This window comes from Esox lucius, chromosome 3 (assembly GCF_011004845.1).
Source record: "Esox lucius isolate fEsoLuc1 chromosome 3, fEsoLuc1.pri, whole genome shotgun sequence".
Classification (NCBI taxonomy): Eukaryota; Metazoa; Chordata; class Actinopteri; order Esociformes; family Esocidae; genus Esox; species Esox lucius.
The window spans coordinates 29,070,838-29,142,926 of NC_047571.1; the positions used below are offsets into that span (position 1 = coordinate 29,070,838).

Sequence of the window (72,089 nt, forward strand, 5' to 3'; positions counted from 1 at the left end):
CTGTGTGCCGGACAGATGCATAGTTACACATAGTTTTAGTAGTAGACCCCATTCGTGTTACGACAGCGCTCGATTCACCCCCACGCTCGGTCGGTGAGCTTCGAGACATGCCCAGCTTAACGCCGCTGCTTGCACGTTAACAGCGCCTCCTTCTGGCTCTACACCTTTGAATGAGTGGACAGGATGTCCGGGAGGCCTCCTCAGGTCAATCTCCCAGACCATCATGTCCACCAACCTGGCTGTTGGCCCTAGAGCTGCCGTCCATGTTGACTCGGCGACATTATGGGGTATAATTATATATATATTATATAACAAAACACAACGAGCAACTAAGGCAGGGGTCCACTGGAACGAACCAGCACAGTCAATGACTGGTCATAGCGCCGTGGCAGTGGGTCCTGACGTAATGTGGTTAATCTCTCCTGGACCAGTTCTGGATCGGTCCGCTCCACTCACCAGAACCCCCCCCTCCCCCCTCGGTATGTCACAAATCCCTCATATAACACTGTGGATAGTATCCCATGAGTCACATTTGTAATTTGTTTATTCGGATCCCAATTAGCTCCAGCAGTAAGCAACGGTTACATTTTCATGGCATCAATCAGGCTGACATTTCCTATCTTAATTGCAGTAGTTAGTTTTTATTTTTCACGTACGCCACTCAGTGGCAGACTTAATGTTGTCAGTGAGGCCTTGGATTTCCTCAAAGAGCATGCCCCTGTTGGCCTGGCCGTCCCCACCCCCTCGAATGCAGCGTCCTCGGTTCAAGCATTAGAGCAGTTAATATACATATCAGTTTGAGGATTAAAAACCCCTCTCTGCCATGTCAGGCTCCCGACCAAGCCTTGAATTCATTTGAATCAGTGTGGATCTGAGTTATGGGCTCGGGCCTAGTGTGATCGTGTGATCAAGCCTCAGTGCTGCTTTCCATAAAGTGCAGAGAGCAACAAAATCGGAGGATTTTACCTTAGATCTGGTATGTTTTCTGGGGCCAATTAAGCTTTAGGGGTTCGTTTGAAGCTCTGCATTAAAGGGCAAGAGGCTGGCATCTAGCCGCTACCCAACTCAAGGAGGAAGAGAGAGAGGGAAGACCCATGGGGTTCCCCTTCCCAGAGCTGGGGTGTGTAATCCAGTCTAACACGCATGCAAATCTTTTTCTTTTTTTTCGGCCTTCACACAATGGCCTGTCTGTGTCGGAGGCCCGGGAGGAGAGCGGGGTGAACCTGGTGGACGTCTTCGGTGACGTAGAGTAGCCACGGCATATGTACACAAACGCAGCGGACCGGGATTCAAATTTGGGATTTGGTTTGACGGTGCCAGATGGATGGGATTCGCGCTTGCGCTTTTGGGGTACTTTTCAAGCGTTTCCATTGTCCCAGGGCACAATGTGAGCTCAGTCAAGTGAATCTCAAGAATTTCAAGGGGTTATAATAATATTTGGCATGCCTAATAAAAAACGATGCGAACACAGTTGTGATGGCTGAAGTAAAAAAAAACTTACCGGGTGAGTGTAAGTAACAAAAAGCTCTCTCAGGCGTTGTTCCTTAAAACATCTCACTAATTAGCCAGGCATTGTTACTGCTAATACTGTCTGAAGAAAGATGATACAGCATTGCCGGTAGAGGAACAATATGTGGATAGATATTTGGTACTTCCTGTGATACGAGTCCCTGCAGGCAAACAACAGTCTCTAGGGAAATTAAACGTCTTCGTCTTCTCTTTTTCGGCGAATTAAGTGAAATCCTCTTTTAAAAAAAGGAATATTTCTTCTTTCAAAAAAAGTTTTTATTTCATTTGTGACAGCCATGTCTACTTCTTGTATTTACAAAGCACAGTTAAATATATTTAAATACAAGTAATGCGCTATGCAAATAAAGTTTGATTTGATAATATGTTTGAGTTTGAAGTCAAATTCACTAAGCCTCATTGCGTTTCCCCACAATGAGTAGTGTGGGAGTGTAGAACCGAACTGGATGGGAGTGTGTCTGGAATGGAACGTCTTTCCCAGGGTTCCAGATCAGGGGCGTCAAGACACAGGGAACCCGGTTTACATCTGTCGCCATGGTGCAGAGCTACAGGATTAGGGCATGTGCTCTTCAACACACACTGAGGCTCCCCTCTTTCATCTTAAACATGGGATCAGATGGTTCTGTGAGCCTTTGTGCATATACTTGTGTGTGTATACTGTGTGTGTGTGTGTGTCCCTTCATATGGATCCTTTTTACTCTGGCATCCCCACATTCTATTGTGCACAAAGACTGTCAGTGTGCATCAGTTGGTTTGTATCCGACCATAACCCTCCCTTGCTTTTGATAACAATGTGGTGTGTGTGTTCTCCCCTGGTACCTTTTCCACTGCGAGGGCAGTTCACAGACTACAGCCTGGTAGTAGGAGGCCTTCAGTCCAATTTGCCACCAAAATGTGGGCCTTCAGTCATTACCGTTGTGGACCTTACTGCATTCCTGCTCTCGTAACGTCCATACTCAGCAGTCCTGAACTTTATAAAATAGTTTAGGCCTGCACCGGCTTGCCACATCTGCCCTTTGTAAGTACGTCGTCTGACATTGAGGTGCACTTCGCTAATTCTCTTTGCATTATTAATGCAGGTTTATCATAATGCCGTGGAAAATTGCTGTGACAGTTCTATTCATTGTCCCTATCGACTGCAGCGGCTTTATCGCCAGAGCTCTCCTTCTCTCCTCGTGCCATTGTGTCCTCTTTAGTTTGACGTTTTCCGCCAACCGACCGACGGGTCCATCGTCTGCTGCACAATAGGCTTCTCACTACTTCTGACCGCAGCCGATCGAAATGAGCATGCGGACAATGTATCAGGTAGGACACATCTCTATTAAGAGGCCCTCGTATTCCTGACAAGGCATGTTCTGACAACCACCGAGTCAAACAGTATGGCAAAGTGACTTCGCTAATACTTGTGAAAGCGTTTAGCGCATAACCTCCGTTTCAGGATGAAGCCTACATGTCTTGGTTGGGTTTGGGTTAACAGGTAGGTATCATGTCTTCAGAACTGTAGGTTTTGGTTAAGGGTTAATATCACAGCGTTCGGCTGCCGTGGTGAAGCCACAGTACATAAATGCCCGCTGAACGTCCCGCGGTTGAAGATCCGTCCTGGTTGGTGTGCGAAGCCATGTTTATAGCGACGGTAAACTGCCAGGTCATTAACTTTATGTGACTGGGAGCCTAATGGTCAGGAAAGAGTTCTGTCAGTGGAGGGATCCAGTTTCAGCACTCACTCTCCACCATGGTAGTTCAACACTCAGTCCCAACCGCTTCGACCTGCTGTTCTGTATCATTATGTTTTAGAGGTGTCGGTTGAGAAGAAAGCCAAGGTCTTCCATTCGGTGCTGCGCCGTGCCGACGCGTGAGAAAGCTTTATAAGGACAAAATGGCCGAAGCAGGACACCTAGCTTAGCTACCACCTCTCACACTGAATGAAGGGCACCAAATGTATCTTGCCCTCTACGATCCTATAATTAGGAAGCATTTGTTGTCAGGAAACATACGTTGTAGATATTTACCAGAGCACACTAAGCCTTGAAATCGCACGTCCTTACTTTAACTCACACCAGTTTTGGGCTACCTGATTATAAATTCTCTCATTACTTTCACATAAAGGGTCTGATGTTGTGGGACCTATGAGGAAGGCCATTTGAACACAGGCTGCGGTTATTGGGTAATTGGAGACAGAGATGTTGAAATGGCAGTATATTATCAGCCCAAAGTAAATACCGACCTTGCTACTTTTTATGTGTCTTTGCCTCCAGGGCTGTTGGGCTTGCGCTGAAGGCATGTAGCTCATGGGATATTTATTGCGGACATAAATCCGGTGTTTAAAGCCTGTGTGCAAATGTGTTCAAGATGGTCTTGCTGATACCCCAGGATGTAGGAATAAAAAGAAAACGACAAAAAAGTTAATCCACGTATGATACTTGACATATTTGATAAATACGAATACGCTAGAATGAGAGATATACTGTGTCCACAGGCATTTGAATCGCCATATTGATTTTTCAGAGAGGAGGGTAGTTTGGGTAAGTACAAATACAATGGGAGGAATCGGACCAATCACCGGTCACCGTCAGTGCTTCCTAATGAAATCAGGCGTCCCCTTTCTGTTTCCTCGTGTGTTCGCCCAATGAATGCTCGGCGCCGTGACATGTCTGAAGTTTGGAAAACAAACCCCGAACGGGGAGAGATTCGGAATTAGATCAGGTATTCATCAGATGGTTAGCAGCCTTAATGAAGAGCACGCAGCTCACATGTTGAGCCGCTTCTTCAGGTGGGGGTGGGGGGGGACACACACACAGTTGATTACCCAGAACAGCAGACTGACTCCTAAGGAGTTCATTGGCCTCCATCTTCTGCTATGTACCTACAAGCCGGATGTTACGAAAACTTAGCCTGCAGGATCAAAAAGGCCCGAATGGCATTCCTTTGCCCGGTCCCAGTTATTTCTGCGTTCAAAGGACAGCGGAAACATCCATGTTCCTTTAATAAGGTCGTAACTGATTGGCTGGGTGTGCTGGCAGCAAAGGTCAGTGATTTCGTCACTTAGTCATTTCATGGTTTTGTTTCATTTTAAAATTGGACAATTGTGCATCACGGCACTTGAATGGAATTTGAATTATTATACTTGTTTTTGTCAAAGGATTTATAAAGGTGCAGATATAACCAGAAACAAAGTCCATGTTTTACCCTTAAAGCAGCAATGTCAGAGTGAATGGAGACGAAAAAACAAAACAGCAAATAATATACTGTAGAGGATATCACTAATTCTATATTTGACCTGTTCTAAATGGGCCTCATTGTGTTCCTATTCATCAATCTAGCTGTGTTCATCAATCTAGCTGGATCTTACTAAAACAGGGTTGTAGGTAAAGTACAGAAACACATATTTTTGATCAGAGTTAATTCCAGTTGCCTCTAATTCATCTGCCCCCGTAAAAATACATATTGTGAAAATATATATTTTCAGCTTGCTTGATAGTAATTTGCAAACACTGTAGCTGTAAGACAATTACATGGCCGTTGATATAATGAGAGACTGAAGCCTTCATCTGAAGTAGAATGAGATTCACAAGGGCTCATCTTCCTCTCTATCTGCTCTGATATACATTAGCCTGTGACTCTGAACCCTCCGGCATAGCAGTTCATCATTTATGTCCTTATAGAGTCATAGCAGTTCATCATTTATGTCCTTATAGAGTCATAGCAGTTCCTCATTTATGTCCTTATAGAGTCATAGCAGTTCATCATTTATGTCCTTATAGAGTCATAGCAGTTCATCATTTATGTCCTTATAGAGTCATAGCAGTTCATCATGTATGTCCTTATAGAGTCATAGTATTTCATTTATTTCCTTATAGAATCATAGAAGAATCATTTATTTCCCTATATAGCCATTGCAGTTCATAATTTCCTTATAGAGTCATAGTTATTTATTTCCTTAAATAAGTCATAACAGTTTATCATTTATTTTCTTATAGTCACAGTAGTTTATCATTTATATAAAGCATTATGACTCCAAATCTAGTTCAGAGGCTCTGTTAACAGTCCTGAGGAATAGAAATGCATTTGCCCATGCTACAGAACTGGGACTAGTACTGTCTGTTCAGAAATAAATACAATTATTCAGAATGCACCAGCAGCAGCAGGTCCATAACTTAGCCACGCTGGATCAATGGCTTCCCCAGAAAACATTGCCTAGCTGTGAATTGCGTGCAGCCGAATCACGAGGCATGGAGTCGGGAACGTGCAGCAAATCTGTCACTGCGCAGCCAAAACTCGTCTTCCGCAATATTTCAAAATGAGATTGCTTGAAAAAATAAAATAAAGGAAAACAAAAGTCTGTGGGCTACCAGAACAGTCTGGCGTCTTCCAGCCAGCCCTAGCCAGCAGACAAAAGGGTGGGGGACAAAGTCCTTTCAAAAGGAAAGCAAAGGCGGCGAACTCCAGAGGGCTCCAGTGCCGTCATTTATTTGTACCAGCAAAGCATCATCAGGGCGCCATTAAAGGGTATAAATAAAGCAAGAGAAAAATACTTTTGGCACGAGCACATCGGCTATCCCCGGGCTGGGTATTGGGCGAGTCAGTGAAACTGGAAAGCTTTCATAGGGCCGTAATTTCTTCCTCATCTCATACAATGCATGTGTCTCCAAAGACCTAGCCCTTGGCTATTGATGGATTCAAGACCAGGTCATTTCGTAATTGGTCTCAGATTTTCAGTTTAATAGCCTGTCATTTGTGCGGTACTACAAAGATTCTGCTAAAGTCTCCTGTTGTGTAAAATGACTTACAGATCTGGCATCTGAATATGATCACCCAGTTGTCACAGAAAATGTTCCTTCCACACTGGGAAATGCAAATGGCCGCTAAACGGGCATCAGGATTTTACATTAATGCAACAGTAACCCCTTAGTTTTTATCCTATGCCTACATGCAGTGGAAGTTGAGTCATTTCGTTTAAGTGATTTAATTTGTATTCAAATCATGACTGTCCATTTCCTGCAAAAACACGATATCCAATTGTTTTGCTGGTGCTGCAGTATTCATTTCCTCCTGTGACAAAAGGGGTCACATTAAGATGCTTAATCTGTAGAAAATCTTGAAATGCATTAAAAAAAAATCCCCCATGCATGTGCACGGGTCTCACCCTCTCTCTCACTATCTCACCCCCTCTCACTCCCTCTCACTCCCTCTCACGGCCACTCTCTGTCCTGTTGTTAAATGATGTACATTTAACGATGCAGATATCCGTTAAATGTACACAAATGTTCCAATACCTGAACAGGGCTTCAAGCCAAAAAAGACTAAGTGATATTTACACAGGTGGATGTCAACTTTTTGTTCGGTTTATAAGGTCGTAACTCGCCTGCAGTGGACGCTGCTCCTTAACGGCGCATGTTTCAGAGCACCACGTGTGCTGTGAATTATTATACAGGAAGTTGTAGTTTTCTTAGACACAGCCTCCGTCCTAATGCTCACACAAACAATATGAGTGAAACCTGTGATGAAGGTTGCAGAGGTCCTGATGACTGTGGGCGGGCGGTGCCATTGACCAATGCTGGTTAGATGCCGGGTAACTGGAAGTTCATGTTGCAAATGCCAGTGTGTTAGCATGGGTTTCAAAGAAGAAACAGACTGAAACTGACATAGAGCTGGAACTTGAATTCCCACCAAATCTGGGGCACTGAATAACCCCGTTGTCCGTCATTACATCAGGGTGTGTTTGAATGACCAAGAGTTGTCCAGTGGTCTGAGCCTGCTGACTCTGGTGCAAGACACGCAGATAAACCAGCACATTATGCTTAACATTACCTAATATTGTGCGGTTCCCCCTTTTCCGCAAAAACAGCCCTGACCCGTCGAGGCATGGACTCCGCTAGACCTCTGAAGGTGCGCTGTGTTATCTGGCACCAAGACGTTAGCAGAAGGTCCTTTGAGTCATGTAAATTGCGAGGTGGGGCCTCCATGGATTGGACTTGTTTGTCCAGCACATCCCACAGATGCTCGATTGGATTGAAATCTGGGGAATTTGGAGGCCAAGTCAACACCTTGAACTCGCTGTTCTGTTCCTCAAACCATTCCTGAACCATTTTCCTTTGTTGCAGGGCGCATTATCCTGCTGAAAGAGGCCAATATCCTTGCCTTGAAAGGGTGCACATGGTCTGCAACAATGCTCAGGTAGGTGGTACGTGTCAAAGTAACATCCACATGAATGGCAGGACCCAAGGTTTCCCAGCAGAACATTGCCCAAAGCATCACACTGCCTTCACTGGCTTGCCTCCTTCCCATCGTGCATCCTGGTGCCATGTGTTCTCCATGTAAGCGACGCACACGCACCAGGCCAAGAAAATGTGATTCATCAGACCAGGCCACCTTCTTCCACTGCTCCGTGGTCCAGTTCTGATGCTCATGTGCCAATTGTAGGCAATTTCGGTAGTGGACAGGGGTCAGCATGGGCACCTTGACTGGTCAGCGGCTACGCTGCCCCATCCGCAACAAACTGTGATGCACTGTGTGTTCTGACACCTTTCTATCAGTACCAGCAACAACTTTTTCAGCAATTTGAGTTACAGTAGCTTGTCTGTTGGATCGGAACACATGGGCCAGCCTTTGCTTCCCACGCACATCAATGAGCCTTGACCACCCAAGACCCTGTTGCCAGTACACCCCTTTTCATTCATTGGATCACTTTTGAAAGATTCAGACCACTTTTTATAGGTACTGACCACTGCAGACCGGGAACACCTCACAAGGGCTGCAGTTTTGGAGATGCTCTGACCCAGTCGTCTAGCCATCACAATTTGGCCCTTGTCAAAGTCGCTCAGATCCTTACGCTTGCCCATTTTTACTGCATCTAACACATCAACTTTGAGGACAGAATGTTCACTTGCTGCCTAATACATCCCACCCACTGACAGGTGCCACGATAACAAGATTATCAGTGTTATTCACTTCACCTGTCAGTGGTCATAATGTCATTGCTGCAGCCATGTGGGTTTGAATGCATCAGCTTAGCGCTTGCAGTAAAAACTTTCTCGCCACACTCTCCACCAAATTAAGCACGAAATGCTTGAAAATTATACCTACACCTAAATAAAAAATGTGTGTGTGTTTGTGTCGTAATTCGTTATTTAATGGATTGGATTTTTAATAACTGTTCAGTGTCCGCAGATCTGTCTGTATTTTCTACCTCATAAAACACCATGACTTGCCATACAATTATGTTAAAATATAACACATTGCCCATTGTCTTTTAATCTACCATAATGTTTTCAGCGTCCATTCCATGAAAGATCTTATGCCGGTGTTTATGATATTCTATTTAAGGTACAGGTGCTCCAGGAATCCTCTCTGCCCGAAACCCGTTCCAGGCCTGGCTTTCAGATGTCTCCCAAATGATACCCTGTGTCCAGTGTAGAGCACTGCTTTTGACCAAAAATGCCCTATGGAATAGTGTGCCCTATGGAATAGTGTGCCCTTTGGAACACAGTCTCAATCTCTACTTTACTGTCGAGGGCTTTGTTTACCAGTTACAGCAAAGGCTTCTTTATGGCTTTAACAACTAAATCAGATTAGAGCAAATTCACAGTTTGGTCGCAAGCCAACACTTTGAGGACCAAGATACAAGAGCTGCAAAAGGAAAATGCCATCTTCCAAGAAACCCAACGCCCACTGCTTTAACTCGTTGGGGTTTTAGTTCAGTGAAAATGTCATTTAAAAAAAAAAAAAAACGGTTTTCTGTGAAATATGGGAGAGGAGCATGTTATCTTCACTCAGCCCTAAGACGCAGTGCAGACGGATCCGCTGAAGACGAAGCATTTAATCATTCATAGCTTTGTTTCTCAAGTTCACCCAGCCTGTAATCCACAGCATTTAATCATCTCCCTCTTTGGCAAACATGAAAGTTATCTTAAGTATGCTATTGAAATATGTATATATCCTACGTGCATTTTTTTTTTCAGAAGCCTTAATTTCTTGAACAAATATTTTTCCTGAAGCGGGAGTTTTCCGGCAAAAGAACTTGCGGAGTAGTGGAATATACTCGCAGGACTACAAAGTACTGTACTCCCGTCTATTCCCTACCACTCATTATTGTACAAATCTCTACACCGAGCTAACAAGGTGCTATGCGGTGCTTTGAACAAGCTCGGAGGAGGATGAATACCAGGGGCATGCAGGAATTGAGTCTCGGCACTGGCGGGTGTGGCGGAAGTGGACTCGCGTTCTGGTAACGTACAGCTGGGGATCAATTAGTGGCCATTTTGCCTAATTAGGTACACTCAGCCCGACTCACCGCTGTGAAAACAAATGTTGTTTGTCCAATCACATCCAACATCTGTCTCGCTGCCTCTGAGGCAGCCCTGATAGACCTGATAGACCGCAGCAAAAAAGTAATGTAGGCATTGAACCCGTGGTCAGTCACCACCCAAAACACACATTTTGTATTTTATTTGTCCAAATCAGGACAAAACAAAATAAGTCTATATTCACAGTAAATGTAGGAATTACATTAGACATAGCACTTTATATATCATGAAAATATAAAAAAATCTTAAAAGGGAATTGTGTACAATCCTGCTGAATTTAAACGATAACAGGATGGTTTTGGGTTGGTGGGATTGTACTGCGTCGATAGTTAGTGTCTAAAGCAAACCGAAAGACGGACAAGAACGTTTACACGGGTAGCATCTCAGGCACACTGAACCATTTTGCAGAAACATATATTTGAGGTTTGGATTTATACTAGTAGTACAGTAAACATCTTACACATGCCCCCTTTAAGCAGCTTAATTAGCAAAAATGAGCACTAATAGTGCCTGAAAACGAAGTCACAACTTTACTAAATTGTTTAACTAAAGTGAGAAAGACTCACTGTGAGAGTTGTGAATATCGCCTCAGAACTGTCTGTGTAGTGTCTTGTGGTTTGTGTTAAATTGCCCCCCGAGGGGCTTCGCGGGCCCCCAAACCGTCAATCTTCATACTCCGCCTGGGCACACCGTATGGTATTCATTTACCAGACGAGACAGGTCCTCCGCAGACGGGTCAGTCTCCTCAAAACGATCTGTCGACCCCTTCACCCCCCGTTCCCCCATCCCTTATCATCCATGCTCTTCCCTCCATCCTCTTGTTACCATGGCTACGGTTCGGCAACGGGGACAGGGGGGGGGGGGGGGGGGGCCGGAGTTTGGCGGAGAACAACTCTTATCCGCACAAACCCTCTGTGACGTTGGAATAAATCCCTTCTTTTGATCGTGCCTTGATGTAGACATTCAACTAGGAGAGAAGGAAGTTCCTTACCACCCACTGTAGAGAATGACTTGCTGAGGCATTCCGCTCAGAATGTTCCAGACTGCATTGTCTGCACACTTTGTGCACGTGTACTTATGTACGCAATATGTGAAGATATACACTGCTCATTTCACACCCCCTATGGATTGAGACCGGTAACCAAGTTTTATACTTTGAACACGTATTGCGATATCTCTCGCGCCACCGAAACATCTAGTTTACAGTACGTTTGCTTGTTTGGTTTTTTTTGGATCCCCATTCATTCGGGGTAAGTAGCTTTTCTTCCTGGTGTCAGCATGTTGAGAGGGTGTCCTGTATAGACGGTTTGTGTGTGCTTATGCATGTTGGCATGTGATCCACTTGTCTCTGTTATACAATTAGTTTTAGTTTTATCTGTTACCATTTTTCAGTTTTGTCTGTGTACGTTGGCGGTTTTCTTTGTTTTGATAGAGACGGTGTGAAAAGACGTTCACCGCAGCCCAGACTGCCGGGCCACATATTACTCGCTGTCACAGGTCACTTTTCTGTTTTGTTATTTGATTGTGGCTCGGCACAATACAGTGAATTTGCCACCAATTTTCACAGGCATTCTCGGCTGCTACCATCTAGCCACACAGAGATGGTTCAAGAGCATCATAACCAGGACGGAGAGACCGAAAAAAGCTTCTACAGCCCCCCCAATCCCCCCCACCCCCCCTGGCCATCAGCCTGTTAAACTTACTGCCCATCTGCCTTGGAAACTGATCTGCTCAGTAGAGTCCTACTGTAAGCTCTCGCACAAATTCACGCTTCATTTCACTTCAACCACACACACAAACACACACACACTCTCCATGGACACGCACGATCTCTCACACACACACACACACACACACACACACACACACTTGCCCACTTGCTATAACGTCCTTCAAGATATAAATCAGGCCCGAGTCCTCTCAATCAGGCTCTGGCACTCGTCGGATGTGGCATGGCTGTGGCATGGCTGCGGCAGACCTGCCAAACGGGCACAGACTACAGAGAGACAGCCGGCCGCGAGCAGCCCGGTGACACCGACCAACCAGATGAGCCGAAGGCCTTCTTTGGCTGAAACGAGCTGGGGGGGGCACGCGTTGTTCCTGGGTGACTATGTGGTCTGGCTCTCCATCGCTGATGTGAGGACAACTTTTGAACAGGATAACATTTACACGGCCTGCAGGGGTCGGGGGGAAATGTCAGGAACACTGTTGCATACTAACACACACACACACACACACACACACACTGTCTCATACTTACACAACAAACAAACACTGATGCGTACCTACACATGCGCACACAAACACGCGGACACCCAATCGTACGCGGCATGAACACACGTGTATGCTGCTGCTGCGCCCGCCCACATGCACGCGCACTCTGAGCATTCATCACCACTGTTATGGTCCATCACCTCGCCACTGGTCTTCCGTCGTATTGATTCACAACCCTAAATGACACTGTAACCAGGCCCGCTGACCTGATTCTGGCTCTCCCTATAAATAGCCAGGTTGCTGTTATTCACTGTGTAACAAAACACTGACATGGTTATTCACTCAGGTTAATCAGCGTTTTGGTAAAGGGACCCTTAAGATGCCGCCTGGCTTTCATTGACAGCTGTTAGCAGAATGACTGCTGGTGCACCATTCCTCGTTCGTTGTTTTGTTGATGATGTTGGAGAGCCCTGTGTTACATGTGGTCAAGAAGGGTTTTTTATTGAATTGAGATCGCTGTTTTTTTTTTCTTCAGTTGTCACCTGCTTTGTTTGAAAACTACTAGTTTGTATCCCAAAGGCTAAGATAACTATTCTTCCGAATGTTTGACCTCAGAATATACGTACGGTGTTCTTGATGTTTTGTGAGTTTTGTCGTTCCCATACATATTATTGCGTGCGTGGCTGCAGGTGTAATAAAATGGTTGGTACTGATGCCTAAACACTGTAACACTGACATATTCACTTTGTTTTACCCATAGTTCCCTGTGTGTTTGTGTTAGCAACACAATCACTTCTACTCTGACTCATTCGAATCCACCAACACCAGCTATCCATGTATTGCATTGCAAGAACGCAGTGTTTGGCTGTTTTGCCCGAGCTACTAGTTCTGGAAGAGACTAAAGTCACAGAAGCATTGCTAGAAAATTGCTAGTCTCTTTACAGGCCCTGTGGGGGAGAAATGTTAACAATACAGACAGATCTGACAGTCTCACACTCACACGTTTGTCTTTTGATCTTTGACCTAACCTTAACCTTAATAACTAATAATTTTTAGAATTGAACTTAACCGAGCCCTACCACCTAACCCTACCACCTAACCCTACCACCTAACCCTACCACCTACCACCTAACCCTACCACCTAACCCTACCACCTACCACCTAACCCTACCACCTAACCCTACCACCTAACCCTACCACCTACCACCTAACCCTACCACCTAACCCTACCACCTAACCCTACCACCTACCACCTAACCCTACCACCTACCACCTAACCCTACCACCTAACCCTACCACCTACCACCTAACCCTACCACCTAACCCTACCACCTAACCCTACCACCTAACCCTACCACCTACCACCTAACCCTACCACCTAACCCTACTATCTACCACCTAACCCTACCACCTAACCCTACCACCTAACCCTACCACCTACCACCTAACCCTACCACCTACCACCTAACCCTACCACCTAACCCTACCACCTACCACCTAACCCTACCACCTAACCCTACTATCTACCACCTAACCCTACCACCTAACCCTACCACCTAACCCTACCACCTACCACCTAACCCTACCACCTACCACCTAACCCTACCACCTAACCCTACCACCTACCACCTAACCCTACCACCTACCACCTAACCCTACCACCTACCACCTAACCCTACCACCTAACAACTAAACCTACAAGTAAGCCCAATTCTAACACTATGCCCAATTGAAGGTTTTCCCCTAAACGTAAACCCTAAGCGGAAAATAGAATTTCCCCCAGTGGGCACCTGCCAAGAAACCTTAAGGGAGCAGATTTTTCAGGTTTTACTATCTTTTGTAGAAACATCAGATCCCTCCAAGAAAATGTGTATACCGCATGCAATACACACACACACACACACACACACACACACGGAAACTCACACACACAGTGAGGATGATTTACCTCTGTGGAGGCATGTAACTGAGCATTGTGCACTGATCGCTGCCACCACCCCAAACTCACAAAGAACAAGCGCCACTCAATTGTAAAGTATAGAATAAAGACATTTTGTACTTAAATAAATCTGACAACGGTGCTCAACAGTCGTCATGGGTGACAGTGGAGTGGGAAAAACAAGAGAGTACATGAACATTCATCACACGACAACTGGCGCATTCATTCATAACCACTCATGTCCATCAATGACAAATGACACCTCATACACTGTGCCAACCAGCTGACATGTTAACAAGGTCGTCGTGATTTGATTGGACTAAGCTGGACGCATCGTCATACTCCAGTGTAGCCGTTTGTCAGCTAGGGGTTATAAAAGTTAAAGCTGGAATCAGGTTGTGTGTATGCTAGCTAGAGTTTTATGGGCTAGGCTAGAGTATTATGGGCTGTCTGATGAATTGTTGATGTCAGGCGTTTCCATGGCGATGATTACTTGAGAACAAGACAAGGCAATGCAAGCATGTGAGATTTGGAGCCAGCCCGTCAAACGCTCGACAAGCCCATTTATTTCACATATACCAGTAGTTTCAGGTAATAACAATCTGCCACGGTGTGACTGTGTGTTTGTTAGCCTCTGTATGAAATCCCCAGAATATTCTAAAGCTTGAATGGCCCAAACAACCCAAAAAAAAAAAAAAGCAATTTGAGGTGGTGGTTTGTTGCTACGTTAAACATGACCCTGCATCAAGGCAGTCGGGTTAGGGAAATCTGCTTCCCCGTCTCCCTCTTTGTTTGAGATGTAAACCTGGTTGAAATGGTCTCCAAAGCCAGGCCACTCTGGTCACAAGTCGACATGCCCCTGAAGCCAGAACAAGGCCACACTTAAAATAACCTTTGAGAACCACGGCCACCTGCTATAAATGCATTGCACAGATATTGCTCTTTAGGTGGAAGATTCAGGTTTAGCCGTCCCTTTTACGCTGTCTCTCCTTGTTCCCCAATTGTCCCCATATGTTTAGAGGCCGCACCAGCCTAGCACCAAAGCACCCCCCGGTGAAAATGTCCTTTACATCGCCTCTCCCGGTTCTATGCCCCTCTTCCCCCTCCCTGACGAGTTTAGTACCGCGAGCAGGGAGGCTGTACAACCTAAACTTTCCAATCCCATCTGCAAACACACAGACGCATAATCTGACTAAATCTGCCCTTTCTTCTCCTCCTCCCATTCAGATGCAAGCTGTCGGGTCTCTGTAGGCTTTTCTCTTCAGGCCGTGTCCCTCATTGGGCCCGGGTGAATGCTGGGCACCACACGTCAGATGTCAGGCCTCCCTGCCTGTGACGTACAGTGTGCCGAGTAGCACCCGACTGCTGACCACAACATGGTCAGGGTTATTGTGAAACGATGTTGGGGACCATCAGGGTTATGCGTGCCTATATCACTGCATCAGGGGACTTTATGCACAGCAGCTTTGGGGTACCATACATATGTAGTGAAAGTCACTCACTTTATTAGAGGGAACGGTGGTTATGATGTTTTAACGTGCATTGAGTATCTCTAGTTTCAGAGCAGATAACGGTGAATTTCCAGTGCTGTATTTTGAAGGGTTAAATGACATGGCTTAGTTTACATCAAGTTTTCAGTTTTTGCCTCTGGTGGCCAGGATTGTAGTCATAACATCCTGGGAATCTGAGTGAATGTTGAATATCTTATTGGATCTAATGATATTGCTTTGGAATTTCAGTGAAAAAATATTACATTCGAATATTGCCTGAGGCTAAAATCATTGCTTTGAGGGCCCTGAATATGCATGATTTTAATTAAAGGCCATATTATCATTGAGTGATGCCAGACTCATCTCAAACACGTCCGTGAATTGGGATAATTGTGAAACAGCCCGGCTTGACGATGTGCAGATCAGTGAATTAAGAGTCGTCCCCGAGCCAAGAGTAAATTAACACACCACACAGTGTCAATCAGAATTAAAAACCCAGTGATCTCAATCAGTCTACTTTGACTTCTATCACCACAACAAAATCACCTTAGAGGCGCGCACACACACACACACACACGCACACATACAGTCAACTGTGGGTGGTACATGAAGGCAGTCATTGTCGATCAGCGTATTGAAAGGGGCCTGACTGAGAATGCACCCGGGGACATTCGGATGCATACACTGGCCCTCACACTGCAGCTCTCTGGGGCACTGACACCCATTTAATCAATGGCGGGATTAGGCCGTCTTTTGGTGGATCCCACCACACTGATCTATACAGCACAGAGGCCTCAGTCCCCTCAGCCGCACACAAAGTGCACTGTCATGCTAATGTGGAAACACTGGAAACTAAAGACATTAATGACAAAGAGTGCCGTGAGTCGACTCGGACAGAGGGAAATGTTTAGCTCCAAGGCTTTGGCTGTATCTCCGGTATGTAATTCATTGGTTTAATGAATGTTCGTTGTGTTTCTTATAAATTTATTGCCCGCTTGCCTGTAATGATAACAGGAAGAAGAGTGCATAGCACTTAGTGCTTTTCATTACTGAAATATTGTTTTTAAAAAGTATTTGAGAAAAAAAAAAAGGTTAGTCGGTCTGGAGTACAATGTTCGGCTGGGATTTTCTGCTGGAATCTTCGGCGTTAAAGGTGTCCATTTAACCTCTAGATGATAGTGCCAGGTCAAAAGGGGACTGCCTAGTTTGAGCAGAGCGGGGCTGGATGGTCCTCTAAAGGATGGGTGGCTGTGCAGTTTAATTCGTATAAGATGTCCCGCCGGCATAATGTTGTCCCACTGTCGGACTGTGACTCCTCCATAGACGAGTTTGTTTGCCAGTTCTGGTCTCATTTTAGTGATGGCAGCCTGCTCATAACTTTGGTGGAAAACTCCTGAGCAATGAAATGGGCTCCTCCGTACAATTGTGTAATTAGTGTTCCTAATTTGGTGAAGATATCGTAAACACAACTAAAATTGTCTGGTGTGTTGAAATCAAAATGAATTTGGCAGGAATCAGATGTAATCCGGACTAGATAAATACAGTGGGTTTGGAAAGTCACCACCCCTTTTCAAAATGTTCACAAAATGTTGCCTGAGAGGCTGAAATCAAAACACTCCAAATCCGGCTTTATTTACACACGGTAACCCACAATACCAAAGAGAAAATGTACTGAATAAAAAAATCAGAAAAATCATAACAATTAAAACAGACTACACAAAACTAAAAAAGTTGAAAGATTCAAACAAAAACACAAATTAAATACAGGATTAAATATTTATGAAAAGTACAAGATCTCTCTGCCCAGGCGATCTCACAGTGCCATAGAAACCACAGAACACAACTATATATAACGACTATAAAGTTCTCACAATAATAACATATATTCTGTGCATTTCATTGCAAAGTGAATCTCAAAGGGCAGTAGGTCAACTTGATGATTGAAGTTATTTCAGAAACCATTACTCAATGTAAGCTGTACTCATGAAACTAATAAATCTGTGTGTGTGTGTGTGTGTGTGCGCACGATATTTAGCATAGGCCTTATTCACACTGCAAAATAACCAAATGTTCTTCATTTTTCTAACAACTTCACTTGTTCATTTCCCCATCCTCCGTGACAAACCCTTCTATCTGCTTTGTCGGAGGTTTCCGCCGATGGGGAGATAGCAGGCACAGTTGAAAGGCAGATATTTCTGTGACTATCCCAGCGGTTTTCCGCCAAACAGCCTTTCCCTTTCACCACACAAAGGGGGTCGTATTCCACTGATGAGGCCACGCAGACAACATCAGCCCGGCGCGCCAGCAGCAAATCACTTCCCCGTTAAAACGCCACCGATGTGTAGCAAACTCTGGCTGCAAAGCCTCGCCCCAAATCTGCCTGCTCGCAGAGCCTCCCGTAATTGGAGACGGGCATTAAACCTGCTTTGGACAGGATGGCAAATGAGCGCTTAAGCTTAGGAAGAAACCGCACCGGTGAAATCAGAAGGGGGTACGAAGGAGAAGTCGAGAAGTCACTGCCAATCTACTGGATGTGTGGGGGGTGGGTTGGGTTTGGGAGATGCACTGTGTCTGTAGCGGGGAGGGAAATGTGTGTGTGTGTGTGTGTTGGGGGTTGGCATGTGTTTTTGTCTGTGTATGTATGGCTTTGGGGGAAGGGAGTGTGTTGTGTTTCTGTGTGTGTGTGTGTGTGTGTGCTGGCATATGTGTGTGTGTGTGTGTGTGCTTATCTTTTCTCCACACCAACCCTGATGTACACACAGTAGTAAGTACAAGAGCTTGTCTGTTGTTAATCTTACAGTAATCATAGGGATCACTCTGGTGATGTGGGGATTTGACGTTTTAGTGCACGAGTGCCTGGCCATGCGTGTCTTCCACACAGCGCTCTCATTAAAACCTATGGATGACCTGTCTTAGTTGATTTCTCATTATTTAATAGTCCGTAATATGGGAATGGAGTCCCATATTTCCCGTGAGCTCGCTGTCGTCTTGCATTAAGTTGGAAGATAAAAAACGAGTTCCGAAATGCTCTTAGTGAGATTAAGTGAGCGATGGAAGATTGAAGATTTCACATTTCTCACCTGAGATGGTCCTGAGAGGTTTTGTGTTGGATCAACGCTGGTTACTTCTGGCCTGCTACCTGTCCAGTACTCTCCATTGCACCTTAATCCCTGTATATATATAGCACTAACATGCTTTGTCCTGGTCTTATCCACATTCTAACTATTCCCACATTGTTCTGCTGAATGTTCTGTGAAATGTGTCTTCTGTCAGTCCACTATGTTTGTACTGAGACCAGATATCCTGATCAAGGTGAAAGTGTGTGAATATATTTTCGATAAATCTATTTAGAATCGAACCCGTTTCCATTACATATCTTTGTTCAAGCGAACAGTTGTGCTCAAAAATTGTGACACTAGAAAAATAAACTGTTTAGCATTCACGATAACTGTCAAGGCATAACTTAACCTGGGTTAATTGCTGAAGGATGCTAGCTAGCTATAATGGAAAATTAAACATGGGGATGTGGATGCCAAGGAAGTGTCAGCGGCTTACACCAGCCAAACCCAAGACACAAAACAGAAAGACTGCCAATTGAGATTTCTCCTTTACACATGGAGAAAATACACTTAAACAACTGTGTTCAGCAACCGGTTAATAGCACTGGCAGTGAATGAAGTGCACATGCATGTTTAACTGTCAGTCACATGTGACTACGTCATCAAAGAAAACACTGCTTTGACATATTTTTGTGTTTTGCCAATCATCAAATGTTTACGCAGCTACAACTGTTTTCTTTATGATGGCAATCCTCCAAAGGCATTGGCTAAGTGTTTATACCTAGCTTCAAATTAGTCTATGGACATCTTCAACCTAGGGCTACTCCTAAAGGCTCTGGCATTTCCTACGCTCATGTGTGTTTTCAGATGAAGTGTTATGTAATGGCGTAGGCATGCTTCATACGCTTGGTATTATTTTCGTAGCAATTCCCCAGCACAATCTGATGGGATAGTTTTCACTTTGTTACGAGGGGGAGGGCAGGAAGGCTGAACGGCTGGAAAACTGAGGTCACAAAAGCCTGTGTCGTTGCTGATGCTGGCCAATCTTAGCCACACATACATGTCCATGAGATGGAGCACATTCAAGTTGGCGAAGAAAGGTGTCCTGATCGAGACAAGTTCCGAATGGCCACAAAGTTCTCCCCTGAGCCAACAGAGACATTCACATGGTTTTGTAGTGAACTAGAGTTAAAGGGACCACATAACGACAACAATGTAATGTGCTTCTCGACCCAAAATGATACAGTTGAGGCATAATGGATTCTGGTTCTAGTAGTGTAGCATTTAACCAACCATGGTAATTTGGCCACAGAACAATGCTTCACCTGTCTTTAGCCGCACGTTGGCCACGGTAAACAATTGAATGACGGTTTTGTTGGTGAGGGCCCGTTTCTGGGGGAAAAACTTAATTAAAAGAGGAAAACCAAGTCTGTGGATGGTGACTGATAGATGGTGATAAACAAAGTAACATTGTAAATGATATCACCACCCCCCCCCCCCAAAAGTGTTTTCTATATGTTGCAACTGCAACATATAGAAAACACAAGGTTGTCTTTGTTGTTGTCTGTGCAGGGAAAGCCTGTCATCACCGAGGCATAATTGAGATGGTGCTCTGCACAAGGCCAACAGTTCAAGACACATCCATCTCTGCTCCATCCGCCTCCTCTTCAGCAGGCCTGAGGCGTGTCTGTCCATTGTGCCTGGTCAGAGGAGACACCACCATCGCTGTGTATTGATGTGAGAATCATTCTGGTTGAAGTGGATGAAACTGGGGCCTCCACGGTCCATAGGATGCTGTGTGTAGGCTTCAGATGTCCTCAGGCCGATTCCAAGGCAAAACAAGTACTGGATGTGGAGCTAGGCCTACGTAACCCTCTCATCAAAACCAACGAATGGGATCTCGGCGAAAGGCTGGATTCAACCTGCTCTACCATACTGCTTTCTCAGAGAAGTCAAGGTGGCATGAGGAAATTGAGGAATAAAACAAAACTCTGCAGCAGTGTTTTGCAAATAATTTTGATTTTGAAGTTAGTATATATTTGATTTGAATTTTGTGTGTACATTTTGTGTGTAAATACATATATATATACATATATATATTTTTTTATTCATTGAGAGCAAAGAATGGAATGTTAGCTACCAGGATTGACATACATGCTAGGATTCATTGCATGGCGTTAAGATGTCATCAGACTAAAGATCTAGTTAATTCTTTGCTGATCTTCACAGTTACAAGCTGCTTGCTAATATAACGTGCAGGACCCAAGTAATCGAAGACAGTCACACTGTCCTATTTGCTACCCAGTTACAATTGAGCAGTTTGTAGAATCTTCGTCAAAAAGTAATTTCTGATTGTGACAAAAGTAGATCCATAAAATCAAGTGACTTTTGTTTCCTTCAGGTTGTATGGGTTGTTGGCCATATTGTTTTTGACTGATGAAATTAAAAATGTACAACGCATGATTGTGTTTCACAGTGGGAAAATACTAAAGTCTCCAGCCACTCAAAGAAGAAGACAAAGATCTATAGTTTTACAAGTTGCTGACACACTAAAACCGGTCCGTTGACAATTTACACCAACCCATAAGCACTATTTAATTGTTTTTCACACGTATTTCTGTTCCATTCAACATTTCATGCAAAACCCTTAACAAAGCCCTCCTTATAATGCACAACTGGCATTTCATTGTCAAAAGTTGCAATGGAGAAAACATTGTAGTTCAATATAGCAAAAATCACTGCAGTTCAAAACACAGTTGTCGAGGTGTAAACCCCAAAATGTATAATTAGTCAACCAGAAATTAGGGTGTTGACATGAATAAAAGGAAAAGCAGGTCAGTACAAGAAAATGACATTAACTTTAGACTTTAGGCATAGAGTATTTATATTAAATATAGAATGTAACAATGTCAATGATAGACATACATTTTGTATTTTTGTAGAATGGAGAGATCAGTTGGTGATGGTAAACCATGCATGATTTCCAAGGCCCAAGAACCATCCATTGTGAACATGGTTATAATATTGAAAACAAACATACACGGTGAAGAAGAAGAATTCAAGACAGTATCAATTTTTAAGGTATAGAGGCTGTCAGAAAATACAGTCTGAGATCTAAGTGAAAATCTCTGGCCCAGGTCGGAGACAGGACGCTGAGGCAGAATATATGTTTATTTTTGTGAATAATAACCCTAAATTATTATAGCTATGCCCTTATCCCTCTTGACTTCCTTGGGATGAATTTCAAGTGTTGGTGAATTGCAGTGCAAAGCCCCCCCACAAAAATGAACAATTATGGTATTTATTCTGTATACTTCACCATGCGCTCTACACATAATTTACAGTTTATAGTGTCATGCAAAGTGCAAAATACCTAGGGGGAATTCTGAAACACATCATTATTTGTTGATTCATGAATAACTTTTTGTAGCAGTGTTTTCAGCTCTTCTTAACAGTGTACACTGGGTATTCAATAGGCTCACTGTATTTGACACTTTTGTTTGGGATCTGAGGGCAAAGTTGTATCTATATGACAGATAATATGGTTTTGAGTAATGTTTAATTTCGCATCAGAAGTCTGGGTTTTAATTATTAAGGATCTGAGTTTTGAGAAATGTGTTTATGGTTTTGACAAAATGTAGTACACATTCAGGAAATGTGGGTTAGTAGTTGTAGATGAAATTCCTGCCAAAACAATTTACCATGTTCTCAATATTGGCCTCTCCATTATTGAGGCTAGGCAGCAGGTCCAACATAATTTAAGCAGATCAACTGTGGCATCAACAGCAGGAATATTCCAGAATGACAACGGGTAAATAACAATGCTGAGCCACACTGTATACAAGTACAGCTGTGTACGTGTATTCAGTATCATTTATTAGTAAAATAGATTTGTGACAAGCTGTGATTTGTTGGTTTGGTGTCTTTTATTTGTATTCATATTCATGCTATTGAGTGACTTTCAGCATCGGCAATCTTTGGTAAGGATTTTTTTGGAATAATAATAATAATAATCTGTGGTGTGAAAAGTACTTACCTTTTATGGTAGTTATAAAATCAACAAATGTCACATAGATATAAATGCGGGTAAATTGTTAATAGTTAATAATTATTTTGCTAATTGTGAAATTATTGATTGAAATAACTTCCCATGAGATAAGCTGCATGTTTTGGTGCTAGAAGTTGATTTTGTGTCATCTGTTTACATTTTTAAGAGTGCATTTTGCAAATAAAATATCCCAATTTGGCCAAGTGTTGAAAAAGTGAATTCTGACAAAACTGAAATAATCAAATGAACACATCTTAAAGACCTGGCCAAAATGGAGGATTCAGTATACATTGTGTCTGAAAAGACTTTCCCCCACCAACTCATAATTATTTTTTGTTCCTAGGAAACCTACAATGTTGTAGAACAGGAAAAATGTCATCGCCCCCTAGACCCGCTATAACCTCGATATATGATATACTTGTGTCTCTTAAATACAAGATGTATTTGCTGGCAGTTCTGACCTATATCTCACAGTAGCAGGTCCTCTGTTTCTTTACTATGGGGAATTTAAACAAGTATCTCTCGCATTAGGCCCAGTGAATATACAGTACCCTCTCAAGGACATGTCTGAGAAGGTCCCAACATGTCACCGTTGATCCCTCCTCTGGGAGATGATCATATGTTTGCTGGCTCAGCATCGAGAAGAAGAAAAAAACACGATAAATATCTGCATGCAGCTTCAATACAGTCAATAAAAAAAAAAAATTAGGAATCTGTAAAGTCTCTGGGGTTGCCAGGCGACAGCTCTGCTCATCAGCGCTGACAAGACATGAGCAATGTGACATTATTTGGTTGTGCGAAGCAGGACCAGCGGTGCAGTTCTGTCAGTCAAGAGTATCTTGGTTCCTTGAAGCCCTTTCGATGACGTGTGACAAATCCATAGTCCTGCTCTCTCACTAATTAATGAGCAGTATGGAGTTGTCTTTGATTAAGCTTTAAAGTTAATGAGTTCCATAACTAATATGATATTCTAAAAGGAAAATGTACTTGTTATTCTCTCTGTTCATCTGAAAACTGGAAGAAGAAAAGACTTGGAATTACTTTTCGCTGGACCCACCCAAAAAGAAATCAAAGGGAATACGATAGATCACTTTAATAATTTATTTGCATATGATTATCTGAAAAATACTCAGAGAATTGTGTATTTAGTTCTCATTTTTTACAATTCCAATCACCTTACTCGTACAGAATTAAATCCGGCCCGACAGACAGTTTCATTTCCTTGTTTTGTTCTTCACACAATTTTTTTTCTTCTTCTCGTACACATCGCCATTAAAACTGTCATTATTCTTTTGATGTTGCCCGTCGCCAACATGAAACAGATCCAGAGGAGGGGGGGCACATGGAGGTCAGAGAAGTCACATGATGAACTCCGGGAGCACTGGTTGGTGGGGGGTGTAACACTAGATCAGCGGCAGTTTAAAGTGAGAGGTTGATACTGATAGCTTGAATGGTTTGAAAAAAACACATCAAAGCAATTAACGGAATTATTCAAACTACATGAGTGTTTTGTGGGTCAGGACCATATTATGGTCACATTTCTATTATTTTACTGGTGAGCTTTTGTCATTTCACACAAAAAGCTGACATCAACATAGATATCAGTTAGCTAGACCCAACACTACATGCTTCAGTCAACTCCTTCAACTGTCATGTTCAGGGGTCACACAATGAACAGACTCAACTCCTTCAACTGTCAGGGGTCACACGATGAACGGACTCAATTCCTTCAACTGTCAGGGGTCACACAATGAACGGACTCAATTCATTCAACTGTCAGGGGTCACACAATGAACAGACTCAATTCCTTCAAATGTCAGGGGTCACACAATGAACAGACTCAATTCCTTCAACTGTCAGGGGTCACACAATGAACGGACTCAATTCCTTCAACTGTCAGGGGTCACACAATGAACGGACACAAAGTGAAGTTGTTTAAAGCACAAAAAGACTGGAGCAACAGTCTAAGCGATCGGCAATGGTGACGAGAATATAGCCTTCATTAACCCTTTTCTTTTAGCAACAGCCTCCGCAAAAAAAACAAGTCTTGTTCAATCATTACACTTCCTGTCTGGTGTACATGAAAGAAAAAAAAACATCATAAAAAATCAGATATAACTCAGTCACTGTAGAAAGGAAATCATATATTTTTTTCAACAACCAGTAATGACTTACTCTAAAAAACAAGGCATAGCTGAATGAATTGAGAAAGAAAACCTGGCAAATGTCTGAGAAGCATCAGTTATGCAGAACCATTACCTATGTTAATCCACGACAGTTCCACTTTGGCATGCACTGTGTTACAGTATATATGATGTCCTACTCAGTCACCTCCTTTATCTGGGGTGGAGGACTCACACAAATAGACATTCAGTATAATGAGACCAACGTCTTCCAGTAGCATGGAAGATCCTGTTTAAATAAAGTGGGCAAAGGAAGATAAAATAATTATTGTCAATTATTGTAAAGTTTTCTACGTTTGGGCATTGGTATACAATATTTCCAAGGTGTCTACAATCCTTCAGAGTCTGTATGATCCATCATCAAACACAGGAGGCACAGCGTTCTCAGGCGCTCATTCGTAACCCCTTGCTGAGCACCACAGTCAAGAATCAAATCTTGATTGTACCGCTAGCCCACGACTAGCTGAAAAGCTCCATGGACGATGCAAATTTGCCAGCATTGCATGGGGAAGGGGGCGACATCGTCAGCAGGAACTTCCTCACCTCGTTGTGCTCTGGCGACTCCTTTAGGTGGCACCAGAGCGTGCAAAGCGAACTGAGGTCGTCGGGTGAATAAACTTGCCCTCACATGCTCTGACCCATGTGACTGAGCAGTGTGTGTGTGGGGGGGGGGGGGGGGGGGCACAACGGCTTGGTGCAGATGCCCAGGTGTGCCGCAGTTTTAAAACTCTCCACTGGGAAATTGTTGAAGGAGAAAAAAAAAAACTCTATGTGAACCAACTCTGTTGCATCAGGGCTGCACCCTTCTAGTCCGAAGTATCATCTCCGATTCTGTCCAGTTTCAAAATCAGGGATAAAAGGCAGGGAAGACATGGGAATCACTTTGGGAAAAACACATGCATACATGCAAACACAACCTGAGAGGGAGTTTGGACGCCTGTCAACGGACAGTTCGCAAATTCCACAAAAGGTCGATACCGAGCGCGAACACACTGCAACGGACAAGCTCTCCATAAGCTTTACACATCTGTTCTCGATCCGCACCGAAGTTGAGATGTCCTCCTCCACGTCGGCTCTGTTTCGGTGCGGTAGACACAGTTTTGTCCACCGCGGACAACGTCTCCATGGACAACCGTTTGTCTAGAAAACATTGGTTTTGTCTGGGCATTTGTCATTCATTTATACAGTGGGCTCCGCGAGCAAGAGTTCCTAGGTAGTTTCTGGTGGTCCCAGTTTCCAGCGCCGGGTCTTTGCCCAGTTTGGTTGTTTTTGGTTAGTTTAGACCCTGATGGGCAGGGTCTGGCTCACGTGCTGTCGAGCGATGTCACTCTGACTACTGTCAAGGCTCTTCCTGTGATGGCCGGGCAACGTCCCCCCGATCCGCAGCAGATCCCTGCCAAAGACACAGACAAAGGAATGAATGGTAGGTTGTCCTTAAGGATAACTGCACTAATCTAGTCCAACCTTTATTTAACCAGCCAGGTCAGTGAACTAGAAAATGAAATTTACTGAGCCGCGTGCTATTCTTGAAATATGTACGGTCGTGAAATAGGACATCCTGTCAGCTCAACACAGTGGGAAACGCAGCACAGGTCAGCGCAGACGGAAGCAACACAATGAATCCATCAAACACATGTTGATACAGATCGCGGAGAACACAACCCATTTTAGAAGCCAGTTCCACCACTTGCAAAATCCAATTTAACCTCTGAGCAGAATCAATTCATCATGTCGAAGTTGTAATAAAAACGAGTATCTCCGTCATCTCCCTACTGAGGACGCTAAAGCATCTCTCTCTGTGCAGCCTACATGGCACCGTCTCCCCTATCTGGAGCACTGCTAGTAACAAGCCTCTGGACAAAATAGTGCACTAGGTTGCCATTTGGGACGTGGATTTTCCTTTGTTTGTTGGCCCCACGTCTTTCTCAAAAAGCTTCACTTCAGTGAAGATTCTACCACAATATACAAAAGACATTCAAGCCTCCCCATATCCATCCACTCTGCCTACCATATCTAGCCAGATCATTGAGCAAGCGATGGCAGATGAAAAAGCCCCGGCAGGAAAACATCCACTATAGCCAGAGCACAGCCCGACACAACGCTACACAGCTGTCTCGCTCAGAAGACTCTGTACACACTAAATCACGCCATGACAACATCTCCTCCTCTTCCCTCACTCAATTGGTCGGTTCTCTCTCTCTCTCTCTCTCTTTAGACAGTTCATTAACGTATAATTGGCATGGCATTCACATACAGTTACACACGGCACAACACACGCGAGGCTCACACACTGACACAAACACACGCGCGCGCACACACACACACAAGCATGTGAGCACACACACACACACACACATACACACAAACACACACTCGGCCCATCACAGCGATGGGTTTGGCCTCCCCCTGCGCATTAAAAAGCTCATTAGCAACCTAATTAAACACATTCCTCTCTTTTAGCTTCTCCTCAATCCGCCTTATTACACACACTCCATCAACCCGGCCCCTCTGCTAGTCTGCCTCCGCATCGCCAGGCCTGGCTCAGCCTGCTTCGTCTGTGCCCGATCGTCTGCCTTCAGGAGGCAGCCACGAGCACAGGGAATTACACCTAGGTCAGCCTTTACCTTTCCATGCGCAATTAGGCTAACGGAGGCCCGCTCCTGGCAATGGGAAACACCCCTGGGGCAATGCTTCAACAGTGAAACTGGGAGAGAGGGAGGAGCTGTGGAATGTTATTGCGTTTTTCTTTGTTTGGGGGGGGGGGGGGCACAAGCTGATGCAGAGCTTTGAGCTGTATGTCTGCTTAGTGTAAAAACAAACACAAAACGTCAAAGTTGTTAATTTGTATCTGCGATTATTTTATTGACGTCAAGCTTTAAGTCTTTGTTTAGTGTCACGGGAGAGGTTCCTGTAAATCCTGGAGGCTTCACATCACTCCTGCAACACGTACGTGAACTTAACGGTTGCCAGGCTACATGCACTCTTATTTAAAAAAAAAAAAAAGTCATTAAATAAATCCACATCAAACAAATTGCTTTTTAATTACGATTACCCGAATAAAGAGACTTCACTTAAAAAAAAGAAGGGAAAAAACTCGGGCATTCCACTGCATTTCTCTTCGCTTACCCGGAGTATGTGCTAGTGACCACTTTAAGGCTAGCAGCGTTGCGAAGCAGCTTGTCCAGGTTGCCGACTATCTGGCAGAACTTGGGCCTCAGGTTCCTCTCCTTCACCCAGCAGTCCAACATGAGCTGGTGCAGCACCATGGGACAGTCCATGGGTGGTGGCAAACGGTAGTCTTGCTCCACCGCCGTCATCACCTGACGAAGGAAAAGCTCGGTTAACGGCAATACGACACTGTGCGACATGAGGCTACGGAGCGCCCCCAGGATATGATCCCACAGGATATAACACAATACAGTAATTCGTAGCGACACCCCAGACTTTGTAGCTAAACCCATTAAAATCTGAACCTGCCCTGCCCATTAAAGTCTATTGAAAAAAGGTAGCGTTCTATCCGGGATAATTATTCTCTAATCTAATCCTACCCATCGACAAATCTTAATTCAGTTAGCTTGGGACGTGTCATTTTGGTGGATTCCATTCATCAAGGTTTGAAACTAACTTTGGACAACAAAGAGTTTCCGCATTTCATAATAGCTGTTATATACATTGCCTGAACCATAACATACTGTACACACAAACAACATCTACGGAAATCCTAAATACTGTTCTGGGTCCACTGAAGCTTGACCTGGCACTCGGAAATGTATTGTACAGATTTTGTATAATTCCCCATAGGTATATTTCTATTGCAGCAAGAAGTAATCAAAATGCATACAGACAGCATATGAATATAAATAGCTTGGCTGCACAGAGAACACAATCACGTCATAACAAATCAATGAGTGCACAGGGAAGGCTGTAGTGTGCAGCAGAGTGATTCTTAATCATCCATCATCCCCAAAATGCCCATTTGCGTCATAGCAAGTAGTCAAAAACAGAAAATGTAAAAAAAAATAATGTTTAGAAAGTGCTAAAACAAATTATAGACATAATAAAAGGTAATTGGTGAACTTCAGTTGTTCTTCGTGATTTGTAATTCTTATAATATCTTTTCAATTTACAAGCACTGAAAGTGGAACAGAAAGGAAAAATAAACCGATTCTAATATAATTATCTTTTGACATTGTTTCGCAGAGCATGGGTATGAAACTCATACCCTCTCGTAGGGGTGTGGCCTAATGGTTGGTAGATCAACCCTGAGTGGGTGAGGAGAAGAAGAAAAAAACATCTCACTGTCCCAGTGCAAGACAGTTAACACTAATAGTTAAAAGATCACTTGCATAAACGCACTGATTGAGGACAGGCGCTGCTTTTCTGTTCTGCCCTGTTGGTTACGCTAACGACCAAATCAGTCCCTGATTAGAGGGGAACAGTTGGATAAAACACAGTGGAACTGGCTTCCAGAGTTGAGTTGAAGGGTTCTAGAGTGTCGCGTGTGCATTGTTTCATATCCCATGTGATAGTATTAGTAGATAAGCATCTCAGCAGTGGTGCATTGAAGAGTTGATTGGCCCAATTTACACAGACTCACCTCGCCTGGCCTAAGATTGATTGACCTGTGCAGAATGTTTTCTTTGTTGGGTATGTGGAAAGTCATATGGTTCATGTGGAAATCATGTCTTTAGCTTGTATGATCTGTAAATATTTACTAGGCATGTAGTCTAGTTGTAGTTGTGTTACAAGGTGCATTTTAGGTTTGACAGGTATTGAATATAATTCTGACTTTCATCTTTTAACTATGTAATGAGCTTAATATTTGTTAAACAGTCCATACCGTACTGGCTGATTTCAACGAAGCTCTTTGCAGGTTTGAATTGTTAAACGAGTATAGACTTAATCAGGGTTACATCTGTCTGCTTCATTCCTGTGAATTTGGTGGCAAATCAGCAGGAGAATTGGAATTCACCAGCCTATCTTTGTTGTCGTTTTCATGGCCTCTTAAGCCCTGAGGAGGACTGCAATGGATGGTAAGCTGACAGTGATGAATGAAGCGCTCAGTCCGAGGACTCTTCCATAAGATGTGTGCAGTCCGTTATCACTGAGCAAGTTAGAACTTAACGACTTCATCTTGTACGAGATGAAGTCGCAGTCAAAACTTCGGGATGGCGTGGGCACATGAAGGTTCCTGAACTGGAGAGTGACCTGTGCTGCCTGCCCCAGGATGACCAGCTCATCTTCACCTGGTGACCAACTCTCAGGGATGACAAACCCGTCTGGGATGATCTGCTGGAGGCTGGAGATGCCCCAGACATTCAGCTCTATTTGAACATTTGTGGCTACATGCTTTTTTTTTTTTTACATACTTGCCTAATTTTCATTTCAATCACTTTGAGATTTTCTTTAAATGAAAAGCGCAATAGAAGCTGAATAAATTATCATCCATTATTGTTTCTTCAGAACTCCTTTTAGAACAAGACTAGGCGGTAAATCAGGGTGAGGTGAGAGAACATCAGTGACAATGTAATTTTATACGCAGCTTCATGCAAAATCATCGCCTGACCTTCCTTGATCCATTTCAAAACCTTCCTTCCTTCAGATTGTAATGTTACCACAAATCATTAGTGACACAAACATTTTGACATCAAAATCGTATCACAAACCAAAGACATTTGGGATCCTCTGGTATAGGAAGGCTCTGACTATTTCCACTTTGTTCTGTTCACAAATGCATTTTCTGTACTTTAAACTGGCTACTGTAGTACTGCAACAAGCCATGATTGGACGAGCTTAGCTGCTCTCTGTTCATTACCGAATAGTTAAGTTAGAAACCCAGAGAGATGGAAAGATGTGTTCTGGGAATAGCATGAGCAGTACTTCACCACTCTGCCGTAGTAAATATCCGCGAAACGAAGTGCTGTAGTAAATATCCATGGAGTGAAGATGCTGTTCAGACATGGGTGGGAGAAGGTAGTAAAAAATAAAAACACAACACACACACAGGATGCATTAACCACCTGCACAGCAGAGATAAAAACCCTCTCAAAAACAACTCTCCAGCCTAACTGAAAGTGCAGCAGCACCTCATAGCGTGTACCTGCCCTTCAAGATGACGAATCAGAAATACAACGCCGGCCGCATTCCTATCTCCTTTGCGGAATGAAATGCTAATAAATGTGCACTGTCCCAAATAAATCCCATGAATAAATGAATAGGTTGCGTGGTATTGCGGGTATTGGAACAGAACAGTATTAGTGCCCGATTGGAGTCAGGCACCAGCTGATATCCAGGTCACATGCTAGCATTCATTCTGCAGTGGCCGATATGGGAACAGAGCCCCTGTCTCTGGGAGCGTGGCGAGCTAGGAACCAACTGACTCACATCCTGGTTGCTCATGTCCCAGTAGGGCCTTTCTCCGTAGGACACCACCTCCCACATCACGATGCCGTAGCTCCACACGTCCGAGGCCGAAGTGAACTTCCTGAAGGCGATGGCCTCGGGGGCGGTCCAACGAATGGGAATCTTCCCTCCCTGCAGAGACACAGGGGGAAGTGGGGGGTGGATAAGCGGTGGTGCATGCTGGGAGATGGAGTCATTTACAAACGCAGACACACAACACACACAAACGCACACACTTTAGGTGACTCACCAGAGAGCTGGTGTAGGTGGGGTCGGCCGACGAGTCGTCGAGGAAACGGGACAGGCCGAAGTCGGACACCTTACACACCAGGTTGCTGTTGACCAGGATGTTGCGAGCGGCCAGGTCCCGGTGGACGTAGTTCATGTCCGAGAGGTACTTCATGCCCGCCGCGATGCCACGCAGCATGCCCACCAACTGTGTCACCGTGAAACGCCCGTCATTCAGCTGTTGGGGTGGTGGTGGTGGTGGAGGTGGTGGTGGTGGTGGTGGTGGTGGTGATGGTGGTGGAGGTGGTGGTGGTGGTGGTGGTGATGGTGGTGATGGTGGTGGTGGTGGTGGTGGTGGTGATGGTGGTGGAGGTGGAGGTGGTGGAGGTGGTGGTGGTGATGGTGGTGGTGGTGGTGATGGTGGTGGTGATGGTGGTGGTGGTGATGGTGATAACAGAGAAGGAGGGAGATGAAGCCATCAGTCAGTGAACATCGGAAATTCTACATAAACATGCGTATAAAGATTACTGCCGCATAACCATTCCTGTTAGTCCGGGCCAGCTGACCTCCTTAAGCTCGCTGGCCCCATCTAGTAAGTAACAGAAATAAATACTTGATATGTTTCAAGACAGACGTGGGTGTGTGTGTGTGTGTGTCGGATGGTCAACTGACCATCGGTTCCATTTTGAACTAATAGCATGAAAGACTTTTCACAGAACATGATCCCGATAAACCGGCCTTGACTAAAAATGGAACCGGCATCGCTTTGGCGGCGCCACGCTAACTATGCTAACGCTAACAACGCTCCATAAAAATACCTGCCAAAAACATGAATGTGGTTGTTCATTGTAATGATTCTATTTGAACCATAAACGGCTCCATAATCAGTCCTGTGACTCATAAAGCATTGCGGTGCCATGCTTCCAAGTCTCATGAGGGAGCCTGGATATCAGGGTTTGTTTCTCGTCCACTCAGGAGGAAAACATTCTCAACATGCCAAACATGTAAACACACCGCGCTGCTTGGTCAACTGGGTTTGACAGGAAAACTAGCGCGGATGGATGTGTAAACGACCTGATTCCAAACAGGCACGGATACTGTAGAGAGTACTCCACTGGGTTGTATGTGTGTGTGTGTGTGTGTGTGTCTTTGTTTGTGTATATGTGCATGTATAAATGTGTATTTATGTATTTGTGTGTTCATCCCTGCATGCAAATTTGTTTCTTCTCGTTATACATGCATTGACTGCATGCATGTTCATGTGTGTGTAGTTCTGTCTGCATCCTGGGATCATCACAGTGTGTCTGTTGGTCACACACACACGCATGCACGCACGCGCACACTGTTGGACAGCATGTGACTGACAGAAGTGCATGGCTGAGGTTGGGATTCGGAGGATGAGCCTAAATGAGACATGAAGAGAATGTTTGGTCACTATCCAATGACACATTCTTGTTTGTGTGTATAGCTACGCTGGGTAAACGGTAAAGAAACATGCATACATATATATAAATAATGCATATACATAAATATATACTACAATATCATAAGCTGTATGTATCTGGATAAGTAAATGTCAAAACTAGCTATGGTGTTCCTGGGCCGGCAGAGCCTCAGGTATCTTAGTGGTTACAGCACTGGGACAAAACCGGAACATTAAAAGTCAAAATGTCCAAGGAGCCGAGGGCTCATTCATGTCTGGTCCTTGACCCTGTCCCATCCAGGATCAACAGGGGTCAACCCCCTGGCCACGTCGCCGCTCTCTGAAGGTGCCTCAGACACCGTCGGGATGCGGGATAAACGAAACGTCCAAGTCAGGCTCGCGCACACACACACACACACACACACACACACGGAAACAGGAGAAATATAGGGACCCACACTGGCCACATGTAAGCTCTGCCATTGTGACAAGCTGAGAATGGAAAGTGCGTCAGTCTCTTGAGAGCTCCCAGCGAGGGAGACGGCGTGACTGTGGGTCTACACCGCCCACTGTCATTACACTGGGTCTAATACAACAGAACATTCTAGAACCCCCCCCCCCCCCCCCCCCCACGGCACGTAGGAGGTGTTCTGTGTGGCTGTGCTTGTTCCCGACTCTTTATGTGGTACAGTAGAAAGGTTACATTAACTCTCCGCGGCTCAGCTGGACAATGGGCTCAGTTGCCAGGGACCACCTGGGTTGTACGGTGTCTGCGCTGCGTGACTGTATGGCAAGTAAGTCGCTTTGAAAGCATCCACTAGCTGGGACGTCATACAAATCTGTACATTATCATTCCTTCCAGTCAGTAAGAATCTGTACATTATCGCTCCTGTCAGTCGGTAAGAATCTGTACATTATCGCTCCTGTCAGTCGGTAAGAATCTGTACATTATCGTTCCTGTCAGTCAGTAAGAATCTGTACAATATCTTTCCTGTCAGTCAGTAGGAATCAGTACATTATCGTTCCTGTCAGTCAGTAGGAATCAGTACATTATCGTTCCTGTCAGTCAGTAGGCATCAGTACATTATAATTCTAGTCAGTCAGTCAGAGGGCCAGCTGTCCGGCTGCAGTTGTCTCACTGTGGAACAGCCCGTCCTTGTTGCAATTATGGTGCGATTTAGTCCGACCTGATTGTAACCTTGGATTCTCTCAGTGGCGTGCCTGTCTCTCGTTATGTTAGGTGCTGGTGTATACGTTTCAGTGTTTCAGGTTGGGGGGGGGCTACCGCCTGAGACCATAAACTGTATCCATCGTATTAGTGCGAGAATGTTCTCTTTCTGTAAGGGAGAAGTGCCTGGTGAGGACAGGGAGTTTAAAGGAGGATCTGTTGAAGATGCTTGCAAAGATAGCTCATGCAAGACGATCGCCAGACACTTATCTGAATCAAGACATGTTCTGCTCTCGTCCTGTTCTGCTTTCATTCTCTGTTTATGTGTATTCCTTTGCAAAGTAAAGGACTGACCCTACTTTCATATGAGGAACTTGGCTAGGAAATAACTCCCGCGCTGCACAAATAAACATCTCAGAGATACACTGTAATGCTCGCCGTGTATGCAAATTCTTCCACAGTTTACATGTTTACACAAGGATGGGCTCCCTGACTCTAAATGTTGGGTGGAATTCTGAGAAGAAACCTGTGTGATATGGGATCCTAAATCTAATGAAATTATTACAGAAGTGACACTGAAATTATTTTTCTACATGACTTTAAATGTTGAAACCAATCAGAAAGAGATTAGAGCTCCATTCTTTCATTGGTACGCAGTTATGCCTAGTAGTGGTACAGGGTTTGGGCTGACCACTGGGACGCTGTTCCCTCTGGATCTGGGAATGGTTTCGGTAACAAAATCAATCAGGATGGGGTTAGAGCCCCTCCGGTCATTAAGCAAATTTAAAAAACTAAATGTTCCTGTTGTAAAAGAGAATTATGGAAGTTTAGGGGATAATAATAATACATAATTGAGAGATTTAATTAAAAAATGTACCCCAAATAAAAGTAAAATACAGTGGCTAAAAAGTATTCACGCCCCTTGGATTTTCCAAGTGAAAAATGGCTAATTGTTCTAAATTATTTACAAATATGAAGCAAGACAGTTACTGTGTCTCTATTTAAAATGTTATGTAAAACCAAGCTCTGAGGAGGCTGAGTTCCAGTTTGGAATTAATTGAAAACAATTTGATGTGATCAATTGACGGCTCCAAGTGAACCGCAAAAATATGTTTTGATCTATAAACACTGGCTAAGATATGATTTAATTAATAAACAAAACTGTCAGAGAACAGCAAATGACGGCAAACTCCCTCCCGTGCAGCGCGAACAACAAAACTAAACTACACAGCGTTCCTCGAACGCCATCTGTCAAGAGACGTCACAAAGGGCTCGGCGTGTTGTCAGACGCCGTCGCTCGGCGCGTTCGCCACAGGCCGTCGCGTAGCCGTCGAGGTCAGGAACTGTGCGACTACGCATCGACTACTGACACTCTGCGTGAATCAGCGGCGTGTCACGACTCACCCTGAGGAAGGAGTCCAGCGCGCCGTTCTCCATGAACTCGGTGATGATGAGCACTGGGCAGCTGCGGGTCAGCACCCCCTCCAGGCGGATCACGTTCGGATGGTCGAACTGGCCCATGATCGACGCCTCGCCCAGGAAGTCCCGCCTCTGCCGCTCCGTGTAGCCTGCCTTCAGCGTCTTGATGGCCACCACCGCCTCGCGCCGACCGGGCTGCTTCAGACGGCCGCGGCACACCTCCCCAAACTCCCCTGGGAGGAGGGTCGGGGGTGGGGGGAGGGACGGGGGAGTGGAAGAGGTTGGAGGGAGGGGGGAGGAGGGCAGGAGTAGTGAGGGAGAGGAAGAGGCAGTGTTACCGCTTGAACGGAGGAGGAGGAACGCTGGGAATATTGGGGAGGAAGGACGAAAGAGCTTGGGAAGTGAAAGGATGGGAGTTCAGCCGCATGTACGTGACAGAGAGAGAGATGGGAAGGAGGGAAAAGACCGAGAGGAAACTCAGGAGTCTGAGAGGTTGGGGAGGGTTTGAAGGGAGATCAGGTTGAGCCGTGACTGGGGGTGGAGCCTGCTAGTGGTTGACGGGGAGTGTGGGCGGGTCAGGAGCCTGGGGGTTCTGGTGCCTTGGTAAAAAGGTGTGTGTTTACAGAGGACAGGCAGGGCAAGCAGGCCAGAGAAAAGAAGGTGGACATTCAAGGCAAAGTTAGGAAAATACGCAACCCTCTTTTTGAGAAGAAACAGCTGACTGGGTGGATGAGAGAAGCAAAGGAGACGTTTTACATACACTCCAAACCCATCCTCCCCCCCACACAGCCGCTCAACAGCCACTGCTACCACTTGAAAACACACACACACACACACGCACACACTTCGCCGAACCAACAACATCCTCCCGCCACAGTCCAATATCACACACTCCCTAAAATACACATCGTCCCCCAAATATCCCTCTTAACAAACACACTCTCTCAGACCCCTAGTCCAACATTCCTCCCACTTCACAAACAGGCCCCATCCAACATCCCTCCCAGTACTCGAACATACAATCCACAAAGCCCGCCCCTCCCACCACTCACCCCCAACACTCCACTTCAGCTACACCGTTTGGTTTACCTGCGCCAATAACTTCCTCGATCTTCACACACGAGATGTCAATCTCTTTGGCAAATTCGTGGACGGCCTCGTTGGGGTCTTCGTAAGTGAATGGATCAATGTACACTTTGACTCCTGGAGAGACTGTAGACAGAGATCGAAAGGAACAGAGCCCAAATTAACAGGGTTCATCAGATCTTTTTTTTTTTTTACCAAGCCTCAGTAAGGTTTTTGAATGAATTTGTTCCATTGGAGGGTTATTAACTAATACAGTTATTTAATAGAATCACATTTTATGCATGAACAGTGCAAGGGTATATCTATCACACAGCTTGTTGAGTTTTAAATAGTGAAGAGGTAGGTAGTCTCCGCTGCTGTGAAGGCAGTGATTCATTGAGACTCCTCCATTGTGGGTTCTTAGAAAACCAGGGAGTCTGTTCCTCTGTGGAGTCAGAGAGCCAGGGAGTCTGTTCCCATGTGGAGTCAGAGAGCCAATGAATCCGTTCCCCTGTGGAGTCAGAGAGCCAGTGAATCTGTTCCCCTGTGGAGTCAGATAGCCAGTGAATCTGTTCCCCTGTGGAGTCAGAGAGCCAGGGAGTCTGTTCCCCTGTGGAGTCAGAGAGCCAATGAATCTGTTCCCCTGTGGAGTCAGAGAGCCAGTGAATCTGTTCCCCTGTGGAGTCAGAGAGCCAGTGAATCTGTTCCCCTGTGGAGTCAGAGAGCCAGGGAGTCTGTTCCCCTGTGGAGTCAGAGAGCCAGTGAATCTGTTCCCCTGTGGAGTCAGAGAGCCAGGGAGTCTGTTCCCCTGTGGAGTCAGAGAGCCAGGGAGTCTGTTCCCCTGTGGAGTCAGAGAGCCAGGGAGTCTGTTCCCCTGTGGAGTCAGAGAGCCAGGGAGTCTGTTCCCCTGTGGAGTCAGAGAGCCAGGGAGTCTGTTCCCCTGTGGAGTCAGAGAGCCAGGGAGTCTGTTCCCCTGTGGAGTCAGAGAGCCAGGGAGTCTGTTCCCCTGTGGAGTCAGAGAGCCAGGGAGTCTGTTCCCCTGTGGAGTCAGAGAGCCAGGGATTCTACTGAGCTGTGTTCTATCTGACCATGACTTTGATTGAGCAAAGTTTCCTGTCTTGATAATTGATTAAATCTGGTATTTTCCTGTTCTAGTTTGAACAAAGGTGCAGCTGAAAGTGCATCTCTCTAGGACTTCAGCTGTATAGTACACACACAACTCCCTCCAACACAAACGTTACAGATTTTATATTTCATTATAGAATTCAAAATATTTCTAACCCCCAGCACTAAAGCTAATTCAAGCCTTAATCCTTAATACCTTTCTGTAACCTTAAACCTAATTCTAATCATTAACCTAATTGTAACTTTTACCCTTAAAGTAACTCCTAAGTCAAATTCAGCCTAGGGACCAATTATGTCTTTGATTTATGAGGATATTTTGGTCCTCAGCAGTATAAAGGAAGAACACAAATGTATACTTAGCTAATAACAAAGTTAATTGCATAGTTTCACTAATCCTAAACTTTACCTTAACCTTAACCCTATCCCAACCCTTATCAAAATATACTTAACCTAATCCCTAACCCTAATCCCAACCCTTAGAATGACACCTAATCCTAACTCTAATTCCAACTCTAAGTCTAGCTGGTGCTTTTGCCCTAAACTTAATACTTAAGCCAAAATAATTGCCTTTTTCAAAATAAGGGAAAAATGCACACTCACTCACACACACACACACACACGGACCCACCCCCCAAAGCTTACCGTACTGCTGCAGTTTCTCTGTGTATTCCAGCTCCGAATTGCTGCGCTGCTTCCTGCAAACAAGGACCACACACACACACACACACAATCTTATTCGCATGATCAATCCTTTGTCTCTGCAGACCGTCTGCAGTAGATACACAGGCTGCTTTCAAAAAACAAGAACATAATTTATTTTATGCAGACAGTTGGAACTGAAATAATGGAACCATTCTCCGGGTGGCTTAAGCCTTTCTAAGTGGCTTTTCAGGATTTAAGATTTCAAGATACCCGACAACGACCAAATACGGCCAAACAATGAACAAATACTGCCAAAGAATGACCACATATGACCAAAATATTTCCATGAAGAGTCATCAGATGATCTTATGACAGTGCAACACTCACCTTGAACATAATATCGCAATGACCACAAGGGCAACGATGACCACTAGCCCGGCAGACGCCGAGCCCACGATTAGAGGCAACTGGTCCTGCACTGATTTCTGAGGGTCACCTAAAAATGACCACGGGAATTTAGGTGATAAATTAATAAGAAAACGAGACGACCCACCTGAAATGTAGCCTGAAATGTCCCAGAAGAACCTCATAATGAAATAGCGTAGTTGGAAGGAAAGATTCATGCCAAAAAATGGAATTGGAATTTGCATTGTATTCCATCCTGTAGATTTATGTTTTGAAATTGGGCAACAATTAATAGATTAAATTAAGAAAAGCAAGAATTTTAAATAATAATTATTTTAAAAATATCCAATAGCAATACTCCAATACAAATTATATTTCTGTGTTTTGGTTGGTATTAATCTGCCATTCATGTGCAACTATAACAAAAAGGCAGTAGGCTGTAAACATATCACACAGCCATTACGGGCCATTTCTAAAATAGCTCCCCTTCTTGAAATAGCTTCTTCAGTTTTTCTTTCACTGCTTGGATGGATTGTACTAATTAAAGTGATCATAGAGAAGCTTTGAAACACTGGTGAGAAAAACTATGAAAGACATTAGCAATGGTGAAGGACAATGATTAACTGGAAGGAAGGAGAAAGAGAGATACATTAAGTCATTAGGAAGGCGAGAGAGAAACAGAGAGAAGAGGAGTAGAGAGTAACGATGGAGGTGGTGAAGTTATCAGAGAGGGAGAGAGACACAATGAAGAACTGAAGGAGGACAGAGCAAAGACGAGGTGTGAAGAGTGAGGAGGAGGAAGAGAAGATGGAGAACTAGTACTCACTGTGCACGGAGGTGCTGAAGTCCATTGGGATGCTGTAGCGGCCATAGCCGGCCACAGTGCGGGCCCGGACCTGCACCACGTAGGGAGTGGCCGACCGCAGACCCTCCACACGGGCCGTGCTGTGCTGGGCCGTCACCGTGTGGGACAGCGCCTGGCCCTGTGCAACACATCCGTCCAACGCATTTATGAACCCGTGGTGGTCACAGAGGGGTGGTAGAACCCAGGCTGTACACTGGTGACCACACTGGGAAACGGGCCACAACAAAACCAACTACACTCGCCTAAAGGATTATTAGGAACGCCATACTAATACTGTGTTTGACCCCCGTTTGCTTTCAGAGCTGCCTTAATTCTGCGTGGCTGTTGATTCAACAAGGTGCTGAAAGCATATTCTTTAGAAATGTTGGCCCATATTGATAGGATAGCATCTTGCAGTTGATGGAGATTTGTTGGGATGCACATCCAGGGCACGAAGCTCCCGTTCCACCACATCCCAAAGATGCTCTATTGGGTTGAGATCTGGTGACTGTGGGGGCCATTTCAGTACAGTGAACTCATTGTCATGTTCAAGAAACCAATTTGAAATGATTCGCGCTTTGTGACATGGTGCATTATCCTGCTGGAAGTAGCCATCAGAGGATGGGTACATGGTGGTCATAAAGGGATGGACATGGTCAGAAACAATGCTCAGGTAGGCCATGGCATTTAAACGATGCCCAATTGGCACTAAGGGGCCTAAAGTGTGCCAAGAAAACATCCCCCACACCATTACACCACCACCACCACCACCAGCCTGCACAGTGGTAACAAGGCATGATGGATCCATGTTCTCATTCTGTTTACGCCAAATTCTGACTCTACCATCTGAATGTCTCAACAGAAATCGTGACTCATCAGATCAGGCAACGTTCTTCCAGTCTTCAACTGTCCAATTTTGGTGAGCTCGTGCAAATTGTAGCCTCATTTGTAGTGGAGATGAGTGGTACCCGGTGGGGTCTTCTGCTGTACCCGGTGGGGTCCCATCCGCCTCAAGGTTGTGCGTGTTGTGGCTTCACAAATGCTTTGCTGCATACCTCGGTTGCATACCAAAGTTGCTCTTCTATCAGCTTGAATCAGTCGGCCCATTCTCCTCTGACCTCTAGCATCAACAAGGCATTTTCGCCCACAGGACTACCCCATACTGGATGTTTTTCCCTTTTCACACCATTCTTTGTAAACCCTAGAAATGGTTGTGCGTGAAACTCCCAGTAACTGAGCAGATTGTGAAATACTCAGACCGGCCCGTCTGGCACCAACCATGCCACGCTCAAAATTGCTTAAACCACCTTTCTTTCCCATTCTGACATTCAGTTTGGAGTTCAGGAGATTGTCTTGACCAGGACCACACCCCTAAATGCATTGAAGCAACTGCCATGTGATTGGTTGATTAGATAATTGCATTAATGAGAAATTAAACAAGTGTTCCTAATAATCCTTTAGGTGAGTGTATATTACCAGGCACAAAACCAGCTATATTACCAGGCACAAAACCAGTTACATTACCGGGCACAAAACCAGTTACATTACAAGGGAAACAAGTTACATTATCAGGCTCAAAACCAGTTACATTACCAGTCACTAAACCAGTTACATTATCAGGCTCAAAACCGGTAACATTACCAGTCACTAAACCAGTTACATTATCAAGCTCAAAACCATTTACATTACCAGTCACTAAACCAGCTATTTTACCAGGCACAAATCCAGTTATTTTAACAGGCAATAAAATGGAGCCTCACCCTTTCGTAGTACTTGATCTCATAATCCAGGATGACTCCGTTGGGTCTCTCAGGCGGCAGCCAGGACAGGCTCAGAGAGTCTGATGTCGACTTCATCAGATGCACTGTGGGTATTGCTGACGGTGCTGTGATTGGACGATGAAGAGTCATGCTGAATGTTTTTTTGTTTCATGTTTTTTGTCAAAGTCAAGAAATGTAGTCAGGAAAGTGAAGCAGATGTTCATGTAGTGTTGTTTATTATTATCTGACTTCTTAACATGACATTTATATGACCCTTCTTGGTGATATTTCAGTTTATTGATTTGCTTCTAAGCTGAAAGGACACACACTGAGTCTGTAAATTCACACAAAGCCTCTGTACTGAGAACAATAAAGACAGCAGAAGCTAACTGGCATTGTAAAATGTAGATAAAAGTTGAGTTGAGTGTTGAGGTTCAGTGGTGATATTAAATAGTGATGTTGAGTTGTGATGTTAGTGAAGTTGAGTGATGACTAACTGTCATGCTGAGCGATGACGTTAAGTAGTGATGTTGAGTTGAGATGTTAAGTAATGATGTAAAGTGGTGATGTTGAGTGATGACATTAACAGTAATGCTGAGCGATGACGTTAAGTAGTGATGTTGAGTTGAGATGTTAAGTAATGATGTAAAGTGGTGATGTTGAGTGATGACATTAACAGTAATGCTGAGCGATGACGTTAAGTAGTGATGTTGAGTTGAGATGTTAAGTAATGATGTAAAGTGGTGATGTTGAGTGATGACATTAACAGTAATGCTGAGCGGTGATGTTAAGTAGTGATGTTGAGTTGTGATTTAAAGTACTATGTTGAATGGTGACATTAAGTAGGGATGTTGAGTGGTGACATTATGTAGTGATGTTAAGTGGTGATGTTAAGTAGTGATGTTGAGTTGTGAGGTGGAGTAGTGATGGTGAGTGGCAACATTAAGTGGTGATGTAATGTGGCGATGTTGAGTGGTGATGTTAAGTAGTGAAGTTGAGTGGCGACATTAAGTGGCGATGTTAAGTGGCGATGTTAAGTGGCGATGTTAAGTGGCGATGTTAAGTGGCGATGTTAAGAGGTAGGCAGCTATTGCATTTACAGATGTGACCACACGTGTCGTGTTATCGAGGAGACATAATGCGCTGACGTCAGCCAGTGTTAAGTGCCGACAAAGGGCTGTGTTGACACTAACCGGCCTGGTTGGTTGTGATGTTGACGGTGGCATAGCGCGGCACGCCCGGGCTCTTTCCAGAAACGCCGTTGACCGCCTGGACCTCGAAGCTGTAGCGGGTGTGCGCCTGCAGGTTTCTCACCACCACCTTCTTCTGGGTGAGGCCCAGCCGCCGCGGTGTCATGTCCACGTTCTCGTCGCAGCGCGTGCACATGCTCCTCTCGCTCAGGCACTTCTTGCACACCACGTTGTAGATGATGTCGTCCCGCCCGCCCGGGTCCAGTGGGTCCTCCCACTCCAGGGAGATGGAGGTCTCGTTGACAGTGGAGAAGACGTTCTGGGGCGCCGAGGGTATGGCTGGACAGGAACGCCACAAACCGATTAGTGACGTCCTTTGAACACTGCTTGCAGAGGCACTAAATCCCAGACATAGAAACCTGACTGTTAAAACCACACAGCTAGTGTCCTGGATATTTGGCCGCTGGTTGTAGAAGTGGTGCTGTCGACCCGAAACGTGTCCCAGAGAATGTCACGTATGTGCTGATATGCGCTCCATGTCATCTCTTTCCAACTTGGGATTTCACGGCTGGGGCGTGATAGTGAGTCTACTTTAAGATTATGCACATACAAACCAAAGTGAGAGTTTGCAGACTGCATCTTTTTTTGTGTGTTGACTCATCTAGTGTTTTTATGTTGACTCATCTAAAGTGCGGGCTATTTTTACTCTAAATACTTCATTAATGCTTTGTGTGATCTCTTAAAAAAAACCTGGACATGCTGGCTGTTGGTGGACACTTCAACAGTGTCTGATCCTCCTTAACATGTCAATGGGTGAATGATACACACTCCAGACATTGTGAAAGATGTTGTGAAACAACTGTCTCAAGGACTTGAGGATGACATAATGTGAACACAGTCGAACTGTTTTATGCTATGCTGAGCAAAACAACGTTTTGAACAGTCAGGTGTGTGGACCGCGGTCAATCTCGGTCAAATCACTAGAAACCCAGAACTTCCTTTTTGCGTATTTGTAGTTTGGTACATTTCTCCATTCCTGTAAAAAGAAACTCATCCAAACCCCTCTTTCCTTTTCGTCTGTTCTCCCTCACAAAGTTAAGAGCACCTTAGCCTATTCCCAATAAATGCTTTCAAACGAAAACGTGTTAAATGACTGAACCACTAAAATGCTCTTCAAAGGCCTAAACGAGCATCGAGTAGGGCCAAAACATCATCCATTATTTTGTAGTCATGTGGGTGATAATGGTTACCTAAAACAATTAAATATTTATACATTTGCATTAGGCAACACTTTAAATAAGAACAAACTAAAATATGTTCCTAACAGTTAGTAAATGGTTTATGGTGTCCTGTATATTTTAAGTAATAGTCTATCAACTATGAATAAACTGTTCACTAATCCATGATAAATGCCTTGTTTAGTTCTTGTAGGGTTACCCGTCATTCTTTGAACATCTTAGATCTTTTCTATTAGTCAGAGGATCACTTCTGTATTTTATTATTAGCCACATCAGATAACAATTTGTCCGTAAATCTTTCTGGGTCTATACAGTTCATACAATTTCTACGTTTCTGGCAGGGGAAAGCTATCCACAGCACATTTTACATATATCATGATCATTCCACAGAAGATTTTATTGTTACAATGACTTGAACTTATTGCCCATTGCGGAACAAATGGCAGTGAATTACACTAAGTAGACATACTGTATGTTGTGCTATAGACGACAAAATAAATATCAGTATTGCTCAAACAGAATATGTCTGTGCAACAAACTGCCTACACACCACTATTCACGAAGCCTGATTAATTTCAGTCGCCATAAAAAAAGCACCGGTCTGAATTGCAGGTCTCGTATCTTTATGTGCAGCAGTGGCGCATTCTGTTCCTATGGGCCCAGTGTTACTCAATAAAGAGGAGTTCTTTAAATAAGAGCTGTATGAAATCATAATAAAGTGTGATATCTGCTGCAGGGGACAGCTGCTGCAATGAGCAGAAGGTTCCTTTCATTCCAGTAACAGAGACCGAGGGGAAATCAAACCCTAACCCATCTCAGAGCGGAGCCAGACAACACGTAGTGCGAGATGCAGGCGGAGAGCAAGGCACGGCCGAGGAGACCACGCTACCGGGGTTTCTCTCGGTTCACGTGGCTCGACCAGCTCAGATCAGCTCCCTCTGCCTGTTCGCCCGGAGCACAGAGAATCTCACCCCATGCTCTGTCCTATCCAATTAGAATGACACAGTTTGGAGTTTGGCCTCGTCTAATTGGGCACCCGGTCTGCAGCGCTGGGCTCCAACTGAGAAGCGTGTGCTGAGCTTTCTACTACCCTCGCAAAACAGCTGCCTGGCCTGGCATAAGCTCTGACAAGTATAGAATCTGAATGAGCTACAAGGACAGTGACATAAAGTGCCAATATTCCTGACAAGAGAAATCGCCAAGATTCATACGGACACGTAAATTCGTGAGTGGGGAGAAAAGATAAAGTTACCTATTGTGTTTTTGTCTTTGACTATATGCTGTACTGTAACATACTATATAACTCTATCGTATTGTTTTGCTAGGTTATCACCATAATAATTGATTACTATAATAACATTATTATTTGGTTTGCTACACTACCCACAGTGTTTAAGCTAGAGACACAGTACAACCTTTAAAACGTTCAGTGAGTACAATGTGTTTTAGATATCTTTTATACTTTTTTATATAATGTCAACTCTTTACACTTCTAAATAAAATGGAGCTGATGTTTCCATAGCATGCGTGCTATGTTTCAATTGTGCAAGGTTGTATACTGCTTTAACTTTGACTTCTGAATTTCCAATCCAGTTTTATTTTTTATTTAGTTATTTGTTCTCCATTATTCCTTGTCCTCAGCTCAAAGGTGTTTTTCCTTCTAAACATTATTCTTTTTGAATAGGGAATCCATTTGCTCTCTGCAGTTACATTACCTGCAAAACCAATGTTAAATTTAGCCAATATCTTTGGCCAGTTTTCCGGATCAAGGGGTACAGTGCAGTGGCTTGTTGGGACAAAAGTACCAGAGGCCCTCCAAAAACTACTGCAGGGGTTTTCCAACACTCTCTTGGACAGTTTCCCGGATACAGATTAAGCCTGGCCCCAGACTACATAGCTTGATCAATGGAGAATCCGCAATCCACAACTTGAATCAGTCAGTTGATCTTTCCATTAAAATTACATTAACATAATACACTGTGTGTAAATACACTGTCCTATTTGCATTTGTAATGGGAACTTTTCTGCCGACTAGACAAGGCAGAAAACATGCAGTGTGACCTACTGCCCTGTTGTTCTGAGCAGTAGGTGTAGATGTTTGGCTATCTTGCTTGTTTAATTTGTAACCTATTAACTCTTTTTATGAACTAAAGTTAACTGATTCCAATAGAACAAAAAGTGACTTTACTCACATGAATTACTAAATCAATCCTGAGATGCCTAGCTAAAGCGAATGTGACTTATCCCAAAATCTATATTATGTTATTTGACATGTCAAAGTGTTAACTGACACGTTATGTTTGACTAGCTAGCCAACTAATGTTGCTGACTTAAATAACTAGTGAGCTAATTTGAGTTTTCGTATATTAGCAGCTGCCCCCTCTTACAAGTGGCTACAGTGTATTCAGGCCTACTTCTTCAGTGTATTCCTGCTAACTGCTGCAGTGAATTCCTGCTAACTGCTGCAGTGTATTCCTGCTAACTGCTGCAGTGTATTCCCGCTAACTGCTGCAGTGTATTCCCGCTAACTGCTGCAGTGTATTCCCGCTAACTGCTGCAGTGTATTCCTGCTAACTGCTCCAGTGAATTCCTGCTAACTGCTGCAGTGTATTCCCGCTAACTGCTGCAGTGTATTCCCGCTAACTGCTGCAGTGTATTCCTGCTAACTGCTCCAGGGAATTCCTGCTAACTGCTGCAGTGTATTCCCGCTAACTGCTGCCGTGTATTCCCGCTAACTGCTGTCGTGTATTCCCGCTAACTGCTGCCGTGTATTCCTGCTAGCTGCCATAGTTGAATGGTGTCTGTGGCAAAAGTGTCCCACAATACCTTGTAAGGTGGCAGTTTATAATTTACCCCTGGTTAACATCGCGAAACACTGTTGCAAACAAGTCTTGTTAACTGAAAACAGAAGTTACGAGCTTGACTTACAGGTGCAGGCCGAGTCTGGAGAGTCGCTGTCGGCGCGGTAAAATCCGCTCTGGCAGGGGCAGACGTTGGCGCCCCTCGTGCTGGTGCGACTGTTGGGGGGGCAGGGGTAACAGGAACCCTCTCCTGGTTTGTATTTGAATGACCCGGGGGTGCACGCTACAAGGGAAAGGGCGTAATCCAAAGGTGGCGCCGTTAGAATGTCAGTCAAGCCCAAAGTTGAACCAAGGCTGATGTCATAGGACTACATCAGTCCAGTATAAAGGAACAATACCTAACTCTTGGTCAGGGGTACTTTTAGATAAGATAGAGAAGACAAGAGTCCGTTTAAAGCCAAACATCACATCAGGGACCAGACTGTCTCTGTCCGTGCAGTGTTGAAATATGGGTCAGAATAACTAACTCTTCTTAAAGGGGAAGGTCTATTTAGTCGGCCCAAATACTTCATACATTTACATTTCCATCATCACACTGAAGGGATATCAATCCTGGAGACGACTGACAGGCAAATGAAGAGTAAAAGATGAAGATGCCGGGATGACAATAGATTGCTCCTGTCTAGCTAACAGGGATTGAGGATGCTATTCAAAGATTAGGATACACGTGAGTCCATCGCTCAGTATTCAGTCGGGGCTTAGGACTCGCTGCTTCAACACCTAATTCAAGAAGCGGGTCCAAAAGCATACAAGTCATCAATCAAGTTCAACTACGGTACAGGGATATTACCTTACAATGTGTTTAGCATTAGTGCAGTGTTTCAGATAGGCCTTCCCTGAATGGAAGGTCTATACCCGATCAAATCAATCTCCAACTTCATTAGAGGAAATATCATTAAAAGGCTACAATTAAGCGCCTATTTAGAATACAACAATTGTCGTGAAACCAATTTTATTTAAATAACATTAACATAAAAAATAAATCCAATTTTCGATTCACACTGGCTCACTCGCTGTGCCACAGGCGAAACGCACGGGACTTGGAAGGCCTTAAAATCTCACTGACAATGTTGTTTACCTGATAACTAACACGGCGTTCTCCGTCGAAATAAGAGCTGTTGCTGGTGACAGTAGAATCATTTTGGTGTTAGTGTGAGATATTTCTAGATGCCCCCCCCCCCCCCCCAAAAAAATGCTGCTTCTGTTAATGGAGCTGAAAGCACCGGAATCCTTACATCATTCCTTATTTAACTCCAACATACATTGAGCGAAACGTCGTCTTTAGATCTCAGTAGCCGCGGGGAGCCTTGTTCGGGAAAAAGTGCTCCACTTTACCTCGGAAGGTAGCATGCAAGAATTGCCATTTTCATCCATTTCACTCAACAACAACAAAAAAAAAAGCCAGTATCGCCGACGCAAATTTGGCAGTCACGTCTCGTTCATCTTAATATAACTGCTGGAGGTTAAAAAACGAAATAGGATTTGCATTGAACGAAGGGTTAAGGAGATTTACACTAAAAGGTTGTAAATAGCACTTAGGAAGTAGACTTTACTTTTACCTTTCCCACGATCCTTAAGTGTGGAGTAAAACCGTAGCTCCCACTGACATCTGTCCTATCAGCGTGACGGCTCGTAAAACCTAGCTGGGCGGGTGGGTGTGATTAACTAGTCCGGCTAAGTGGTTTTCCTGTTTGAACTTAGTCTATGTCCTGATTTTCTGGAATGCCACTTTCAGTGAAATTAGAGCTTTAATGATCCACGTTCTCACTCCGAAGCTGTGTAATAAATAGCAGAGATAACGCAAAAATGTGTTTCAGCCCTCCTAACTCAACAGGGACCTCTGGCCCCCCGACACACTCAGGAAACGCTCTTCTGATTTATGTGTGTCCTATTATACACTGCGTCGACGTGTTCTTTCGTTTATTTGTTTTGTTTCTCGAGGAGAAGTGCCTCATCACCTGAGTCCTGCGCTTTAATACATTAACCTCCTAGGAGGGCATGCCCATTTGTCTTTCTCTCCAGTACCGGAACGAAACGTGGCCCTTATTGGCCCTCTCTCTCCCCGCTGCTCCCCCTCTCTGTCTGGCCCTGCACTCACTCGCTAATTTTCTTTCTCCCTCTGGCCCAAAATACTTCTACCCTCTCTCTTTCTCTCTCTCTTTGCCCCCCCCCTTCCTCGGCCCACCCTCTCTCTCCCACTCCCTCTTTCTCTCGTCAGAGGTAAGAAATTAAACATCCCGGTGATTAATGGTGAGGGGTGGCAGTGTTGGCTCACGGTGGTCTGAGCAGTGTTAATGAGTGCAGCCGTCTGTAGATTAACTAACGGCAGGGAGACCATACAGGAAATTACACTTCCTCTGCCTCGCCACCGCCTGCCACTGCCTGAAACCTCTGGAGAGCCTTTTATCAGGAGTCGACGGCAGGCTTTTAACCTTGAGCCGCAAAATGGCGATAAATGAGCTCTCAGGCGCGTGTTACTCGCCGTTATTTGCCGTTTCTCACACCCAGGTGAGGAGAGGAGAAGTGAGGAGACGAGAGGAAACGAGAGGAGAGGAGACGAGAGGAGAAATGAGGAGAGGAGAGGTGACGAGAGGAGAGGAAATGAGAAGAGAAGTGAGGAGAGGAGAGGTGAAGAGAGGAGAGGAAACGAGACGAGAGGAGACGAGAGGAGAAGTGAGGAGAGGAGACGAGAGGAGAAAGGCAGGATGTTTTTTTTTGTAAATGCTCCTCATTTTGGCTTGTACAATGGCCAATTCACGGCTCTTTCTGTCTTTCTCTCGCTTCATCTCTCCTTCCCCCTCCTCATTTCTGCTCTCACAATCTTTTCTCTCGCAATCTCTCTCTCACTCTCCCACCCACTATGTTAGCTCCCTCCACTCACAGTCATTGTCCTTCCCCACCATCCCAGTCCGCCTTTCCTTCCAATCATCCTCTCTCTTTCTCTCTCACTCAATATTTGTATGCCGCTGCTTTTCCGCAACAGCTCATTAATGCAAACGCTCCACCCTCCTCCACCCTTCATTCATGCGCCAGACAATACGTACAGAGAGGGTGGTGCAGACCGGTGTCACACACGCACTGAACATTATAAACAGGCTTCAGTTGAGCATTAACAAACTCACACTCTAGTCAAAAGGCCGCCGACTCACCCTGGCACTGAGTGTCGGTCGTGGCCGGCTCAAACCCGGGATTGCAGGTGCAGGACCCGACCGGAACCATCCACTCGCCGTCCCCGTTGCAGTACAACTTCAGCGGGAAGGACACCTCCTGCGCGTTGGGCACACACGCCCCCGGGGCGATGACCAGGGAGGTGGCCTCAGCCCCGGTGGCGGTCTCTGGAAAGACGGCAAAGTTGGCGATGGTTGTCGAGCACTTCTTGAAGAAAACCCGCACGGAAATCAGCGACATGCAAGCCCCCAGGTCCTGGAAGGCCAGGTAGAAGCCGGTCTTTGACAGAGGGCCAAAGCTTCGCACTTTGGTGTTGATCCTGCCCGCCTCCAGGAGGGAGAAACTCTCGTCCGGGGCGACTGTGTCCACCTTCACGTAAGGGCTCTCCCTCCACGCGGGACTGCTGCCTGTGGCCGTGTCGCCGTCCGACTCGTAGTAGAACAGGTTAAAGGTCTCCTTGCAGGAGCCGGGGATGTTGGGAATACTGGCACAGTCCCGCACCGAGAACTTGAGCTCCACATAGATACGCAGCACGCCCCTGCGTGGAATGAAGTCCGTCCTCAGCCAGTTGTTCTGGTTGGGCTCGCGCACGTTGCACACCTGGTAAGTCCTGATGGGGCTCATGGAGTCGTCGTAGCCGCTGACCTCCTCCCACTGCGGGACGACAGAGACAAGGGCTGTGACCCGGGTTGGAAAGAACCGCTCGTATTATCAGGACATGGGTAAAACCAGCCGTTTCCTGTTAAAATCGTTAGCTCCACCCGATTTAACGGTCCCGTTTCGGGGTGAAAATCCCCGGCCGGCTGCCACCAGAGTCGGTGAAAATAAATAGCGTTCGACCGCACACGCCATCGTTCCTCAAAAAAAGGTAGCCTATTCCTTTCCGGGAAATACATGTTTTCCAAATGCCCCAGTAATTTAGCAGGTGCTGCTATTGGAAGTGATTAAGGGGCATGTATGCAAGGGGTCTGTCGTATTTCACCTCACTCTGTTTAGAAAGCAACCCGTGTTTATTTATTAAGGGGACAATTCCAATGAAACGGCATCTTGCTGATTGCATCCCGGATAGATTTGCGCATATACCATTCAAGTGGCATATTTCAAGTGGAACATTTCCCAGGCCTACTCTTCAGCCCACAAGGAGTATTTTTGCATGCAATGAAACATGGTCAGTATACCTAATTAAGTCGAGCAGTCAATGAATCATTTCACAGCACTTAGCTTTAACAGCATTCTAACTATGATAGGGTTTCCTACAGTCAGCATATTCAAACTATTTTCACCAGTTCATACAATCAGATGTCTTCTACACCAAATATATTTTACATTATTATAATATAGGCAGAACTACCTATAGGAAGGAGTCAAATAGCTACCTATTAACAAGATTACATCCATGATTAACCATGATCCATGAGAGACTGGGATATTAGCAGATTTTTGTCCAAGGAAATAATCATCTCTTCCGAGAAGTTAATCTTTAGATTTTAACAACTCAACCTGAATAATTAATTTCCATTGCTAACGAGGGCTCCAAACACTGATCAATTTAACAGGAGGGACAGAGTGAGTCATTCAATATGGCCGGCGTACGCGCGCATACGATTTATGCCAAAAGTCCAGGAGCCAGTATCGCACACCATAAATCAAGTGCTCACATCGCCGCGACACCTCGCAAGTATGATAATTGCACCTGGACAAAAACATATGGGCTTGTCACGCATTTTAAGAGGGCCGCCTTGGCCTTGTGACGTATGACTTCCTCTGTGTGAACCTGCCGAAAGGCTGTAGAGCAGGCTGGACTGCCCGAGATTGTTGCCATGGCAACCCATCGTCTCCACTGACTGACTTTGCGCTCACGTACCAAAGACAAATTACATGTCAAACTGTTAGCATGGGGGTCAAATTCAGGTTTTTTTTGGGGGGGGGGGATTTACTTTCTCACCATTCTTACGAGGGGAAATGATCAGCTGGAAAACACATCCCCAGCCTCCGGGTGTCCTCATTTTTATGGTACACATTTTGCAATTCTTCAGCTTGGGTGGCTTACAGACATGTGTGTGGTGGATCTACACATGTGTACAAACTATGAGAATGGGTTAGAGGTGAGTTGTTGGTGGTTTGCTTTGTGGAATATTTTAAGGAATCGTATTTTAATGTTTTTAGGGAGATTTTGGGGGGTTTTGAGTTCTAAGTATCCTAATCCTGGAGAAACTTAGTGAAAACTTAAATGTCAAACTCAAACTGCTTAAAGGTGCATGTTTCTCATTTGTTTTATAGCAACCAAGAAAACAAACAGAGACTTTGTAAACAGAGTTATAAAACAGTGGGACATCTATTAACTAGCAGATGGAACAAATGCTGGGGAATACTGCATACACACCACATATAACATACACACACACATCTCACACACACACATTCATCGCACACACACACATCACACACACACTTGCAAACATACATCACACACACACACACACATCACACACACACACTCGCAAATATACATCACCCACACACACTTGAACACATACATCACACACACACACACACACACTCACCCCACTCTCAGGAAACGTGGTCCAGGCCAGTTCTGTGGTGGCCCACTTGCTGTCCATCAGTGTTTCTGCATATCAAGAACACAAGTGTTTGTTAACCTAGGAGACGTTATGCTCAAACACTGTAGCTGTTAATTAGTGGTGGGTTACATGAGCTTAGAGACCAACAACAACAACAACAACAACAACAACAACATCAACAACAACAACAACATCAACAAAAATAATTTGAAAACCTTTTCTCTGTACCTGGGATCAATCTTATCATAAGGGAGCGAGTCCAATGTCATACATTCTATGAACACAGACACATTTAAGAAAGCACTGCAAAATAAAGATCCAAATTCTCTTTAATCTAATATTATTATAATTGGTGTAATGGTAATGCTAGTGGAAAACAACATAGCAAAATACACACACAAAAGAATCTACACAGAGGTGAAAGGCAATCACGTTGATGCATAAAGCCAGATCCGGAAGGACTGGGAGATTTTTTTACTGAACTGCAGCAATAATATTATCAGAAAAGAAAGTGCAGCCTTTTGATATCACTTAAAATGTAGACTTGGAGAAAATGTTTTATCCTCTTGGTCAACGGCAGAAAAAAAATCACATAAAATCGAATTTCACAGCTTTATTGCCAAGCGATATCGCAATGAATCACCAAGCACTCCTGGGCGCAGACATAGTGGATTCTCCTAAATGGTCACTTCGGTTCCTACAGCTCATTTTAAGAGAGAATGAAAATCTGTTTGTTCCTGCCTGGCAACAGGTTATGCTACCTTAAAGAAATAAGAACGTAGAGAATTAGTGGATTGGCGGCCATTATGACTGTACCCACAGAATCCAAGCAGGAAGTGAAACAGAATAAACACAGGAAGCAGGAGATGTACCCATCTATCTGTGCTCTGTCTGTACTGCAATATGTTGCATCACCCCAACTGTCATTACAACATTTGCATGAGCCAAATCAGTTAGCATAATTTGTATTAGCATTCTATATTACCATCGAAGGCTCCTTCCAGCAGGACAATGATTCTAAGCACTTCTCCAGAGTAACGCCAAAATGGCTCACTGAACACAGAATATAGCTTTTGCGAGGGCCTTTCCAGTCCCCTGACCTAAACCTTATTGAAAGCCTGTGGGAGGAGCGCAAGAGTAGAGTCCACATGCGAGGATCAAGGGCTCTGCAGGAAGGATCTGGAGAGATTCTGCAAAGATGTATGTCTCAGATCCCCTTCAATGTGTTCTTCCACCTCACAAAATAAAATCGGGGAATAACCATTGCTGTCATCTTGGCAATAGGGGGTGGATAATGCAATAAATGGTGCCAATAGCTGTAACAAACCTCTGAAGACACTTGTTTTCTTGATTAAGGATCAGCTTTTTCTTTCAAAATTTTTTTCTGAATTAAATGTAAGATGTATCCCAAATGTTAAGTGTAAGATCAAGCTGGGTTCCAATAATTCTGGAGACCACTGCTAGACAGACAGCTGGAAGAGCTTTGAACAAGAGCAGAATTGAAATAAATGCCAATAACAGTTCATCATTCATTGGACAATGAGAGCATTGACTGTCTTCGCATTTACCACCAGGCACATCCAAGGATCCAGGTAATTTCTTAGGCCTTCGATCTGCTTTGTGTGCCTTAAAGCAACAGAGACTCTACTAACGGAACTGTTCACAGATCTGATGGAGAATTAGCACATCTTACTCAACAGGCCTTGCTCTGACCAAGCGCACCTCTCCATGCACGAGCACACACATGAACGCGGCGTGTGGATCAGGGGTACCATCACACACACATGAACGCGCCGTGTGGATCAGGGGTACCATCACACACACATGAACGCGCCGCGTGGATCCGAGGCGGTTCACACACAGGCTTCGGACATGAGATGCAGGCCCAACACTAATACAAACATGCTTTTGCTGCGCCGAAAATGTGTTCTCTAGTGCCTCAAGTGTGAAAGTCTCTTCCTACGCCATCGCCCCCTACTACACACACAAAACTACTGGCAGTGGAGATGCCCCCCGGGGGCAAAAAAAACAAAAAAACAATTCTCAAATGGGGACTCACAGCATCTCATTCACCGCCCCTGGTATTTATTGTTTTTGATCACTGAAGCAAAATGTGCCTGTAACTCTGTACTTCTGCTGGAGGGAGCACACATGCTAATGTTTAATTCACTTTGTTGAGATTGGACGCTACGAAAGGAAGCCCACTCCTCGAATTAATTTGACACACACATCCACAAACGACGGAACATTTAAAGGGCCCAACATCTCTCCTCTGAGTGTGTCCATGACCTGATACACACAGGCATAGATGGGCATACAGTAAGACAAAAGAAAACACATTGATTCATACCGACCGGGTTCGGAGCAGCAAATCCAGAGTGCAAAGGCCTTCTCTGTGCGGCTGGTTTCTAAAACTAGACTGCATGCAAGCGCATCTTCCGAGTACAAAAACAACATGTGGAGATTTGATGTTCGAATTATGATGGACCACTTTAATCAAATCAAGCTGACCCTATTTCAACTTGCTTCTTCAGGCTATTGGCATCTGCGCCAATAGTTCAATTTAGAATAATGCAGTACATTATAATGTACAGATAAGAAAATCAAGAGAGCACATTACTGGAAATACATTAAATGTGTTAATATAAAGCACATTACTGGAAATACATTGAAAGTCATGTATAACTAGTCCTCTGTTTCTATGGAATGCAAAAGGTTATCTGAGCAAATGTATTTTCCATTACCATGAAAATAAAGTAGTCATCATTATGTTTAAAGGTTTGAAGTCAGCGAGTCTAATTTCGGTTGGTGACTAGGAGGTCAGTGCTTATGTCACCAACTAAACTCATGGACAAACCCCCCCCCCCCCCCCCCCCACACACACACACACACACACGCAAAATATATAAAATCAACTGACATACCTATATTGGAGAAAAATCCTAATTAAAACCAATACAAATCTGCCTATTGAATTCTTACATACATTCCAAAGGAACTCAAATTAAATCGGATTCATGACACTGGCACAAGAATTGAAAAAAAATACAAATGGATATCACCTGCCAGTTCAATAACCAAATTCCAACAAATCCTGACAGGAAGGAATAGACCCAACCAACCCCGAAACCCATGATGCACTCCCGCCACCGTCACCTCCACGCACCCCAAGAGGCCAGACATTAGTTAACAACCCTGGGTTGAGTAACATAAGTTGTTTGGGGGTGGGGGGGGGGGCAGTTAGGGAGGCTGGTACTTCTGCTGCTGCATTGATTTAGATGCTGACACCAGAATTGATGAGACACAACACTGGCTGGCATCCAGCAGAAGCAGATTGTACTCGGAGAGGGAAAGGCAGGCCAGGACGGGGACGGGGGGTGGGGGCGGGGAGGGGACGGGGGGTGGGGGGTGGGGGCGTTGGGAGAGAAGTAACCATTTGGTTAGGCCTAAATGGAGTTCCCTCAGGTTCAGGTTGGCTGAGCTTCAACGGTTCAGTCCGACCGTTCAGTGCCGTCCTCGTCAAATCACCCGACAATGTCAACGCCGTGGGTGAGAGTGCTCATAGCCGTTGGACAGACGGAAGCTACACGTCCTGCCGAGACGTGACGCCCGGCTACTGTAGACCGATACGGCTCCACCAGGGAAAACCGCCGGAGGCAACATGCTTGTGTGTGTCTTTGCCCTGTCGTTCTGTAGGCCCCGCGTCTGTCCAGTGACACCACCATCTAATGGCGTTGACACTGGCCGAGTGTGAGATCCTCTGGTGATTTGTTTGTGTGGGTTCCGGGGAGGAGTACACGGCAGCCAGGCGCTTTAAAACAAAAGGATGGCTTCGGGGTATCAGACGAATGGTTTCTTCCTACTTAAATGATGCACTACAGACTGTCTGGCCTCAAAGCGCATTACACTAAGCATGTTTTAGGCTATTTTGGACTCATGCCAATAGAATAAAACACATATGACATGCCTAAACACTATAACCTCCCTTTCAGTGTAATTAATGTCATGTTTACTTTGTGCGAACAATGGAGTGCTGGCTGTACAGTATTATGTCAAACGGAGGTTTTTATGGGCTTCCTTCAAGCTGCAACCCAGGACAAGCCTAGCTACTGGGTGTGACATCAGAGCAAAACGTACTTGACTACGGCGACAGGTATGCAGCGGAAAAGATCACACCGGAGTGTGACTCTAACGTGACACATGGGGGACCGAGAGCCCATGGGGCGTTCCTTCCCTTTGTGGTGAGAGCTGTAGCAAAAGCAACGTTGTAGTTGTATGGTTGTTATTGTTGTGTGTGTCAAGTGTGTTAATGTCAGCGATCGGTTCCATAAAAAAAACACAGCCTAGCGCCTGGTTACATTATTTGGGGCGATGCAATAAAAGGCGATATTTTAATAGAATCCAATATGAACGTCAATATTAATAATAGTGTCATATCAACCGATCGACTCTATCGTTTTTTTGGAGATATCTAACAGGACTTACTGGTTTTATATTAATCTACTATTACCATATGTCAACCTCTGATTAAAATAACAGCGTATTAATGTGACATTTAAACAGCAAAATACACACTTCATGTATACGTTCTATTTTTCTAAAATAACTGCGTTTATAGGACTTTATTACAGAGGCGTAAAAACAATACTAGTCTTCGGAAAACTCGACATTATCCTATGTGAAATAAAAGTTCAAACAAAAGACTGTAGGCTTGTAGGCCTGAATTAAGATGATTGCACATACCTTCAACTGCTATTACCACGGGAAGCACAAAGCTGCAAATCCACAGCAAGTAATCCATTGTCATAAACTAGGATCTTGCCACATGAATAAAGGTATATACTGGACCCATCGGACGGTTCCACACAACCCAGACGCTAAACAGCCAGAGTCACAGAACGATTTACAAGTCTTTTTATTCTCATGTCTTGAATTAGCGCAGGGAGAGAGAAAAAATCCATCCCACTACATCCAATCGCTGAAAGCAGTAATGAAGTACTTTTTGTTTTTCAATGAAACCATCGGGCAAATCCACGGAAAGGGCAAAGCTACAGAGCATTACAATGCGCTCTTTCTCTAACGCCTTTCTCGCGCTTTACGGGTGGCAAACCATTGTCCAAAAGCGCACCTGTGTCCTCGCACAATCGTCCAAAAAAAGATAACATCAATTTTTTTTCTGCAAAAACGCCGTAATCCACTTCGCTAACTCAGTTGTAGCTGTTGCTCCACAAGGAGTGTGCGTTGGAATGGCAATCGGGACAGCGGAGACAGAGGGGGCTGGGGGCGTACGGGTGAAGGAGTGGAAGGGGGGGTTGTCGGCTGTGGAGCGCGGAGCAGCTGCCCTCCTTGCTCTGCAAACATGCAAGTCACACCCCTCCTGAGATGCACAGAGAATGTCATGCAGCAGTATCAGAGAAAAAGCCTCGATTTACGCGGTGGTTCTGTTAATTCAAGCCTTGACCTGTCTCAATGCCTTCTCGATAGAAAACGAATTGTGTCTCGGTGACGAATGTCATAGCCAAGCTTTGTTTTGAAATGGCGAGATAGCGCCACCCGGGGGTTGTTAAGTGTTAATGCGGCCACTATGGATGTGATTTTAATTACGTACGGGGCCTTTTGAACGACCGTTTTATTAAAACATAACTCACTGTGCAGGTTAGTGGTTCCCAAACATTTTGGGGCAGAGGGCCCCTTAATAACAATTCGTCTGAGACCCCTCATAATTAGAAGCCCACTCATAAAAGAAGAAAAGATAATACTAATAATATGATTACTTTGACTTGGTCAGTCCATATCAAGCTCATATCTCTTGACACTACACATTTCTCAAGACACAGAACTAGGAAGTAGGCCAAGTGGTGTTCAATTACAAACTACAGGTGATTAGTGTAAAACCAGAATAGACACTGGATAGAAGTATTAGGTTAATTACTTGATTGTTGGGGTACGGCGGATATCAGCGTCCCAGGGACCGTCTGAACTGCTTGGTAATAATATTCTCATAAATGTTTTATTCATTACTCCATCCAAACACAGCACATCGGGTCAGAGCCTTTACGTTGCTGGTGGTCTTCTGGCCTTGAAGCCAGGACTTTCCCCGGACGCCGGTTTGAGAATGAGTGGTTTAGGTTAAAACCTCTTTCTGTATGCTTAATAGCTGCACTAAAAACACAGCTGGTCTCCCTGCATCTAGATGTGCAATACTGACACTGTAAATCCATTACTGTAAAGTAATTACAATCGCCACTCATATCCGATTATCTACACAGCTATAAATATGGCTGCATGTCAACGTTGCATATATGTTTTTGTGTATTCTGTTCATATATGTTCGTATATGTTCGTATATGTTCGTATATGTTCGTATATGTTCGTATATGTTGTCTACCACCATCATTCCACTTGTTGAAATTGTGCACGTTTACTCAGCAAATGAATGTGATTCTGACTTAGAGTATGTCGTTATGGTATGGACATATAGTATGTAGTTATAGTATGGACATATAGTATGGACCTGTAGTGTGTAGTTATAATATGGGCTTATTTTATGGACTCGTAGTATGGACTTATTGTATGGAGTAACAGTACCAAGTCATAGTATGGAACTATAGTATGTCGTTATAGTATAGACTCATACTGTGGACTTATAGTATAGACCTATAGTGTGTAGTTACAATATGGATTTATAGTATGGACTCATAGTGTGGACTTATAGTATGGACACATAGTATGGACTTACAGTACCGACCCATATAGTATGGACCTATAGTATGTAGTTATAGTATGGACGATAGTTATAGTATGTAGTTATACTTATAGTTTGGACGATTCACATCTCTCGTATTTGTTTTCCATCTTCTCAGCCTCTTCTCCATGTCACCCCTTTCCTTCCTCTCTCTGGGTCATCCCTCTTTCCTGGCGTCTCCACTCCATTACATTAGTCTTCTCGTTTGTCATCTCTTCCCAGTGGTGTGTGTGTGTAGGCAGCAGGGCATGACACACATTAATCCCATGGTGTGTTCAGACAAGGCCTCCCTTCAACACTGCTAATTCATCTGTTTCTACCCCCTCCCCTCCCGCCACTCAAGACAGCCCGCCTCCCCCTGCCATCTCACTAGCTCAATCCCTTCAAGCCCCCCCACAGAACCCCCCCACATCCGCCAACAGCTTTATCCTGCACTCCGTGCCCCCCCCCCCCAAACCCCCATGACCAGTTCCCCCTGGCCCCCATGTTCCCCCCTCAAATGCACACACACCTCTACCCCACCCCCCACCACCATAGACTCAAGCTCCCCTTCTCCACCAGCTTCCTCCCAGCTCAGTCCCTTCAGACCCCCCCCGATTCTTTTTGTCCACCCCCCCCCCCACCTCAACCCCTTCTTTGTGGTCTCATTACCTACAGTTCAGTTCCCAGCAGGCTTGGGGTCAGGCCCTCCATTGAAACGTTGATGGACAGGAGGGCCCTTTAAACCACAACCTTCTACATTGACACTGAACCAAAAAATACAACACTGCTGCCTGGCTCCTTCATAGAATCAATGACATCATTGTGTGAAGGGGGTATTCCAGGAATGCCTTATATAGACACACCAAGAAACTTGCTAATGTATGTGTGTGTGGAGGGGGATGTTGGTGTTGTGAGGTACCCATCTAGTGATGAATCATGCAATTTATAGTAGTTGATGGACTGGAAGTTTAGTGATATTTCTTTCTCCATTTGAGAAGCCGGAAAATGAAATGTTGATGCAGGTTGTTTTCTCATTATCAGATGTTAAGACGAGCACATGCCTTTGCTGTATGAAGAGAGCAAATCTATCAGATAGTCAATGAAGGAAGGTTTCTCAAGGACTCGAATTGTATTCTGGGGTGGTAACATCTCCCCTTGCTATGTGCATCAGATAACTATGTGTTAGAGACAAAGAGAAAGTGAGACAGAGAGTGAGAGAGAAATGGAGAGAGAGAGACAGTCAGAGAGAAATGGGGAGAGAGAGAGAGAGAGACTGAGGGGGAGTTAGAACAACCAAGGACATCCTACAGCAGCACCTACATCACGGATCGGCAACTAGGTTTGGACTCTGGCCAAATGAGCTAATAATATAAATAAAAAGGCTATTAATGGCCTGAACTACAAATTGATTTGACACATACTAGTACATAACAAATCCAATGACAGTAACTTAACATAATTCCGATCAGATTACACTTATAAAATCACCAAAGTATTTGGCCTAACTTTAATGATTTCATTAGTATTGTTTTGGGATGTAGGCCTGTTTCATTGTGCAGTTATCCGTTGTGATAACAGCTCAATGTAACATACATTTTCAATTAGTTTCAGCTTGCTAGCAAGAGAACGTTCTCCTCTCAAAATATGTCCATCTGGTGGAGTGAACTTTAGTGTAAAGTATATTTTCTAAAGCACACCCAACACAAAAAAGCTATTTTAAAAGTGTAAAACAATACTATAGCGTTTTTGATAAAGTCCAGGTTCCAATACCACAGACACACATTCTACCTAGATAGTTCTGCGATAAAGCAGGCCTGTCCAACCCTGTTCCTGAAGAGCTACTATCCTGTAGGTTCTGTCCAACCCTGTTCCTGAAGAGTTACCATCCTGTAGGTTCTGTCCAACCCTGTTCCTGAAGAGTTACCATCCTGTAGGTTCTCTCCAACTCTGTTCCTGAAGAGCTACCATCCCGTAGGTTCTCTCCAACCCTGTTCCTGAAGAGTCAACAACAGGTCATTTCAACAGGTAATTTCAACAAGGTTGTGAACAATTCAAGAGACGAAGGCCATTTTACTAGCAGTAAAACGTATTCCAACCTGATTTAATAGCTGTAGCCCTCTTATAAAATCTTGAGTCCACGTACCAACCAATATTTCACAAAGTGGGAAAAACATCAAATTAAAACTGCATGCAGAATTCAGTAAAAGTATTCTTAGTACAACACAAAACCCCAAATGAAACTTACAGAGCAGAATTCGGAATATACCCAGTAATTATCAAAATGTCAGACTTCCTGACTACTTTGATTGAGCCAAAATTAAGAAAATAATTTGCGGATGGAGGTGCACTTCTTAATCTCACGCTAAATGTATGACCACATCAGAGACACATATTTTCAACAGATCACACAGAACCAACAAATAATTTGCCAAAATATACAAAAAGTTTAAAAGCCCCATATTGGTTAGGCGAAAGCCCTCAATGTGCAATCAAAGCAGCATGAGATGTGACCCGTTGCTATGACAACCGCTGGCACACAAACAACATTGTAAACACAATCAATATTTGTCTGTTTGTTTTTCCTCGCCATTCATACTCTAAATATTTGCACATTCTTAAAGCACTGAACATAGCTAATAATATGACATTTGTTATTTATTTGTGCTTCAGACATTTTTTAGTGTTACATTTTTAGTAAGAATGTTTCTCATGCCAGTAGAGTTTAACCAAATTGAGAGAGAGAGAAATGGGAAAGGGAGAGAAAAAAAGCAAAGCTAGACATAAATTTTAAGGACCAATGTTTCCAGAATACAATATTAAAGGCATTAGGGTTTTATAGGTTACAGGCCAAACACTTCATTTCAAAGCATTACATAACAAGAAAGTTGACAACAGAGAGACTGTCCTCTGAGAAGTGTTCCTTGAACTCTTGCAGGTGTGAGAACTCTCAACCTCTCATCCATTCTGTGACTTCCTGTTGCTGGTTGTGTTGGTCGACAGCATAATCAGCACAATATCGCTGTTAGAACTCAGGGAGACTAGTCGTTGCAAATTCCTCGGCTGTGGGGGACCCAAATAAATAAAAAAAAATGAATTCCCACATTGTCGTCAGTTCATTACCATCAACACCACAGATGATGTGTGCTATTCCAAGAAGGCTAAGGCATGCGAGAATGCTCTATAGTCTTCTGTATGTTAATTAAAGGTCTGTCACCTTACAGTTGTTACATTGGTACTTTAAGAGCCATGTAGTACACCGCCTTTGAAGGACTTTAAAGATAATGTCATGGTGTCTCACATCTATACAGATGTTTGAAGGGTGAATTGCTTTTGTAGACTTCAGAGATGCTATTTTCTTCCACCCATCCATTTATTCATTAATTTGTTTGTTTTTCCATAATATATTTAAACAGATCCAAACGCTGGCAGGCATGTCCACCACATAACATTGATTTTGACCATGGTTAAGCTTTAGCAATGACTGGCATTATGAATCATTTTGGAGAACCTTTTGCTTTGCTCACGGCTTACTATAAATTCAATTACAATGCTCTATTGATCGCTAGCTATATTTAATTCAAAGTTGTAGAATTCAAAATAAAGGGCATTGTACAAAACAAATTAATCAGCGATTGGATCATCTCTAACCATTCCAACAAATCAGAGTATCAACTTTCATAATGTCATCATGCAGACCACCAATCAGAATGGGCTCGCATTCTAGCGTTCATTAGCGCGGGAGACGAATCAAGGCTCATCAATGTAGAAGAAACGTCAGTTGGCCGAAGGGATGTGGATGGGTAGCCAGGCAACCTTTTGCTAAGCCGGCGCAGACTACAAATGAGATATCAGTCCTTGGGATGAAGTGGTGGAAAATACATATTTGACAGCGCGTGGCGAAGAATCGGCACAGAACCACGAGTCAAGGCCGTGTCCTAACTGAAACACTACTTCCTGTTCATATTGCACAGCGGTGTGGAAGAGGGGTCCACTGGGAGACTGGCTGGGATAAGCCAGGGAATATAGAAGAGCACCGTGGCGGGGGGGGGGTATCAGCTGTGAAACTGTGCCTGAAAGAGGAGGCACAGTGGCGCTAAGCCCGACAGGAGAGGATGACAGATCATCTCACAGCCTGAGCTCTCCTGACAGCTACTTTTGAATTATGGAGTAAGTCAGACTCTGCTACCCTATGTGTGAGTGTCTGGGTGGGGGCAGGGCGTTGCTGCGAGCGCGCGCGTGTTTAAAGGATTCCACGCTGCTTGTGTTGAAAGTTTCCCAAGCCAGTGCTAACTAGCATTAGCACCACGAAAGGACGTCCGCGGGTACAGGAACCTGCTACTATATATGTTCTCAGCGATTTTGCGCAGTGTAAAATGTTTCCAGGCTTAATCTAAGTTCGGGGTAGTAGATAAATGGCCCCTCTGACGCAATTCCGAACTCAAAAATAATTTCCATGTGGGCGACAGGGTAGCCTTGTGGCCAAGTAAAAGAAAGTAAGCTTGTTATAATCCGACAAGCTGGTAAAATAGTGGTAATAAATTGCAACTTTCACCGCTCGAACTTGCTCCACAGTGATTATTTATGAACCTGCCAGTGTCAAACTCTCCAGTCCAAATCTCAGAGTCTCCGAAATTGTGTGTAGAGTAATCCTCACTCAGATATGAGTGAGGCTCAGCAGTGAAGGATGTTCAAAGGCACGGATGTGAACAGTGGTCTTAGGAAGAGATGTCTTGCTCTGACCAAACTAGGGTGAGACCAATGGATTGAACCACGTAGTTAGGTTAAACATCGTCATCAAACTTATTTTTGTTGTTGTTGACGTGACAGGGGTCAGTCTGAGTTATGTACTAAGGTGTCGTTCATAGAAACTTGGTTTCTCTTTGGGGCTTCCGGTTGGGTATCTGTGTTAGCACTTTGTGACAACCGCTGATGTACAACAGGCTTTAGAACATTGTGAGAACGGGTAATTATAGAAAACAAAAATAGATAAAACATAGTTAGGAGAAAAGATAGAGCCCACAGCAGCTCAACATTCTGGTGTATAGAAGCAATGTTCTCGAAAAGGGAGATGGTGGCCCGGGGCTGACAGAAAGCCTGAATCTCCTCTCTCAAAATGGTTTGGATTCTGTGGTGATTGGCTGTTTTTTTTTTTTACACCATGTGAGTGGTGCGCCACAGCCAAATGAAATATGAATCAACGCTCCCACACCTTCAGTTGGGTTCGGCTTGAAGGAAATACTTCCTGAACCGGGATTATTTATGAACCTGTCAGTGTCAACCTCACCTGGTGAGATTGTGTGAATAAACGAGCTCTTCAGAAATCTCAACACATTGTGTGACACCTGACTACTACTATTCAACCGGTTGCCATGGGAGACAGTCCTAGGCCCTGGCGCCCAGTTCTTTAGAGTCCGTATCCCTCCGCCCACTGTAATGAGTCTGCACACGGTGAAACTAAATTAAAAACAACTTGGGGTAGGGATATTTCATTTTCAGCAGTATTTCTTTTACTATCAAACCCCCCCCTCACCACCACCCCCCCTACCATCCAACACACACACGTGTTATTGATGATTCCCCCCATTGGGGCTATTTTCCCACAATTCTCCTCCATTATTCATCCTTCTCTTTTTAATCTCCCGTGAGCGGACTCAGCACTCCTTTCCCATTTGGAGGCTGTTCCTCCTCTATGCACATGTCCATAGCATTGATTAAGCAGGCCGTGGTGGGCCGCAGATTAAATTGGAGTCTATTTGAAACGGCATTTCAGAGTATTTTTTCCATTAAGGAACCAGAGGATGGGGGGGATTTAGTTAAACTTGGCCTCATGCTTTCTGCTGAGTTTCACCTATTTAGCCTCGTCCACTTGTGGCCCGGGCGTGAGGAACACCCATTGCCCTCGGCTGTTGACTTAATCAGTTGTTTAACAACCCTCAGTGGGAGGACTGGCCAGTGGAACAGTGCAGGAGTGCAGAGGGAGGGAAATATACAGCGCGATGGACAATTGTTGTTTCCAGTGACATATTGTGAGGGGAGTTATTAAATCACGTCGGATAATGTCGCAGACCACGATTAGTGTCCAGGGTGGACATGTGGCGTCAGCAGCACTGGTGGAAAAGACGTTAGGCTGTCTGACATGATGGAAGATGCCGTCAATACGCTGTCAGAAGTTGTAAAAAAAAAGAACATGCTGTCAATACATTGTCTGAGGTTGTAAAAAAGATGCAGTCAATACATTGTCAGAAGTTGTAAAAAAAAGAACAGATTATCAATACGTTGTCAGAAGTTGTAAAAAAAGAAGATGCTGTCAATACGTTGTCTGAAGTTGTAACCAAATCGACTATTCTGTGGTGTTTTGGTTATGACAATAGGCTGTAGACCTTACAGTTACAGCTCAACCAGAAAAAGGAACAGACGAGGTGGACAGATGACACCACTGCGAACGTCAACATCCCATTGGCTGATGTTATCAGTGTTGTTTTAGGATAATACTGTCGTCCATCCTCACAGGTCTACATATCAGTACAGCCTGAGGCTGAGGACGAACTCTTCCCGCATTTCAAAAGGCCTTTAAACGTGTCACATTTGAGGTCAAAGGGCTTTCTCCTCCCTGTGTCTACACAGTGCGTGAGTCAAGTAACTGAACAGCATTTAGGCCTTGAGCAGTCCCGACCTGCAAACGTGCTGCTGCATTGTGTTGGTTGGAATCCAGCCCTCAGCTCTTTCAGCCAAACAGCTTTCAATCTTTCGCCGGTGTATCTGTCCAATAAAAAGTATGATATGTCAAAAATGTATTAATAAAGACGTTTTCCCTTTCTGTGTGTATTAGTGCATTACTGGAACATGTAACGTGGAATGAGTAAGTCAGTCTGTTATTGAATTGCTCGTCTTTCCATTGCTTTTCGGAAAGCGTATTCCTGAAGTGGAAAATGCATTGTCCACCTGGGAGTGCAACAACCTTATGTTCTGTGTTAAGATGGGGTGAGCAAGTCGAATCCATGGGGCCTTTCTAAGTGACGTTGTTCAAACACTACAAGAAACAAAGTTCCGGGTACATAACATTAATTGAAATAATCAAAAACAGCTGGAACTGTGAAATTGCTATGGAACATAGATGTCCCACTGAGTGTCTCTGATATTTGCTGCCCGAAACCTGTGATAAAAACGGACATTTGAAGTGATTGAATTACTCAAGCTGTGGACGTTGGGTATGTTCTCTTTACTGTGAAAACTTCTGGTTATTTGTTTAGTCACATTATTGATATGCGGTATTGCTGAATGCCAGATGAGCAATAAAATACTGGATTGCAGGCGCCATCTAGTGGTTAATAGACTCATTACAAATACAATTATTGTTCCAGGATGTTGTGTCAGTGGACATAAAATTAATGCTCTTTCAACTGTCCTGGGAGCGAGTTATTCTGTGAATCATGTTAACCAATATCTGAGTTGGTCATGAGTATGCAGTGTGACCGGTGATGTTTCAAAATCTTGGAAGTCAAACAGCAGATGCAGTATTGAAGCAACCACTGCACAGCAATTTTGGTACTCTTGCTCCATTTTAAAAACAGATTTTTAAATTACAGAAAGGCCTTTATAAATGCCTACATGTATTTAACACAAGCATTATATTACGAAATAAGTCATTTATTAGGCCTATTGAAATGATGTAATGTGAACTGAACATGACAATAATTTTAAAAAAAAGTAACCCATTTCGCACTTCTACATATTATTTTCTAAATGGAAAATTAAATGTATTCCTATGAAAGCTCAAAATATCGATCTACATGTTGTAGAGGAGGGCTGAAATCCAGTGGGATTAGTAGCACAGAATCTATCGTCACCCAATCAAATGCTTTAGAAATGTTTGTCACCATTAGATGAATGAGCTACAATAAAGGGTCATCTTGGATTCATAGTGCAGGATATACAGTAAACTCAAAATGATATAAGGTTTGTTTGGGCTGTCAGTGTGTAGTCAAGTCTTGATTCCAGGCTTTGCATTAGCATTTTGGGTTTGACATCATGAGGACCAAAGAAGTGTAAGTGCAAGCTGGCCATGACAAGGCAGATTAGGGTTATCAAGATTGTTTGAGAAAAGAAAATAATTTCATTACAAAAAATACTCAGTTCCAATTTACTGGCGTGAGGCTTCTATTCAGTTAGGCAGTGAAGCCAGGGAATGTTACTGGAGAAAAATGCAAAAGGTGCCAGTCTGAGCTTTGGTTCAGAGTTCCTTTAATAAGGACCATATTCCTTAACATTCATTACAATAGATTTAAAACCATGCTCCTGGAGTGGGATGTGTTTATAGTGCGATTTTCCCCATGAATTTTAAAGTTCACTGGTCTTTATTGCGTGGTTGTTTTCTGGTCATACTGGATTTAGCCCAGAGAAATGTATTTATTATTCCAATTGGACTCTTAATATCTCACCCGGCACAGCCAGAAGAGGACTGGTCACCCCTCTGAGCCTGGGTCCTCTCTAGGTTTCTTCCTAAAATTCGGCCTTCTTAGGGAGTTTTTCCTAGCCACTGAAATCCAACACTACTGCTCCTTGGGGTTTAAGGCCGGGTGTCTCTGTAAAGCACTTTGTGACAACTGCTGTTGTAAAAAGGGCTTCATAAATACATTTGATTGAAATGCTCTATCGCACTCTGGGGCCTTTGAGAATCAGGTGAATTAACCAGAGATGTTGTGACATTCATTTCAAACCAGTAGACTCAATTCAGCTAATCATGTAACATTTATTTCAAACCGGTAGACTCTATTCAACTAATCATGTGACTTCTGACAGCAATTGGTTTCCAGAATAGCTTATCTGATGGTGTCATAGCAGAGGGGCCTGAATACTACTTCATTCACCACTTTTATGCAGCAGATCAATGACAGAAAATCCCAATTCAGTTACTTTGAATTCCCGATTGTAAGACAGAAAAACAGCTAAAGTTTGGATGACAATCTATAGGTTGTTTGACAACCTTTGAAGGAACTTTTTGTGTTTTTCTGGTCATTTTTTGGCCAGCAAACCTTTTAGTCTACAGTCTGCTATCCAATTTCTCCATCTTCACCATCTTCTTCATCCTTTTATCTCACGCAGTGCGCTACTATTCCCCCATGTTCTGCTCTCAGTTTGGTGTCCCCCCCCCCCTCCCCCTCCTGCTGAGAGCTATTGGGAATTTGACAGACTCCATGTGTAAAAGGGATACTTTGAGTTGTGGGGGAGAGCCATCGATCCCAGCTTTTGCCACTCAAATCACAGCTGTGTCACACTGCAAAGACCGATGGAGACAAAGTAACATAGAGACAGAATTTAGTAGTTCCTATTTTTTTTTTTTATGCACTTTTATATGCTTCCATCTCCTCCATGAACTGCCACCTTAACGTGGTGGAGGGGTTTGAGTACCCGAGTGACCCTAGGAGCTATGTTGTCTGGGGCTATATGCCCCTGGTAGGGTCTCCCAAGGCAAACAGGTCCTAGGCGACGGGTCAGACTAAGAGCGGTTCAAAACACCCCTTAATGATGAAAAATTATTTGAGTTCCGTGACGTCGCCCGGTATGGCGCAGCCGGGGCCCCACCCTGGAGCCAGGCCCGGGGTTGGGGCTCGCACGCGAGCGCCTGGTGGCCGGGCCTTTCCCCATGGGGCCCGGCCGGGCATAGCTCGAAGGAGCGACGTGGGGCCGCCTTCCCGTGGGCTCACCACCCACAGGAGGGACCATAAGGGGTCGGTGCGTAGAGGATCGGGCGGCAGTCGAAGGCAGGGGCCTAGGCAACCCGATCCCTGGACACGGAAACTAGCTCTAGGGACGTGGAACGTCACCTCGCTGGCGGGGAAGGAGCCTGAGATAGTGCGTGAGGTCGAGAGGTTCCGACTGGAGGTAGTCGGAATCACCTCTACGCACGGCTTGGGCTCTGGAACCACACTCCTTGAGAGAGGATGGACTCTTCACCACTCTGGAGTTGCCCATGGTGAGAGGCGGCGGGCTGGTGTGGGTTTGCTTATAGCTCCCCAGCTCTGCCACCATGTGTTGGAGTTTACCCCGGTGAACGAGAGGGTCGTTTCCCTGCGCCTTCGGGTCGGGGATAGGGCTCTCACTGTTGTTTGTGCCTATGGGCCGAACAGCAGTGCAGAGTACCCGACCTTCTTGGAGTCTCTGGGAGGGGTGCAGGAAAGTGCTCCAACTGGGGACTCTATCGTTCTACTGGGGGACTTCAACGCCCACGTGGGCAACGACAGTGACACCTGGAGGGGTGTGATTGGGAGGAACGGCCCCCCTGATCTGAACCCGAGTGGTGTTCAGTTATTGGACTTCTGTGCTAGTCACAGTTTGTCCATAACGAACACCATGTTCAAGCATAAGGGTGTCCATCAGTGCACATGGCACCAGGACACCCTAGGCCGCAGGTCGATGATCGACTTTGTTGTCGTTTCTTCTGACCTGCGGCCGTATGTCTTGGACACTCGGGTGAAGAGAGGGGCGGAGCTGTCAACTGATCACCACCTGGTGGTGAGTTGGATCCGATGGCGGGGGAGGAAGCTGGACAGACTCGGCAGGCCCAAGCGTACTGTAAGGGTCTGCTGGGAACGTCTGGCCGAGTCTCCTGTCAGAGAGATCTTTAACTCCCACCTCCGACAGAGCTTCGACTGGATCCCGAGGGAGGCTGGAGATATTGAGTCCGAGTGGACCATGTTCTCCACCGCCATTGTCGAAGCGGCCGTTCGGAGCTGTGGACGTAAGGTCTCCGGTGCCTGTCGAGGCGGCAATCCCCGAACCCGGTGGTGGACACCGGAAGTAAGGGATGCCGTCAAGCTGAAGAAGGAGTCCTATCAGGCCTGGTTGGCTTGTGGGACTCCTGAGGCAGCTGACGGGTACCGACTGGCCAAGCGGACTGCAGCCCGGGTGGTTGTGGAGGCAAAAACTCGGGCCTGGGAGGAGTTCGGTGAGGCCATGGAGAAGGACTATCGGCTGGCCTCGAAGAGATTCTGGCAAACCGTCCGGCGCCTCAGGAGAGGGAAACAGTGCCCTACCAACGCTGTTTACAGTAGAGGTGGGCAGCTGTTGACCTCAACTGGGGATGTCGTCGGGCGGTGGAAGGAGTACTTCGAGGATCTCCTCAATCCCGCCGTCACATCTTCCATTGAGGAAGCAGAGGATGAGGGCTCAGAGGTGGACTCGTCCATCACCCGGGCTGAAGTCACTGAGGTGGTCAAGAAACTCCTCGGTGGCAAGGCACCGGGGGTGGATGAGATCCGCCCTGAGTACCTCAAGTCTCTGGATGTTGTGGGGCTGTCTTGGTTGACACGCCTGTGCAACATCGCGTGGCGGTCGGGGACAGTGCCTTTGGGATGGCAGACCGGGGTGGTGGTCCCTCTTTTTAAGAAGGGGGACCGGAGGGTGTGTTCCAACTACAGGGGGATCACACTTCTCAGCCTCCCCGGGAAAGTCTATGCCAGGGTTCTGGAGAGGAGAATACGGCCGATAGTAGAACCTCGGATTCAGGAGGAACAGTCTGGTTTTCGTCCGGGCCGTGGAACACTGGACCAGCTCTATACCCTCTACGGGGTGTTGGAGGGTTCATGGGAGTTTGCCCAACCAATCCACATGTGTTTTGTGGATTTGGAGAAGGCATTCGACTGTGTCCCTCGCGGCATCCTGTGGAGAGTGCTTCGGGAATATGGGGTCCTGGGTCCTTTGCTAAGGGCTGTCAGGTCCCTGTACGACCGAAGCAGGAGCTTGGTCCGCATTGCCGGCAGTAAGTCAGACTTGTTCCCAGTGCATGTTGGACTCCGGCAGGGCTGCCCTTTGTCACCGGTTCTGTTCATAATTTTTATGGACAGAATTTCTAGGCGCAGCCAGGGGCCGGAGGGTGTCAGGTTCGGGGACCACACAATTTCGTCTCTGCTCTTTGCGGATGATGTTGTCGTGTTGGCTTCTTCAAACCAGGACCTTCAGCATGCGCTGGGACGGTTTGCAGCCGAGTGTGAAGCGGTGGGGATGAGAATCAGTACCTCCAAATCCGAGGCCATGGTCCTCAGTCGGAAAAGGGTGGCCTGCTCACTTCAGGTTGGTGGAGAGTGCCTGCCTCAAGTGGAGGAGTTTAAGTATCTAGGGGTCTTGTTCACGAGTGAGGGAAGGATGGAACGGGAGATTGACAGACGGATCGGTGCAGCTTCTGCAGTAATGCGGTCGATGTATCGGTCTGTCGTGGTGAAGAAAGAGCTGAGCCGCAAGGCGAAGCTCTCGATTTACCGGTCAATCTACGTTCCTACTCTCACCTATGGTCATGAGCTTTGGGTCATGACCGAAAGGACAAGATCCCGGATACAGGCGGCCGAAATGAGCTTTCTCCGCAGGGTGGCTGGGCGTTCCCTTAGAGATAGGGTGAGAAGCTCGGTCACCCGGGAGGAGCTCAGAGTAGAGCCGCTGCTCCTCCACATCGAGAGGGGTCAGCTGAGGTGGCTTGGGCATCTGTTTCGGATGCCTCCGGAACGCCTTCCTGGGAAGGTGTTCCGGTCCCGTCCCACCGGGAGGAGACCCCGGGGAAGACCTAGGACACGCTGGAGGGACTATGTCTCCCGGCTGGCCTGGGAACGCCTCGGTGTCCCCCCGGAAGAGCTGGAGGAAGTGTCTGGGGAGAGGGAAGTCTGGGCATCCCTGCTTAGACTGCTGCCCCCGCGACCCGGCCCCGGATGAAGCGGAAGAAGATGTATGTATGTATGTATATGCTTCCATTTCTCATTACAGAAAAATAACATGGTATCTCTTGTGAAAAATCTGATCGTTTTTGTGGCATTTCACATGTGAAGACAGGATTTTTTAAACACTTAACAAATTGCATTTAAAATGTGAAAAGGTGGAACTTGTGTTCTCTGAAGGAGGAAACCAGCTCCACCATTTTGGGTGTGGTGGCCACTGAAAGACTCTGCAGGGGCTATAAATTACATCTCGACTCTCACCTCTCTGATCCAGATCTGGTCTTCATCAGCCAGTGAGGTGTTGCGTCGGGTTCCGTGAACAGTGGTCGTGGACGTCCCCTTCTGATTGGTCACTCGGTGAAACGCCACGGGTGTTTG

At 44.9% G+C, this 72,089-nt stretch overlaps 1 protein-coding gene across 1 annotated transcript; it reads right to left on the reverse strand.

The window, feature by feature from the left end:
* Positions 1-23,673: 23,673 nt before the first annotated feature.
* On the reverse strand, positions 23,674-57,749 carry ephb3a (eph receptor B3a). Its single transcript, XM_013133207.3, has 15 exons — positions 57,027-57,749; positions 52,266-52,330; positions 49,683-50,355; positions 46,601-46,756; positions 42,438-42,773; positions 41,245-41,369; positions 39,467-39,623; positions 38,623-38,731; positions 38,236-38,288; positions 36,493-36,615; positions 35,389-35,636; positions 31,416-31,631; positions 31,148-31,297; positions 27,890-28,083; positions 23,674-26,156 (listed from the first exon to the last, which is right to left on the reverse strand). Exons 1-15 carry the CDS (start codon positions 57,088-57,090, stop codon positions 26,042-26,044), a joined length of 2,784 nt encoding a protein of 927 aa, XP_012988661.1. The 5' UTR covers positions 57,091-57,749; the 3' UTR covers positions 23,674-26,041.
* Positions 57,750-72,089: the final 14,340 nt, after the last annotated feature.

Coding starts and splice junctions, on each gene's coding strand:
- ephb3a (XM_013133207.3), bottom strand. CDS start 57,090: ATGACAATGGATTACTTGCTGTGGATTTGCAGCTTTGTGCTTCCCGTG. Junction 39,624..41,244: donor AGATCAAGTACTACGAAAGG/GTGAGGCTCCAT, acceptor TGTGTTGCACAG/GGCCAGGCGCTGTCCCACAC. Junction 31,632..35,388: donor CGCTGGACTCCTTCCTCAGG/GTGAGTCGTGAC, acceptor CCACCCCAACAG/CTGAATGACGGGCGTTTCAC.